At 37.4% G+C, this 72,089-nt stretch overlaps 1 non-coding gene across 1 annotated transcript; it reads right to left on the bottom strand.

Annotated features, from left to right (window-relative positions):
* Positions 1 to 37,238: 37,238 nt before the first annotated feature.
* On the bottom strand, positions 37,239 to 37,400 carry LOC112305699 (U1 spliceosomal RNA). The gene has a single exon (XR_002974854.1). It is a non-coding gene; the product is annotated as a U1 spliceosomal RNA (small nuclear RNA).
* Between the last annotated feature and the right edge of the window lie 34,689 nt (positions 37,401 to 72,089).

The raw sequence follows: 72,089 nt of genomic DNA, 5'->3' as shown, positions 1-72,089 counted from the left end.
AAGACTATCTCATGCATTAAAATTTTAGTATCTTTATAATTACATCAATGAAAGATACAGTTTCCAGTGTTTTATTTAATAGATTTCGATTTTCTAATGAAATTCTGAACATTTTCTTGGCTATATTAATATCAGTATTTTCATATACATATTGATAACTCCAACAATTGGGTCATGAATGTAGTATCTATTTCCTACTTTTTCTTTTGTTTCTTTTTCTTTGTCATGCTGAAACAGAACCACTCTGGATTCTGTTCTTCTGGGTTCTATTGCCTGCCACTGAAAACCGTGACTCCCAATGCCAGGGTCTTATGAAAAGGAGGTATTTATTCAAAAGTTAGACAGATTTAGAACAATGGTGTAATTCTGCCTTAAATCCCACTTCCTTAAAAACAAAAGAAACACCCATAATAACATAGTCTTGCCTCCCCTTGCCAAACCAGGCCAGTTAGGGGTACGGTTTCTCAGGAAAAGAAATAGAAGTCTATAATTTAACTGGGCAGATTCTCTCTGTATTCTGGCTTCTTTATCTATATTCTGGCTTCCTCCAGTACTCGGCTTCCTCTGTAACCCCATTTTGACTCCTCCCACAATGGGTTACACCTGCCAGTACTCTGGTCTGTTCTGCAATTCTCAGCTGCCATTGTTAGTCCAGGCAGGCATGGCCCTGTGATGAGGAAACCACCTCCAAGCTGCCTGCACAAGCACAATAATGGGGGACTGCCTCCCAGCTGCATCATGACTTAGAGTCACACCTATATCCCTGGCAGGTACAGCTATTAGCATTACTAAAGCACTGGCCAAATTCTTTAGATATACAAAGTAATTCTCAATGTCCCTGCTCTGCTTCCCCTTCCCCTGGCCAGGACAGTGGGGGACTTCCCATTTTGGGGACCTCTAACTCAGCAACCCATTACAATGCCTCTGAATTTTTTACTAAATGCCAGATACTTTATGTAGCAAAAAACTATAAGGTCTTATAAAAGTTCACTTTTCTGATTAGACATGGCAGGGGAATCACCTTAAATTAGGGACTGACAGAAACTGTTGGGCTGCAGGTTTTATCAAACTCTATTTATTCTGCTTCTGATAGGAAGACTGCAAGGATTTTCAGTCCTGTAGAATTTACTATGGTCTGTCTTCCTTGTAAATTATGAACTCCAGTTTTGGGGTTCTCAGAATTGGGAACCTGCTAGATGCTCTATTCTGATTTTTCAAAAGTTTTTCACCAAGTTTACTTGCAGGATTTTGAGTTTCTCTGTAAATAATTTGCCCTTTCATTTTGAGTTAATACTTGGAAGGATCCCAGCTGAGAACCTGTGAAATTTAGTCTTACCCCTACTTTCTCACATGTCCTAAACTTCAGCTTATGTTTTCTCAGCATTGGGAGACTGCTAAAAACTCTACTCTGGTTTTCAATTTAACTTCTTAGTCTTTTGCCATTCATAGTTAAAAATTTAACAAGTACTTCAAGCTATAACTACCATAATGTTAGCTTTACTTCTTTGCTCCTCTCTTTTTTTCTGAGAGGTTGGATCTTTAAGTTCTTACTGTTTCAGCAATCCTAAATTTAAACTTTTTAAATCTCTGACCACAAAGACTGGCAGAAGAGCTGCTGGTTTCTTTGCCTACTAGCCAAAGCCATCTGCTTCATTTGCAGCTTCTGGTGTCACACTAAAAACTGGAAAATTCTCCTAAGGAAGATTCTTAAAGAATGTCACCTCTTCTTACTGTAGTTTTCTTTCCAGAGTCCTGAATCCCAAATCCTGGTTGCCTCAGTAACTTTCTAATGATCTGAAACACATATTTTTATATCTGGTCTTTTCTTGTTTTTCTTCAGTCTTTTTCTAATTGAAGCTATTTTATCATCTCAAAAGTGGAAATCCTAAACATATATTAATCAGTGACAGTGTTACAGAACAGACCAGGAGGGGGGGCATGATAAACTATTACCAAAAGGACCCCCCTTTCTCCCTGGGGGCCCCCCACCTTCTAGGTTCACCTTGCCCGCCGCCAGAGGAAAGACGTCTCTCAATGCCAGAGACTGGTGAAAAGGAAAGGAATTATTTATTTAAAAGTTATACAGACTTAGAGTAATGACTTAATGTCTTCATTAAAATACTAAAGTCCTTTAGAATACCCACAGACACACGCAGTCCTTCCTTCTCCCTCTCCCCAGTCTGGGGACCGTATCTCAGGAAAAGAAGTAGAAGTCCATGATTCAGGCTCCTGGTACCATCAGCTGTGTCGCAGCCACAGGGTCCCCATTCTACCAAAGCCTCATGATCCTCTCGCCCTACTCTGCCAAAGACAAGTGGTCCTCTCTCCGGTATGGCTGCCATGCCTGGGTTTAAATTCCAGCACCAGTCTTCCTCTGCAGCCCCATTTCTGACTCCTCCCACAATCAGTTACACCTGCCAGCATTCCCATATTCTTCCAGCTTTACTGGGCTGCCATAGTAAGTCTGGGTAGGTATGACCCGTAGCAGGGAGCCAATCTTCTCCAAGTTCTCACGCAGGCACTGTAACCAGGGGGAGTTGCTTCCCAGTTACATCTTGGGTGGAAGTCACTCCCATCTCCCTGGCTAAAAGCATGACCACAGCTATTTAACATATCTATGAAACCAGTTAAAGGTTACAGAAATGTTAAATGACCATGCCAGAGGTTAGCTGCACAGCTGTTGCTATACAAAACAGCTCTGAATGGCCCTGCTCCATGTGTCCCTTCCCCCATCTCAGGCTTGTGGGGGTGAGGACATCCTATATATATTTTTCTAATATTTCCTGGACACCTTGAGTTCTGGAACCCATTACAAATCCCAACTTGGGGACCCCCTCTTGGCTGCACCCTGTTAAAATAGTAAAAGATGCTTTTCATTGTTCCTTGGGAAAATTATTTTGAATATTCTTGCATTTATATTATTTTGGTGAATTTTGGAATCAGTCTGTTAAATTCCTTAAAATAATCCATTCATTTCTAGTGGATTTGTTTTGAATATTGATCATTTTGTTGTGAATCAACTTTATAAATATTGAGACTTAGACTTATGAGCATATGCATTTATCTGACATGAATTTTATGTTGGCTAAATATATGTTATTTATAGTACTTTTCTTTCTCTAGTTTCAAGGTGCTATTCTGTGGTTTTCTAACTTACTGTCTTATATTTTTAAAATAAGTAAGGTAGATTCTCTTTTCTGTGTTTGTAACTAGTTCAATCATTACTAAACTTTGCAGAGTAGTTCCCCCTTATCCATGGTTTCACTCTCTCTAGTTTCAGTTACCTGCAATCAACTGTGGCCCAAAAATATTAAATGGAAAATCCCAGAAATAAACAATTCACAGGTTTTAAATTGCAAGCTCTTTTTAATAGCAAAATGAAATCTTGGGCTGTGCTGCTCCTTCCCACCCAGAAAGTGAATCATCCCTTTGTCCAGTATATACACATCCTATGAGCCACCTGCACTGGAGTCACTCATAGTTGTCCTCTTTCTTTTCGGAGAGAGAGAGAGAGAAAACCACATTCACATAAATTTTAGTACAGTATATTGTTTTAATTATTCCATTTTATTATTGTTTGTTAATCCCTTACTGTGCCCAATTTTTAAATTAAGCCTTATCATAGGTATATATGAAAGTACATTACCTATGTGTAGGTATATGTATAAGAAAAAATATAGTTTATATAATACTATCTGCAGTTTCTGGCACCCACTGGTGGTCTTGGAACTCATCCCCTTGGATAAATGGGGTACTACTGTAATATTTGACTGGAGTTTCACTGTCCAATGTGGTGACCACTAGCCACATGTGGCATGTAGCTAAAATTAAAATTAAGTTAATAAAATTAGAAATTTGGTTCCTCAGTCATACTAACAACATCTCCCATGTCCAATAGCCACACAAGGGCTAGTGGCTATCATCTTGGACAATACAAATATAAAATTTTTCCATCATTGACAAAAATTCCAGTGGACAGCACTGGCCTGGATTGTGCCTTATGAAACACAAGGCAAACAGTTCAGGATTTAGTTTGAAATGTCAAAGTGACAGGTCAGAAGATATGTGAAGACTCTTTTCTCTTTGCTCTCAAGTCCAGGTGAATTGTAGAGGGATGATCTTGCTGGGTCTGAAAGACAAAGGCAAAGTTCTCCTTTAGGTAAAGTGTGTACATGTGCAGAATTGGTTGCCTGGCATGACTACCTTTTCAGCATTGCTTGGGTGGTAAGTAATATAGGTTACCCTGCAGCTGCTTCATTTTTCATTTCTTCAATAACTAATGAGAATAAACTTTCTTGTTAGTTTGTTTCATGTGATGATATTTCTGTTTTTCATATTTCAATTTTGTAAGTTATGCATTTGTATTATTTAAAAAAATTAATTTCAGGTATATTTTTCTTAAGAATGTAAGACACCTTTATATTAGGATAGTAATACTGTATTTGTTATGCTAAAAATGCTTTCTCCTAGCTTGTCTTCTTCCTTTTGTGTGTATGTAGTCATCAAAAAATGTTCTAATGTTTATACATTTAAGTATACTAAGCTTTTCTTTTGCACTTTGTTATTAGTATGGGTGCTTTGTAATCCCCACATTAAACAAACTATCATTTACCTATAAATATATTTATATTTAAATATTTAATGTGTGTAAATACACCCACAGAAACACAGATGTGTGAGGTCTGTCCAGGAAATTTCCAGCCAAATCTATGAAAAATGGAGACATTTATTGAAGAAGATACAAAAAACACTACACAGGACAATGACACCTCAGTCCCCTTCAGAGTAGGCATCCTAGGACCTCACACAGTTCTCTCAATTGTCATCAAATGCCTGGTCGTATTTTCCTGAATCTCATCGATGGTCTGAAATCCCTTCCCTTTCAAAGATGATTTTAGTTTGGGGAAAAGACAGAAGTTGCAGGATGCCATATCAGGGCTGTAGGGGGACTGAGTTACCTGGGTGTTTTGATGTTTTGCCAAAAACCTCTGCAGAAGATGTGATGCAAAAAACTCTGCACAAGATATGTTGTTATGATGAAGCTGCCAATCACCAGTGGCCCATAGCTGCAGCCTTCTCAATCATCCGAATACTTTCCATGGAGGAATGTTCAAGTTTCACGCAAAATTTGATACAGATTCATTGCTCTACTCACTCAGTCATTTTGCATGCAACAGCCACATGGTACATATGCTCACTCAACAGCGTCTACTGTCCCCACTGACAAGTAGAGTTGTTACAGAATGGTCCCATGGTGGGGAGGGGGTCAAATACAATTACTGAATGGATCTCCCTTCTTGCAGGGTCTCCCTGTACTAGGTTCACCTTGCCTGCCACCAGGGAATTATAGCTGTCAATGCCAAAGACTGGCAAAAAGGAAAGGAGCTATTTATTTAAAAGTTATACAAACTTAGAGTAATGACTTAATGTCTTCGTTAAAATCCTAGTCTCTTAAAACATCTACAAACACACACAGTCCTTCCTTCCCCCCCTTTGCCCAGTCTGGGGTAACATATCTCAGGAAAAGAAATAGAAGTCTGTGACTCAGGTAGCCCCATTTCTTCCCAGTAATCCGTGCTCCGCTGGTAGGCCCCCCATGGTTCCCAGCACCATCAGCTGTGTCGCTGCTGCAATCTCCAATTAATCCAAAACCACATGGCACCTTCTCATGGCCCACCAGCAAGAGTCCTTTCACCCCTTCCCTTCCCTGAAAGGTCTGTTCTGCTTCCTCAGCCATGTGGCAAAGGCAGCACCCAAAGCCGGGTGGTTCCAACCTGCATGTCTGTAGTGCCTGTGTTTAAATCCCAGTGCCAATCTTCCTCTGTATCCCCATTTCTGACTCCTCCCACAATTGGCTACACCTGTCAGCATTCCCATATTTTTCCAGCTTTTCTGGGTTGCCATAGTAAGTCCAGGCATACTTGACCCCATGGCATGGAGCCAACTATCTCCAAGCTGTCACACGGGTGCAGTAACCAGAGGGAGTTGCCTCCCAGTTGTGGGTTAAAGTCACTTCCGTCTCCCAGGCTCAAAGCATGGCCACAGCTATTTAACATATTCACGAAACCAGTTAAAAGTTATAGATATGTTAAATGACCATTCCTGAAGTTATTTGCAAAACTGTTGCTATGCAAAACAACTCTCAATGGCCTTGCTCCATGTGTCCCATCCCCCAGCTCAGACTTGTGGGGGTGAGGACATCCTATATTTTTAATATTTCCTGGACACCCTGAGTCCTAGACCACTTTGGGGGACCCCCTGGCTGCCCCCTGTTACAGAGTGAAGTCATTGTTGTTCATACATGCACATTCCATTCCACTCTCCTCAGCTGCCAGGTTACATTGATGTCATGCAAACCATTCTCATTATAATAACAATGGGTAGGCTTTTTCCAGGCAGAAGAAATACACATGAAAGTATACAGCAAAGTATTTGGTGTAAATTGTGAGTGCAATTTTCATTTTCTTTTTTATGTAAAATAGCTGTCATCTTAACAGTATATCTTGAATATTTATTGAATAATATAGTTTCTCTATTTTGAATAATATACACATAAGTCTTACATAAACTAGTATCTGATTCCAAAAATTCTCAGTTATCCATTGAGATATCATTTCTGGAATATGCATCTGACTAGTTGAATAATTTTACCTTTTGGTACATACAGTGTGATATGTGATGGTGTAACTGTACCTTCACTATTATTTTTCTTGCCAACTCTCACATATTTATTTTTCCAAATGAATTTAGAGTGGTTTTATTACATTCCAAAGTGTTGTCATTTGCATTGGGATTATTATAAAATTATAGGCTCATTTGCAGAAAACTGATTTTTTAACAATATTATATACTTTATTCTAGGAATACTATATATTTATTCATTTGAGACTTAATAACTTAAACTAAACTTTTTATTGATTTAGTTACATATAATCATATTAATTTTATTTTTTAATTTTTTTAATTTTATGATTTGGATGTTTATGATTTTTCAGAGATATTATATAGAACACATTCATTATTTTGAATTTAATTCTTTACTTAGTTTTCAATTTTTAAACATTAAATTTTAATTATACCAAGACTACCTAAATACAATTCTTGTAAAATCTATTTAATATTACAGATGAAGTTAAATTCTTGCTTGACTCTCATTTCCAGTCCCCTTACTATATATAGAGGTAAAAAAAATGGTTATCATGAAATTGTTTATAGTGTTCCTCTATTAAACACATGAGTGTATGGTTTTCTAGATGTGTACATATTATTGCAGATGACTCGGTACGTTTAAACAATGTTTATCCTTGTCCCTCTTGTCTCTTGTCAAAGATCAGTTTACTATAAATATGTGGTTTTATTTCTGGGTCTCTATTCTATTCCATTGGTCAATATGTCTGTTTGTATTATAGTACCATGTTGTTTTGATTATTGTAGCTTCATAGCATATTTTGATCAGGAAGTGTGATGCCTTGTGATTTGTTCTTCTTAATAGTCTTTGGCTATTTGAGGTACTTTGTGTTTTATGTGAATTTTAGAATTGTTTTTATAGTTCTGTAAAAAATAGCATTAAGATGTCAATAGAGATTGTATTAAATCTGTTTATTGCTTGGGTAGAATGGACATTTTGACAAGTGAAATATTTACCTAAAATTGATTTAAAAATGTGGCATATGTGTGTGTGTATGATGAAATATCATTTAACCTTAAAAAAGAAGGAAATCCTGCCATTTGCTATAACACTAATGAACTTGGAAAACATTAGGCTAAGTGAAATAAACCAGAAACAGAAGAAGAAATATTATATTACCTACTTATATCATGAATCTAAAGTAGTCAAATTTATAAAAGCAGAGAGTACCAGGGACTGGAGGGAAGGAAAATTGGGGAGAGTGTTGGTGAAAGGGTACATAGTTTGTTATAAATGATTAATAAGTTCTAGAGATCTATTTTATAGTTTAGTACATATAGTTAACAATGTAAAATGTTCCCATCACACACACACAAAAGAAGGAATAAGGACAGTTTTAGAGGTGATGACTAAGTTTATAACATTATAACATGGTGACAACTTCACAACTGTTATACTTACCTCCAAACTTATCAAGAGACAGTATTTTTGTATGTCAAACATACCTCAATAAAAATAATTTTTTATAAAAAGAGGAAAATGTCCTTGGTAGAAAGAACTTACAAATATAAATGTGTATAAATATGCAGGAATATCCAATGGAGCCAAATGTCAGGAACTGAAATCTCACCTCACAAAAGACTGAAACCTAAAACTAAGTGTATTTAATAAACAAGTTCTCTCTCTTTATCTCTCTGAAGATGGTGTCTCTTTACTCAAAGTGGGCTTCATGGTAGAGACAGTATCTTGCTAGTTTCTGACTTTATTTTTAAGTATATTTTATTGATTTTGCTCTTACAATTGTCTCAGTTTTTTCTCCCCTGTATACTCCCTCTGACCCCCCTTAGTTCACGTCCATGGGTCATACATATAAGTTCTTTGGCTTCTCTGTTTCCTATACTATTCTTAATCTCCCCCTGACTATTTTATGCACACCAATTATGTGTCTTAGTCCCTGTACCTTTTCCTCCCCATTCTTCCTGTCTCCCTCTCCTCCCAATAATAATCCTCCATGTGATCTCCGTTTCTGTGATTCTGTTCCTGTTCTACTTGTTTGCCTAGTTTTTTAGGCTCAGTTGTTGATAGTTATGTTTGTTGTCATTTTACTGTCCATAGTTTTTCATCATCTTCTATTTCTTAGATAAGTCCTTTTAACATTTCATATAATAAGGACTTGGTAATAATGAATTCCTTTAACTTGACCTTATCTGGGAAGCACTTTATCCACCCTTCTATTCTAAATGATAGCTTTGCTGGATAGAGTAATCTTGGAGGTAGGTCCTTGCCTTTCATGGATTCAAATACTTCTTTCCAGCCCCTTCTTCCCTGTAAGGTTTCTTTTGAGAAATCAGCTGACAGTTTTATGGGCACTCCTTTGTAGGTAATTCTCTCTTTTCCTCTTGCTGCTTTTAAGATTCTCTCCTTCTGTTTCATCTTGGCTAATGTAATTATGATGTGCCTTGGTGTGTTCCTCCTCGGGTCCAACTTCTTTGGGACTCCCTGAGCTTCCTGGACTTCCTGGAAGTCTATTTCCTTCACCAGATTGGGGAAGTTTTCCTTTATTATTTGTTCAAATAAGTTTTCACTTTCTTGTTCTTCCTCTTCTCCTTCTGGTACCCCTATAATTAGGATGTGGGAGTGCTTAAAGTTATCCCAGAGGTTCCTAAGCCTCTCCTCATTTTTGTGAATTCTTGTTTCTTCATTCTGTTCTGGTTGGATGTTTATTTTTTCCTTTTGTTCCAAATTATTGATTTGAGTCTTGGTTTCCTTCCTTCACTGTTGGTTCCCTGTATATTTTTCTTTATTTCACTTTGTATAGCCTTCATTTCTTCCTTCATTTTGTGACCCAGCTCAATTAATTCTGTAGCATCCTGATTACCTGTGTTTTGAACTCTGCATCTGATAGGTTGTCTATCTCCTTATTGCTTAGCTCTTTTTCTGGAGTTTTGATCTATTCTTTCACTTGGGCCATATTTCTTTGTCCCAGTGTACCTGTTGTAAGGGGCGGAGCCTTAGGTATCAGCCAGGGTGGGGCAAATCTCTTTGCTGTTGTGGTGGTGTCTGTCAAGGAGGGGTTAGAGAGGGAACAAGGTTGGCCACTCACTCTGCTCTAGTCTTACTTTCCAATGAACTCTCTTGTAAGACTGGGAGTTTCTCCCGCCTTCGCAACCCTCACAGTATTTTACAGCTAGAGGTCTTGAGTCTTTGGTTTCCCAGTCAGCCAGCACCCTCTTGCCCCATAGTCTGCCACCTTCCTGCAAATCCTCTCTGCCCAGCTGCCTGGCTGCGCCCCTCCTAGTGGTCTGGATGAATGCTTCTTTAACTCCTTGATTGTCAGATTTCCATGTAGTTTGATTTTCTGGCACTTCTGGTTGTTTATTGTTTTTAAATTGGTTGTTATTCTTCTTTTGGTTGTATGAGGAAATGAAGCACTTCTAGCTATTCCTCCATTTTGGCCAGAACTCTAGTTTCTGAGTTTAAATTCCAAATGTGTCCATGATAAATAATTCTTGCTGATAAATTCAGATAGTGGCTGGTGGCCCGCCTTAGTTGGGCTAATAGGGATAAGGCCCCACGGCTAAGCAGGTACTTTAATAAGAGGTTATGAAGGATATAGAAACATTCAAATTCAAATCAGGAATAAATCAAATTTCTTTTCATATTTATGAAATTCAAATATGTCACCAGTTGTTTTGCCTATAATGTTTTATACCTAAACATTTAATGCATTTTTCAGCTCAAAGATACTTTCTTTTAATATTTATTTTATTGCTTTCTCCATGTCTCATTTTCTGTGTTTATTTTCTTTTTACCATGAGACAATCAAAATAAATTTACAGAGAACAATCCCTAAATGTCCATCTAAGAATTGACATTTTAATAAAAGAAAAAATGTTATGAATAAATGTAATGTTTATTTTGTTATTCATCTTTATCCCATTTCCTTTCCAAGAGGTAAAAAGCACCATAAATAGTGTGTGTACCTTCCTAGGCTTTTGTTAAAATATTTTATATTATAAGTATGTTTACATTCTGCAGCTTATTTTTCACTGATTTTAGGATTTAGTAAGTTGATGTATAGAGATGTAGATTATTCCTTAGTTCTAGATCATTTTTTATTATTTATCTTTCTAAGGATGAACATTTGTTACTTTCACTTTCCTATTATAAATTATTAAATATTAAATATATTTTAATATATTTCCTTGTACACATGATCTACTTTCATTAAGATATTTTAGTAGACCTTGTCAGTGCCCTACCCTTGTTCCTATTGCCCTCCCATGTATGCTGAAGGCTACTTTCTGTGGACATATTCCTGCTTTGGAGAAACTGAAGACAGTTTCCTTAATGGGAGCATGTTCAGCCAACACATGGGGAAAGTTGGAAATGTATGCAGTCAATGCTCCTAGAAGTAGTTCTCAACCAGTGATGGACAGGAGGTTGAGAGGTAAATACCCCCAGATTATTCACCCTTGATTTGAATAATTCTGAGGGTATGTTCTACACTGGCTCCTACAGTCAGGTGGAGCTCCAGGTACCCACTGCTCTAACTTGTTAGTAATCTATCCTTTACCAGCTTCCATCCCTATCTCATTTTCACACTGTCATTTCCTGAAACTACCTCACAAATGAATTCTTTGCACTGAAATCTTAATCTTCAGTTCTGCTTTTGAAAATATACATAGAGAATAATATACATAGGAATAGAATTTGGGGGTTGTAGGGTATAAATATTTTGGTTAAATGTAGTCAAATGGTGTATATGTGTATAGTGTTGTCAAGTTGATTTCCGAACTGATTATACTCAATAATTACTATTCATATTGACATTGAGTGAATTTTCTTTCACCACCTGATATTATAAGACTTCCTCTTAAGCTCTTAATTTTATCCATCATATGAATAGGAAGTAGTACCTTGTTATTTACAAATCCTTCATTATCAGTGAGTCTCTTTTTTTCTATGAAATGGATATATGTGTACATGTTGAGTTAACTAAGTCTATCTTCAAAGTTCTTTATTTTTCATTGATCTTATTTTCTGCTAATCTTTTCTTCTGAAGGTCATGAAGAATTCACCAGTTCTCTAATTCACTGATCTGGTTTTCTCACAAAGTCAATATTCTATCCACGGGGATTTATTGCTTTTGCTCCTTAAATGCTGTATATGTCTTCCTGAAATAATGCTCTCCTTAAGATACAAAGTACATTATTACATTATTACCTTGTTTCTGTGTTGTTGTTTTCTTCCCCTGCATCATGCACCATGTTTATTTTGATGATGTAAGTGAAGCTTGCTAATTTACCCATAAGACATCTCATTGCTTGAATTATTGCATCTTTTATTGTATTAAATCAGTTTTCTTAGCACCTTAACGGAAGTGTTGTATATGCATGCCCCAGATTTAAGATAATTTTTTTATATTAGATGAATTATTGTCTAAAATTCGATATGAGGACAAGGGAAAAACAAGAATATTTTCTCTAATTTTATGGATAGTACAGTTGGCAGTGTATGATATGGTTTTTAATTCTGTCAAAAATGGGATAGGAAACCTGATGAAGAAACTTGTGTGGCAGACTTCCTACATAGAAAGGGGCTTATTTCCATGTTGGTTATTGTAGACTTTAACCTGAGATGGGGCACAGTCCTCTTCTCTAAGTAGCAAAATGGCTCTTGCAACCCTGTTAATACAGACTTTCTCCAATTTATCTCTGCTGTATTGGTTATTTTTCATTGGAAAGTTGAGAAACAGGGGTATCAATATGTGGGCTCAGAAAGCGACTTACAATGTCTGAATTTTTTAAAGTTAAACTTCAACAATAATAAAACGATGCTAAATACATTCAAGATTCTCTAAGAAATGGTATTGGGTAGATTTATTTTTCTGCAATGTTCCCCTATTCTAGAAAGAAATGATAAGTTTTGAATTCAACTGTAATTTAATTCAATTATAACTAAATTCGAACAACTTGCTATAAAGCTTTAAAAATTATGGCCTCCTGACATTGCCAGAATATCAACATCTTTTTAAAAAATCTATTTTACCTTCCACTTGATATTGCCTTATTTCTTATTTTATGGATATTTTTAATTTATTTTTTATTGTCATTCAATTACAGTTGTCCGCCTTTTCTCCCCATCCCTCCACCCGACCCAGGCCAAATCCACCTTACTCCCCAGCATCCACCTCCCCCTTGATTTTGTTCATGTGTCCTTTACATGAGTTTCTGTAATCCCCTCTCCCCACTGTCCCCTCCCCACTACCCTCTCGATCTTGTTAGATTGTTATTAACTTCAATGTCTCTGGTTATATTTTGTTTGATTTTTTCTTCTGCTGATTATGTTCCAGTTAAAGGTGAGATCATATGGCATTTGTCCCTCACCGCCCAGCTTATTTCACTTAGCATAATACTCTCCAGTTCCATCCATGCTGTTGCAAAGGGTATAAGCTCCTTCTTTCTCTCTGCTGCATAGAATTCCATTGTGCAAATATACCATGGTTTTTGGATCCACTCATTTGCAGATGGGCACTTAGGTTGCTTCCAGTACTTGGCTATTGTAAATTGTGCTGCTATGAACATTGGGGTACACGGGTTCTTTTGGATTCGTGTTTCAGGGTTCTTAGGGTATAATCCCAGCAGTGGAATGGCTGGGTTAAAGGGCAGTCCCATTTTTAGTTTTCTCAGGAAATTCCACACTGTTTTCCACAGTGGCCTCACCAGTCTGCATTCCCACCAAGAATGTACTAGGGTTCACTTTTCTCCTCACCCTCTCCAACATTTGTTTGTGGGTTTTTTTATGTTGGCCACTCTGAGTGGTGTGAGATGGTACCTCATTGTGATTTTAATTTGCATCTCTCTGATGGCTAGTGATGCTGAGCATCTTCTCATATGTCTCTGGGCCCTTGGTATGTCTTTCTTGGAGAAGTGTCTGTTCAAGTCCTTGGCCCATTTTTCAATTGGAATGTTTGTCTTCCTGGAGTGCAGTCATGTGAGTTCTTTATATATTTTGGAGATCAGGCCCTTGTCTGAGGTGTCATTGGCAAATATGTTTTCCCATACTGTTGGTTCTCTTTTTTATTGCTGTTTTCTTTAGCCTTGCAGAAGCTTTTCATTTTGATGAGGTCCCATTTGTTTATTCTTTCCTTTATGTCCCTTGCTTTAGGAGATGTGTCTGTGAGGATGTTGCTGCGTGGAATGTCTGAGATTTTCCTGCCAATGTTTTCCTCTACGACTTTTATAGTGTTACGACTTATATTTAAGTCATTTATCCATCTTGAGTTTATTTTTGTGTATGGCGTAAGTTGGTGATCAAGTTTCATTTTTTTGCACGTAGCTGTCCGGATCTCCCAACACCATTTGTTGAACACATTATTCTTGCTCCATTTTATATTCCTGCCTCCTTTGTCACATATTAATTGACCATAAAGATTTGGGTTTATTTCTGGGCTCTCTGTTCTGTTCCATTGGTCTAAGTGCCTGTTTTTATGCCAGTACCAGGCTGTTTTGATGACAGTGGCCTTGTAATATACGTTGATATCAGGTATTATGATCCCTCCTGCTTTGTTCTTCATTCTCAACATGGCAGCACCCATTCAGTGTTGTTTATGGTTCCATATAAATTTCTGAAATGTAGGTTCTAGATCTGTGAAACATGTCATGGGTATTTTAATAGGGATTCCATTGATTCTATAAATCGCTCTGGGTAGTATGGCCATTTTGATGATGTTAATTCTTCCAATCCATGAGCATGGTACATGCTTCCATTTGTTTGTGTCTTCCTTAATTTCTTTCTTCAGTGTTGTCTAGTTTTCTGAGTATAGGACTTTACCTCCTTGGTTAGGTTTATTCCTAGGTACTTTATTTTCTTGTTGTTATATCAAACGGGATTTTTTTCCTGATTTCTGTTTCTGCAGTTTCATTGTTGTTATACAGGAATGCCTTTGATTTCTGAGTACTGACTTTGTATCCAACTGTTTTGCCAAATTCATTTATTAGGTCAGGGGTTTTTTTTGTGGAGTCCATAGGATTTTCCATATACACTATCATGTCATCTGCAAACAGTGGCAGTTTCACTTCCTCCTTTCCAATTTGAATGCCTTTTATATCTTTTTCTTGTCTGATTGCTGTAGCTAGGACTTCCATTACTTTGTTGAATAGGAGTGGTGAGAGAGGGCATCCTTGTCTTGTTCCTGATCTTAGTGGGAAAGCTCTAAGTTTTTGTCCATTGAGTATGATGTTGGCTGTAGGTCTCTCATATATGGCCTTTCTTATGTTGAGGAATGCTTCCTCTATTCCCACTTTGCTGAGTGTTTTTATCAGAAATGGGTGCTGTATCTTATCAAATGCTTTTTCCACATCTATTGATATGATCATGTGATTTTTGTCTTTGCTGTTGTTGATGTGATGTATTATGTTTATTGATTTGCAAATATTGTCCCATCCTTGCACCCCTGGGATGAATCCCACTTGGTCATGGTGTATGATCTTTTTAATGTATTGCTGGATGCGGTTTGCCAATATTGTGTTGAGAATTTTAGCGTCCATGTTCATCAGCGATATTGGCCTGAAGTTTTCTTTCTTTGTTGTGTCTTTATCTGGTTTTGGGATTAGGATGATGCTGGCTTCATGAAAAGACTTTGGGAGTCTTCCATCAGTTTGGATGTTTTCGAATAGTCTGTGAAGGATAGGGGTTAGCTCTTCCTTAAATGCTTTGTAGAATTCTCCTCTGAAACCATCCGGTCCAGGGACTTTGTGTGTTGGGAATTTTTTGATGACTGCTTCAATTTCCTCTGCTGTTATTGGTCTGTTCAGGTTTTCTGCTTCTTCTTCATTCAGTTTTGGAAGATTATATTTTTCTACAAATGTGTCCATTTCACCTAGGTTTTCAAATTTCTTGGCATACAGTTCTTCATAGTAATTTCTTCCAATCCTTTGTATTTCTGTGGTATCAGGTGTCATCTCTCCTCTTTCATTTCTAATTGTGGTTATTTGGATCCTCTCTCTGTTTTTCTTGATGAGTCTACTTAAAGGCTTGTCGATTTTGTTTATCTTTTCAAAGAACCAGCTCCTGGATTCATTGATCCTTAGAATTGTGCTTTTAGTCTCTATGTCATTTAACTCTGCTCTGATCTTGGTTATTTCCTTCCTTCTGCTTGCTCTGGGCTGTCTTTGTTGTTGTTCCTCACGTTCTTGTAGGCGTAGGCTTAGGTTGTTTGAAATGTTTCTATCCTTTTAAGGTAGGCCTGTATTACTATGAACTTCCCTCTCAGGACTGCTTTTTCTGTGTCCCATAAGTTTTGGGTTTTTGTTTTCATTTGTTTCCAGGAAGTTTTTGATTCTTCCCTAATCTCGTTCTTGACCCATTCATTGTTTATTGGCATGCTATTCAGTCTCCATGATTTTGAGTGTTTGGCGGTTTTTTCCTTTGGGCTTCGTTTCTAGTGTCAGTCCCTTGTAGTCAGAGAAAATGCTTCATGTGATTTCAATTTTCTTGAATTTGTTGAGGCTTGCTTTGTGTCCTATCATGTGGTCTATCTTTGAAAAAGATCCATGTATACTTGAAAAGAATGTGTGTTTTGCTTCTTTGGGATGGAAGGCTCTATATATATATCAGTTAAGTCCATTTCCTCTAGGGTATTGTTAAGTGAAACAATATCCTTGTTGATATTTTGTTTGGAAGATCTGTCCATTTTTGACAGTGGGGTGTTAAAGTCCCCTACTATAATTGTGTTGCTGTCAATATCTTTCTTGAAGTCCTCCAAGATTTTCTTTATGTATTTGGGTGCTCCTATGTTGGGTGCGTATATATTTACAATGTTTCTGTCTTCTTGGTGGATTCTTCCTTTGAGTATTATGAAGTAACCTTCTGGGTCTCTCTTTATGGCCATTCTTTGGTAGTCTAGTTTGTCTGATATGAGTATTGCCACCCCTGCTTTATTTTTTTTTTCCTGTCTGTTTGCTTGGAAAATTTGTATCCAACCCTTCACTTTCAGTCTGTGTAGGTCTTTTGTTCTAAGGTGGGTCTCCTGTAGGCAGCATATGTGTGGGTCATGTTTTCTTATCCATTCAGCTGTTCTATGTCTTTTGATTGGAGCATTTAATCCATTTACATTTAAGGTTATTATCGATAGGTAGTTATTCATTGCCATTTTTTCCTACCTCTGTTCCTCTCTCTTTCTCTTTTCCTTCCTTTCCTTATAGCAGTCCCTTTAGCATCTCTTGCAGAGCTGGTTTGGTGGAGGTGTATTCTTTTAGAGTTCTTTTGTCTGGGAAACTCTTTATTTGGCCTTCTATCTTGACTGAGAGAGCCTTGCTGGGTAAAGTAGACTTGGTTGCAGGCTTCTGGTTCTCAATACTTGGAATATTTTTTGCCATTCTCTTGGCTTGGAGCGTTTCCATTGAGAAGTTAGCTACTAACCTTATTGGGGCTTCCTTGTATGTTACCTCCTGTTTCTCCCTCCTTGCCTTAAAATCCTCTCTTTGTTTTGGAATTTTGCCATTTTAATTATGATGTGTCTTGCAGTGGGCCTCTTTGGGTTCGTCTTATTTGGGACTCTGTGTGTTTCCTGGATTTGGGTGACTTTTTCTGTCATCAAATTAGGGAAATTTTACGTCATTACTTTTTCAAACAGGTTTTCTATCCCTTGCTCTTCTTCTTCTCATTCTGGTATTCCTATTATACGGATATTGTTATGTTTCATATTGTCCTGCATTTCCCTTAATCCTTCTTCATTCTTTCTGAGCCTCTTTTCCTTTTCGTGCTCTTTCTGGGTGTTTTTTTCTACTTTGTCCTCCAGCTCGCTGATCCGATCCTCTGCTTCATCAAGTCTGCTTTTCATTCCTTCTACTGTGTTCTTCAATTCAGAAATTGTATTCTTCATTTCCTCTTGGCTCTTGTTGATAGTTTCTATTTCCTTTTTCATGTTGATATAGTTTGCAGTGAGTTCATTGTAGTTTCCCTGTAGTTTCTGGTACTTCTCTGTGAGCTCAGTGAACTTCCTGATAACCATTGCTTTGAACTCAGTATCTGAGAGTTGACTTGCCTCTTTTTCAGTTAGCATTCTTTCTGAGGCTTCCTCCTTTCCTTTCATTTGGGGATTGTTTCTTTGTCTTCCCATTGTTTGTGAGACTCTTCTTGTTAACCTCTGCTTCTTAAATTTATCTATTCTGACTCCCTGGGTTTATGGTATGAACTTCTATGGTAGAATGCCAATGGGATTCAGTGGTGCCATCTCCTTAATCTCCTGTGCTCACTGGTCTGGAGCTGACGTTTATGGGTCTAACAGGATCTAACTCTGTTCTTTTAAGAGCTCCAAGTTATATTTTCTCACCTGTGGGAAAAGGAGAAAGAAAAAAAAAGAAAAGGGAAGGAAAGAAAAAGGAATAGAAAAGGAAAGGAATGAAGGAATGAAGAAGGAATAAAAAAATATCAGAGGAAAGAAGGAATTTTAACAAAAATTAAAACTGAAAAATAAATAAAAGAAGGCAGGAAGAAGGAATAATAAAAGAAAGAAGGACAGAAAGGAAGAAGGAATTTAAGGGGAAAGAAAAAAAAAGTCTTCTGCTGGCCTTGAACTGGTCAGGTCAGTTCTGCTGGTCTTCTTGTCTGTGAAATTTGAGGGGGTGGTTGGAGGGATTGGTTTCACTTTTCTCCCTTTCTGAGTCACACTCTTCGCTGTTTTCCAGCCTGCAGTCCAGTTCCTCAGGATCTTTCTGCTCCCCCCTAAACCTTTAGTCCACCACTTGTGCTGTCCTTGAGGTGCATCCATTAGGGGCAAGTCACACTCCACCTTCCTGCTCTTTGCTGTCTTAGACGCTAGGGGCTCTTGGTGCTCCTTCAGGGTAGTTCAGCCCCCTACTGGGTCAAGTCTTTCAGGGGACTGCAGTCTCCCCTAGCCCTGCAGCTCCCCTTTGCTGGTCATTCTGCCTTCCTCCTAGAGAGCGAGTAGGCCCTGCAGGTTTCTGTGTGCAGGGGCTAGGTAGGAGTTGTTCAGAACCGGTGCTTTGGGTGTGGTCACCCGTGGGCAGCCGGACTGCTGATCAGAGTGCACACCCTCCCGAGGTTTAAGGTATGGTCGCTCAGGCCGCTGATTGGGGTGCGCACCACCCAGACTTCAGGTGCGGGTGTCCAGGCCGCTGATCGGGGTACACACCCACCCCGGGGCTTTGTGCCTGTGCTCCCAGGCAGCTGGGCCACTGATCTGGGTGCCCACTGATCCCTGGCTTTGGGCCTGTGCACCTGGGCAGCTGGGTTGCTGATCAGTGTGAGCACCCACCTGAGGTTTCAGGTGTGGGCTCCCAGGCTGCTGATTGGGGTACACACCAACTGGGTTTCAGGTGTGTGCTGGGGCTGCTTATCCGGTGTTCACAGTCCAGGGACTGAGGGGGTAGGGGCGCAAGAGGCCAAGGGTGCTGCAGAGAATTCTCTAAACAGCTGCTGAGTGCCTCTAGTTTCTCTTTTTCTTTTCGAGGAATTCCTCCTATTCAAGCCCCTCTGGTTCAAACAAGCACCTGGCCCCTCATACAACCCAGTCTGGCTTTCTTCAAAGAATCCTGCAGCAGACCCTGCACCTGTGCCAGGGTCTTCAGCCACCTTGGTCCCCACGCTGGTCCCAGGGACCTTATTGTCCTTAAGCACTCTTCTTACTGTCTGATCTTTCAATCTCTATCTTTGGTCTCCGATCTTCATATATGCTAGAATACCGTTGTTCCTCAGATCAGCTAGTGTTTCACTGGTGCCAAGGTGAAGTGGACTCTGCTGCCACCTATCTTGCCGCCATCTTCCCAGTCGACATTGCCTTATTTCAGACCAGTTATAAACAATGCAACCCCAACAAGTTTTTAAAAGCTCAAACATACTACAAAATGATACAGAAGAGAAATTAAAAATCATTTTCTTAACTATTTATTCCCACTCAGTATGCTACTAAGAACTTAGTATGAATAATATAAAACAGTTTCCTCTATTTATTAACTCTTTGTTCTCTATTTAATGACTTTTATGCCAGTGAAATAATATCATAAGTCCAATGTTTATGGTAGGCTATAATATTTCTATATGACAGTCAGTGTCACATTCAATCTCTATGGTAAATTTAATGAAACTCCCTCCCTTGACCACTCAGGAGCAGTCAAGGTTTAGATAATATCAGAGAAAAATAACTGAGCTATTGTGTGAGAAAAAGCTGGTCTAGTGAAGAAAAAGGAAAAGTACATTTCTCCCAGTGCCCCATAGAATCCTGTCTTTGGAAGCCATTGTTTGGATTTCGACATGTGGGATGCCTTTTTTTCATGCTCCTTCTCTTTGATGCAGCTTCTGTTATAAAGGGTGTATGGGACCCAACTTGGAAGAAATATCATGCTTTCTACCTGTCCCATCATCTCCCTTTTAAGGCTAATTAATAATTTCTAATAAAATTATATGACAAAATCATACTAATTTTCCATATGAGAATTTCCCTTGACCATTATGTTGATCTTACCAAGAGGACCAAAAAATACAGTCATGAGAACTAATTTCATTAAATTATATTAAAGTTTATTAAAGAATTAAGCAAATTTCCTTTTACCTTTCTGCTGTTGATATCTGTTTATTTCATGGGAAACATTCTTCTGCCTTCCTCTAGTAAGGCACACTGTGTAGTTTAGGAGGAACTAGCTTTACTTCCTGCCAAATACACGGAAGTAAGTGTTTGATCTTGATCTCATGTATGGTACCTTAATCAGAAGCCCCAAATTCACAGGGCAAGGAATAGTTAAGGAAGAGAAATGCCATCAAAAAGAGGCAAATAGGAATTCTCCCCACTCAGGTTACTCCTTGTACCAAGGTTGAAGTGATATTACAATCAAAGTCTCAGCTGCCAGGAGCCATCATGCAAGTCACATAAAAGAAGCTTGTCTGAGAGATGGAGGTGCAGAACTCTAATGATAATTTTTTTAAAGATTTTATTTATTTATATTTAGAGAGAGGGGAAGGGAAAGGGAAAGAGAGGGAGAAAAACATCAATATGTGTTTGCCTCTCATGTGCCCCACACTGGGGACCCGGACCACAACCTAGGCATGTGCCCTGACTGGGAATCAAATAAGCAACCCTTTGGTTCCCAGGCCCATGCTCAATCCACTGAGCTATACCAACCAGGGCTGATATTTTTTATTTTAACCTGAAGAACTTATTTTTTTTATTTTGTATTATTTTTATTCAATTTATTAGAGGGATATTGGTTAATAAAACTATATAAGTTTCAAGAATACAATTCTACAATATATCATCTGTATATTGTATTATGTTTACCACCCAAAGTCAAATTTCTTTCCTTTTAAACCTCTATACCAAGCCAAGCCTAAAGCTTACAAATGTTGGAAGTTTTGTTTGGCTGAGGCCAAAAATTTGTATCCTTTAAAGCCAGTTTAAATTACCTAACTTTCTTACTTAAACTAGAAGAGTCCTAAGGCAGAAACTCCAACCTTGGCTTTGAGGAGAAATCCAAAGTTAAGTGCACCAGGGTTCTATAATTGAGTATATTAAATTTTTCACCTGGCAGACAGAGTGACCTTTTGAAATTATAATTCCATTCATGTTATTTCCCCTCTGAAAACTTGCAGATTCTTCTCATTGCCATTAAAATAAGATCCTGTCTTCTTCCAACTCTTGTCTACCTCTGCTACCATATCTCACTCCATTATCCCTTCTCTCCTCATAGCCTTTCCTCTGTGTCCATTTTGTTCTTAGCCCTGCCCCACCCATACCCATCTCCCACCCTCAAACCTACCCCCTTTGGCTTTGTCCATGGGTCCTTTATACATGTTCCTTGATGGCCATTCCCCTTTTATCCCTTATTATCCCTCTTTCCCCTCCCCTCTAGTTACTGTCAGTTTGTTCTTTATTTCAATGTCTCTGGTTATATTTTGCTGGTCTTGGTTATATTTTGCTTGCTTGTTGGTTTTCTTGATTAGGTTCCACTTATAGGTGAGATCATACAGTATTTGTCTTTCACTGCCTGGCTTATTTCACTTAGCCTAATGATCTCCAGATCCATCCATACTGTCACGAAGTGTAGAAGCTTCTTCTTTCTTTCTGTGATACAATGGTGTAATTGTACCACAGTTTTTTTGATCCACTCATTTACTGATGGACACTTAGGTTGCTTCCAGTACTTAGCTATTGTAAATTGTGCTGCTATCAACATTGGGATGCATACATTCTTTTGAGTTGGTGTTTCAGGATTCTTAGGGTATCATTCCAGTAGTAGCATTGCCAGGTCAAAAGACAGTTCCATTTTTAGTTTTGTGAGGAAATTCCATATTGTTTTCCACAGTGGCTGCACCAGTCTGCACTCCTACCAACAGTGCACTAGGGTTCCCTTTCTCCACAACTTCACCAGCACTTGTTTGTTGATTTGTTTATGATGGCCATTCTGACCAGTGTGAAGTGGTATCTCATTGTGGTTTTAATTTGCATCTCTCTGATGGCTGGTGATGCTGAGCATCCTTTCACATGTCTATGGGCCCTCTCTATGTCCTCCTTGGAGAAGTCACATCAAACTTCTTTCTTTTTTTGTGCCTAATCTGCTCTTTAACTCATCTCTGGAGTCAGATATGTTTTTCATTAATTATACTGTTCGCCTTTAGAGCTTCAATTTTGTTTGCAAAAGTCTAGTTTCTGGATGTATTTCTTGTTTCTTTTGTAATTTTATTTATTTAAATAGTCTATACCCAGACATTTTGTATTTTAATCATGAAATTCCAAATCGTCAGTCCTTGGAGATTTAACTCTGCTGGCGCATGTTTCTGTTGCTTGTGACTCAGACTGGTTTGCCTTCTCATGTGTTTGGCATTCTTTATGCAATCATCTGAAGCAATCATTTTGGCTCTTAACTGAGACTTTCCATGGAGAAGTTACCCTCTATAATGGATTTCCCTCTGCTTCTATCAGTAGAAAGGGGTGTATTGATCAGTGTAGCTTCATCATAAGATGTATTATGCTGCAATGATGAGCAACCCCAAATTCTCAATGGTTTAATTTTTTTTGAAAAGATTTTTCTACCTCAGACTATAAATCTGTTGTTGGTTTTCTGGGTCATCTTCTCTGATTTATCCTCATTGAGGGACCTGGACTGATAGGACAGTGTCTTTTTGGAATATTGCTGGTTGTGTAGACATATAAAAGCCCTCATACAGAAGTGATACTTCACCATTTCCACATAGATTTTTACCCAGAACTAGAAATATATTCCCCATGTACTAAACCACATAAAAAGCCAAAAACAGTGCTCTCACTAATGACTGAGTGGGGAATGACTCCAAGCCCAGAAACACACTAGCCAGTCAATTTTCAAAGACTTGTCCTTTTGCTGACCCAGAAATTTCTGCTCTTTCTGCTTCTGATGTTCCCAGGAGCTCCAAAGCTCTGGATCCTTGCCTTTTCAGATCACGTTCATGTAATCCTTGTTTTCAGGTCTTGAATATTCCCACCTGAATGTGGGCGTTTCCCAGTGGGCTCCTGAGCACAGCACCCTTGGATCCTGATAACCTGATCTCAGCTCTATCCTCGCTAGGACTCAACTTCATTTGTGGGATTCTTTGTTTGTATAACCCACAGAACACTCCTCTTCTTCTTATGAGAACAACTTCATAGAGAACTGAAGCATAGAAAATTGGGGTAAGGTAGAATAAGTTCTTACAAACATCTGATTGGCATCCCAAAGATCTCCCATGTCTTTAATGAAGAAGTTGAAAACTGAACCAAGATTTTTTATTTTATTTTTTTTTGCTTTTCTTTGTTTTATTTCTAAGTCTAGACTTAGTTTTTTTATTTCACTTAAGCTAGCATAATATTTTATGCTTCCTTCAGGTATAATATGGTTTTTGTTTCTTCAAGTCAAAAATATATCAGCAATTGTTTAAATAATCACATTGTCTAACATTTCAAATTATTTGCTGATATTTATGTCACTTTTTCTTAATAATTCTTTTTCTTTAAGATTTTATTTATTTATTTTTTTAGGGAGAAGGAAAGGGAGGGAAACATCAATGTGTGGTTGCCTCTTGTGTGCCCCCTACTGGGGACCTGGCCCACAACCCAGGCATGTGCCCTGACTGGGAATCAACTGACAACACTTGGTTTACAGGCCAGCACTCAGTCCACTGAGCCACACCAGCCAGGGCTAATGTTTTCTTAATAATTCTTACTGTCCCTTAATATTATATTATATGTTTCCTTGCCTTGGATAAGGGATAAATGCTTTTTAATTTTTGCCTTCTATATCTTCAGTAAAAGCTGGAGGAATATCTTGAAGAATTAGGTACACTCTTATTATTTGGGCCTCCTCCATTTAAATATCTACTTTTTATATTTCTTTCTTCTTATATAATTAAAGACATTAGCTAAACTCCAACTTTTGCTTTCCTTTGTAGGGTATGTAATTAGAAGTCTCTTTTTCTTCAGCACACTATACCCTCTATAATTCTGATAAGATCACTCAGGATCTACTGTAAAATAAATTATAATTCTGCCAAAGTACATAGTACTGGAAGTCATCCTTATCTACATTTGACCAAGTATAAAAGTTCTTTCATATTCCTCTAATAAATAGATTGAGAAATTGATCTAAAATTGGAAGAGTAGTAGGAATTTCATTAAAATTTTTTAAATCTTCATCAAACAAAAACATTGACAAATTAAAATCTAAACATTTTACAAAATACATCGTAGATAAATGAGAGAACAATAAGGAATGCACATAATCTTGTCCCCAGTACATTTTTGATATATATCCTATGTATTTTATAAAATGACCTCAACTGCAAATAAGAGGCTACAGCAGTTCAAATGGCTGAAACAGAAGGAAGAGTTAACAAGTTCCAAGGGAAGCCACATCCCAGACAGGTTTATTCCCTGGTTCCAAGTAGACACTTGTCCTTTTCTACTGACAATCTTTGTGTGTGTGTGTTTTTTCTTTTTTTTTTTTAACTTTTATTGTTATTCAGTTACAGTTGTATGCCTTTTCTCCCCATCCCTCCACCCCACCCCAGACGAACCCACCTCCCTCCCTGATTGCAACCCTCCCCCTTGATTTTGTCCATGTGTCCTTTATAGTAGTTCCTGTAATCCCTCTCCTCACTGTCCCTTCTCCACTCCCCCCTGGCTATTGTTAGATTGTTCTTAACTTCAATGTCTCTGGTTATATTTTGTTTGCTTTTTTCTTCTGTTGATTATGACAATCTTAAACATGTTGGCTCAACTCTCTTCAGGGTTGCAAGGTAGCTAGAGCAATTTCTAACATAACTTGCAAAGACAAAAGTTGTAAGGAAAAAGGAGGAATTATTTCATCCCTTTAGGAACAAGAAAACATTATCCAAAAACCTCCAGTCATTCATAGGAATTGTGTCACACATAAACCCCTAAAAAAATCATTAGAAAGGGGCATGAGATTACATTGCTTAAGTTAGTGAAGCACATGGCTATGTGGGTGGTGAGTTACCTGAAAAAAATTAGGGGTCTGGCAGAAAGAGGAAAGGAGGGATGGCATAGATACTGGCATTCTTTCTGCTACATCCTTCTAGGTTTTCTACATATAGGAATTCTGTTCTGTAACCTCTTAAAAAGTCTTCTTTCTTACTTCTCTATACTTAAGTATTTCTCCATGTTTATATAATGGCTCCACATACAATTATATGGAGGTTCCAAAATTTATTGAATAATGTTCTGTTTAATGTACTGATGTCCTATTGATAAGCATTTAGATTACTTCCTGCCATGTAAATTGTAATACATGGAGACAAATGCGGAGTGAACGCTGAATAGATGTACAGATGACAGATAGATGATAAATTGATAGATGATAGATATAGATAGATAGATAGATAGATAGATAAATAGATAGATAGATAGAAAGAAAGAATTATAGTATTATTAGAACCCTCCTTCCAGAACACCTATGGATAAAAATTGTGTATATTATTTTCTTCTGAGTTCAGAGCTAGCTGTAGCCTATACATTTTGCTATGTGTTGTTGTCATTTTCTCTAATTAGTAAAGAGCCTGTAATTGCAGTTTTGATTCCCTCTTTGGTACATGGTATTTAGAAGATTTTTTAAATAGTCATCTTATTGCTTTTAAATGTTAATTAAACATTTATTTTTTTTCTTTTTAAGTTTTATTACTGAAAGTATAGAGGTAGAGAAACTGGTCCATAAAATTTATGCTTTGAAGATTTTATTGACATTTCCTTTGTGACATAACATATGTTAATTTTAAAATTATCAAATGACACAGAAAAAAATCTGCATTTTTCCTACTATGCCAAAGGTTTAATTAAATATATCTTTAATTTATATGGAAATTATATATTTTATATTTTTGAAATGATTTGAAAAATTAATAAGAGAAACTGTTCTTCATTATATATTTTGACATACTTTTTAAATAAATAGATTCTTAACAGTTATGACTTAATTGTCAAAGGTATTCTGTAGTAAATAAAATGATTGCCCTGTTTAGTACTTTTAGCTTTGGATTGCACATCTTGTCTGTTTTCATGGAGGTTTAGAAAAGGCCTCAACAGAAGATGAAGTATACATCTTTCCCTTTGAATCTGGATGGACCTACCTATGCTTCTACCAATACAGTTTCATAAAAATGGAATTATGTGACTTCTGAGCTAAATCACAAAAGCCATACGGCTTCAGTCTGGTTCTCTTGAACTGTTTGCTTTTGGGACTTTCCTCTCATAGCCCAAACATCCTACTGGGAGAAGCCTAAGCCACACATAGTAGAGAGCCATGTGGAGAAAACACATATAGGTGCACCAGTGACAGTCCCAGTGGAGTCTTTCAGTTATCCCAGCCCAAGCTCTGCAGGTATAAGTGAGTGAGCCTTGAGGTGCTGTCTGCCCCAAGGCATGTGAATAATGTCCAGCCATTCAGGTCTTCCCAACTGAGGCCCCAGATATCTTGGAGCACAGATAAGTTATTCCAAGGATTCCTGACCCCAGAACCTTCAAAAGTACCAAAATGTTTGTTGCTTATGCCACTAAGGTTAACAGTAGAAGGCATAAACTTTAATTTTAAAAACCTTTCTTATTATTTACATGTGCTTTATAAAACTTATTTATCCTTATATAATTAACATGTTATCACTGTAGGCATGTCTTTTGAGAATATCATATAGTTCCTACCTTTTAAAAATTATTATAAATTCTTTATTTTGCGCTCAATTGATCAGAAATTTGGGGGGTCATGATGTTTCTTCATCAGCTTACTTTTGCCTTTGTCACAAGTCCTTTGAAATATGTCCTGTTCACTTTCATTTTATGCAGAATTTTGGTAATATGAGGGAAATAACATATTTGTCTCCATCTTATTCAGATTGTTTTCATTCTTCACCCGCCCTAATAAGGAGATCTGTGTTTCTCAGGTCATGACAGTAGCTTATGTCTCTGTCTTCATTCCGATGTGGTGCTGTAAGTGCTGCTGGAAACACAGATGCACCTACACCACTTTTTAGCCCCAGAAAGGCCATAATTGTCATGGCTAAATCCAAGGCTTGTTAAATATCAAGGAATTGTTTGTTACACAAATGTTATAAGAAATGGCTTTACTATCCTGGACTGAATTTTTATAGATGTTTCTGATGAGTTTTTTTTTTAGTTTATTAGTTTTGTTAATCTCCTTTTAGTCACTGGTAACTTATATGTTCTTGCAAAGCTAATCATTTCATCATGGTATTAAAATAGAATTATTATAGAACTTTATATAATATCATCTTAAGAATTATAATTATTTTATCATTCTGAATATTTTTAATTAAACATTTCTCTATTTTACTGGTTATTTAAAGAGTCAATTCTCTCTTTTTTTGGAGATAAAATATTATTTATCCTTTTTTTAATTTTAATTTTTTATTGTTATTCAATTACAGTTGTGTGCTTTTTCTCCCCATCCTCCACTCCACCCCAGCTGAACCCACCTCCCTCCCGCACCTCCACCTTCCCCCTTGATTTTGTTCATGTGTCCTTTATAGTAGTTCCTGTAATCCCCTCTCCTCACTGTCCCCTCCCCACTCCCCCCTGACCATTGTTAGATAGTTCTTAAATTCAATGTCTCTGGTTATATTTTGTTTCCTTTTTCCTTCTATTTATTATGTTCAAGTTAAAGGTGAGATCATATGGTATTTGTCCCTCACCGCCTGGCTTATTTCACTTAGAATAATGCTCTCCAGTTCCATCCATGCTGTTGCAAAGGGTATAAGCTCCTTCTTTCTCTCTAGTGCATAGAATTCCATTGTGTAAATATACCATAGTTTTTGGATCCACTCGTTTGCTGATGGGCACCTAGGTTGCTTCCAGTACTTGGCTATTGTAAATTGTGCTGCTATGAACACTGGGTTGCACAGGTTCTTTTGGATTGGTGTTTCAGGGTTCTTAGGGTAAAATCCCAGCAGCAGAATTGCTAGGTCAAAGAGCAGTTCCATTTTCAGTTTTCTGAGGAAATTCCATACTGTTTTCCACAGTGGCCACACCAGTCTGCATTCCCACCAACAGTGCACTAGGGTTCCCTTTTCTCTGCATCCTCTCCAACATTTGTTTGTGGATTTGTTTATGTTGGCCACTCTAACCGGTGTGAGATGGTACTTCATTGTGTTTTTAATTTGCATCTCTCTGATGGCTAGTGATACTGAGCATCTTTTCATGTGTCTCTGGGCTCTCTGTATGTCTTCCTTGGAGAAGTGTCTGTTCAAGTCCTTTGCCCATTTTTTAATTGGGTAGTTTGTCTTCCTGGAGTGCAGTTGTGTGAGTTCTTTATATATTTTGGAGATCAGGCCTTGTATGAGGTATCATTGGCAAATATGTTTTCCCATACTGTTGGTTCTCTTTGTAATTTATTGCTGTTTTGTTTAGCCATGCAGAAGCTTTTTATTTTGATGAGGTCCCATTTGTTTTTTCTTTCCTTTATGTCCCTTGCTTTAGGAGATGTGTCTGTGAGGATGTTGCTGTGTGGAATGTCTGAGATTTTCCTGCCAATGTTTTCCTCTAGGACTTTTATGGTGTTACGACTTATTTTTAAGTTTTTTATCCATCTTGAGTCTATTTTTGTGTATGGCGTAAGTTGGTGATCAAGTTCCATTTTTTTGCACGTACCTGTCCAGATCCCCCAACACCTTCTGTTGAAGAGGCTGTTTTTGCTCCATTTTATGCTCCTGCCTCCTTTGTCAAATATTAATTGACCGTAAAGACTTGAATTTATTTCTGGGCTCTCTGTTCTGTTCCATTGGTCTATGTGCCTGTTTTTATGCCAGTACCAGGCTGTTTTGATTACAGTGGCCTTGTAATATACGTTGATATCAGGTATTGTGATCCCTCCTGCTTTGTTCTTCTTTCTCAAAATTGCTGCAGCTATTCGGGGTCGTTTGCGTTCCATATAAATTTCTGAAATGTTCGTTCTATATCTGTGAAATATGTCAGGGGTACACTAATAGGGATTGCATTGAATCTATACATTGCTTTGAGTAGTATGGCCATTTTGATGATGTTAATTCTTCCAATCCATGAGCATGGTACATGCTTCCATTTGTTTGTGTCTTCCTTAATTTCTTTCCTCAGTGTTGTCTAGTTTTCTGAGTACAGGTCTTTTACCTCCTTGGTTAGGTTGATTCCTAGGTACTTTATTTTTCTTGTTGCTAGATCAAATGGGATTTTTTTTCCTGATTTCTGTTTCTGCAGTTTCGTTGTTGATATACAAGAATGCCTTTGATTTCTGAGTACTGACTTTGTAGCCAACTGTTTTGCCAAAATCATTTATTAGGTTGAGTAGTTTTTTGGTAGAGTCTATAGGATTTTCCAGGTACACTATCATGTCATCTGCAAACAGTGACAGTTTCATTTCCTCCTTTCCAATTTGGATGCCTTTTATTGCTTTTTCTTGTGTGATTGCTGTGGCTAGGACTTCCAATACTATGTTGAATAGGAGTGGTGAGAGAGGGCATCCTTGTCTTGTTCCTGATCTTAGTGGGAAAGCTCTAAGTTTTTGTCCATTGAGTATGATGTTGGCTGTAGGTCTCTCATATATGGCCTTTCTTATGTTGAGGAATGCTTCCTCTATTCCCACTTTGCTGAGTGTTTTTATCAGAAATGGGTGCTGTATCTTATCAAATGCTTTTTCCACATCTATTGATATGATCATGTGATTTTTGTCTTTGCTGTTGTTGATGTGATGTATTATGTTTATTGATTTGCAAATATTGTCCCATCCTTGCACCCCTGGGATGAATCCCACTTGGTCATGGTGTATGATCTTTTTAATGTATTGCTGGATGCGGTTTGCCAATATTGTGTTGAGAATTTTAGCGTCTATATTCATCAGCGATATTGGCCTGAAGTTTTCTTTCTTTGTTGTGTCTTTATCTGGTTTTGGGATTAGGATGATGCTGGCTTCATGAAAAGACTTTGGGAGTCTTCCATCAGTTTGGATGTTTTCGAATAGTCTGTGAAGGATAGGGGTTAGCTCTTCCTTAAATGCTTTGTAGAATTCTCCTCTGAAACCATCCGGTCCAGGGCTTTGTGTGATGGCAGTTTTTTGATGACTGCTTCAATTTCCTCTGCTGTTATTGGTCTGTTCAGGTTTTCTGCTTCTTCTTCATTCAGTTTTGGAAGATGATATTTTTCTAGTAATGTGTCCATTTCACCTAGGTTTTCAAATTTCTTGGCATACAGTTCTTCGTAGTAATTTCTTCCAATCCTTTGTATTTCTGTGGTATCAGTTGTAAACTCTCCTCTTTCATTTCTAATTGTGTTTATTTGGATCCTCTCTCTGTTTTTCTTGATGAGTCTACTTAAAGGCTTGTCGATTTTGTTTATCTTTTCAAAGAACCAGCTCCTGGATTCATTGATCCTTAGAATTGTGCTTTTAGTCTCTATGTCATTTAACTCTGCTCTGATCTTGGTTATTTCCTTCCTTCTGCTTGCTCTGGGCTGTCTTTGTTGTTGTTCCTCACGTTCTTGTAGGCGTAGGCTTAGGTTGTTTGAAATGTTTCTATCCTTTTAAGGTAGGCCTGTATTACTATGAACTTCCCTCTCAGGACTGCTTTTTCTGTGTCCCATAAGTTTTGGGTTTTTGTTTTCATTTGTTTCCAGGAAGTTTTTGATTTCTTCCCTAATCTCGTTCTTGACCCATTCATTGTTTATTGGCATGCTATTCAGTCTCCATGATTTTGAGTGTTTGGCGGTTTTTTCCTTTGGAGTTGGTTTCTAGTTTCAGTCCCTTGTGGTCAGAGAAAATGCTTGATATGATTTCAATTTTCTTGAATTTGTTGAGGCTTGCTTTGTGTTCTATCATGTGGTCTATCTTTGAAAAAGTTCCATGTACACCTGAAGAGAATGTGTGTTTTGCTTCTTTGGGATGAAAAGCTCTATATATATCAGTTAAGTCCATTTCCTCTAGGGTATTGTTAAGTGACACAATATCCTTGTTGATATTTTGTTTGGAAGACCTCTCCATTTTTGACAGTGGGGTGTTCAAATCCCCTACTATAATTGTGTTGCTGTCAATATCTTTCTTGAAGTCCTCCAAGATTTTCTTTATGTATTTGCGTGCTCCTATGTTGGGTGCATATATATTTACAATGTTTATGTCTTCTTGGTGGATTCAAGAGTCAATTCTTTTATGTAGTCATAAATTCTATTTGTTGTGTTATATTTTAATTAATTTTAGTTCTATTCTTATATAATCACACCTTTTGATTTCTTGGTATTATTTTACTCTGCTTTATAATAGTATAATTTTTTATTGCCTTACTCCCCAAATCAAACAAGTTTTGGACCTGGCCAGGTTCCTTAGTTGGTCGTCCCATACACCAAAGGTTGTGAGTTTGATCCAAGGTCAGGGCACATTCCTTGACTGCTGGTTCCATCCCTGGTTGGTGCCCATGTGGGAGGCAGCCAATCAATGTTTGTCTCTCACATCAATGTTTCTCACTCTCTCTACCTCTCTCTCTAAATCAATAAATATATCCTTGGGTGAGGATTTAAAAAAATAAGTTTTGCACATTCCTCTTCCTCAACTGTAACATTTTTGTTCTATATTATTAATATTTCTGTTTAGACTTCCCCTTTATTTGACATCAGCGTTGCCAGGCTTATGTGAATGTATGGGAGAAAAATTCTGAGCTTTACCTTTGAGGCCTCATTTGCTCTTTAAGTGAGCAAGCTCCACACTGAATTCAGAAGTTTTGATCTTGCTTGCTATATTTAGGGTTCCTGGATGACCTAGTGAGTATTTGTGATGTGGGTGTGGTCATATACTGGCAATAAAACACTTTCTGACATGGAGCTGTTTTCCCAAGTGTGCACAGAACATTGGGGAATATAGAGCTCCTCATTTGAAACTGTTTACAACAAAATTCACATTTTGTTGGGAAGCTCTTGATGACCCCATGTAGTTCAGGTGCCCTTTTGAGGAGGCTTCCTTGTAGCCTGGATGAACTTCATACAGCCTGAGGCAGCATCCTGCTTAAACCTCATGTGCTTACCCCATCTTTCCTGAAGAAACTCTTAATTTTTGCATAACTAGCTCCATTATGCTCTGGAGATGCAAGGAGAGATCCAGAGGACTACTTAATTCAATATTAAACAGACATGCTGTTTGAGGAGAAGTTTACATAGCTGTGTAATAGAACACAGTGTCCTCAAACAATAATTTGAGACCAGAATATAAGACTTTCTTTAATTATTCTCTGGAGAGTGTTTAGAAAAGCAGAACAAGTTCACAACACAAACAGCATCTCAGGGGTAGTACTCTAACTGTTGCAGATTCAATTGTTGAAAATAAGAATGATCTGGAGACAGCATTGTCATAGCAGAGAGGGTCTGAGAACAACCTCAGTGAGGCAGTAGAGAGGTAGCCAACGTAGCAATGTCTGGAGCCAGTAACTATATGAGACCAACATATGTCTATGTTGTCCCTGGTTCGAGCCAGGGCAACACAGACATAAAATTAGAGGACAGCATCCCAGAGGGTGCATTGAACAGGATTAGGAAGAGTTCATTAAGCATTCTGGAATTCAGGAGGAAGCCAGTTAGCCACTAAATGGGAAAAGCATATCATTAACCCAGGTCAAATTAGGCTAAAGTTACGGTCTATAAATAAAATGAATGTCAAAGGGCAAGGGCAAGGACAAAGTTCTACATGCTTCAGAGTCTATATCTTTAAGAGAACTTTTCTTTCTCTGGAGCCACAATGTCTAATAGTTACTAGGCCTTTAAGTTCTTTAAATTTTAAAGAAAATTTAAAATTCAGTTTCTCAATTTCACCACACACATTTTAAAAGCTCGGTCTGTCATAGGATCAGAATGAATATCTCCAACATCACAGAAAGTTCTGTTAGACAGTGCTGCTCTTCAAACATGGTTCACTGGGATACGAGATCGTCTACTGGGTTTATACCAGAACTACCATTCATCTAACCTTCTTTATTTTTAGTTTTGTGTATATTTCATATGCCCATAACATATTAGTACACAACATATGTAAATTCTGAAAACCGATGTTTATATTTAACTTCACTTGCTTTACTTTTGTCCTTAGCATTTGCCATACTTTAATATATTATTTCATTTATCTTTTCCATTATTACTTATGATTTCTACAAAATCTAAGCTTCATGAATGAAGGAAATTTTGCCTTTTTTTAATTCACTGAAAATAACATAACATATAGATGTTCAATAAATAAATGTTGACTATTTGTAGTCAGCCCTTTGGACTGTTTAGGTGGTCCATTGTATAAAAAAACAAGGCATTTATATTACTGGCAGGGAAGGTTAATATATTTATTTCAGTAAGTAGATAATAAAAAAGTGAATTGTTCTATTATAGCCATTTTACTGAAACAAATTTCTGACACAGAAGTAAAGGAGAGGCACCCCTTTCTAATTTGCACAAAACATGAATAAAGACTAGATATGTTGAAAGTGCACATATAATAGATTTTTTGGAATGAGTACATCATAGACAAATTTGAATCTACCACCCTAGAGGATAAGAATCTAACTGGAGCAATGGAATTGAAAAGTTTTACTCAAAAGAACAAAGTGGAAGTACTAGTGTAGAGAAAGCCTGTGGAGTAAGACTTCACGTTGTGTACTAGTAATCAATGTATTAAATTGAGGCTGAGGATGGAAGTTACCAGCACATCTGAAGGGATAAAAACAGGTTTGTTCTGATCCAGTCAAGCATCATAAAAGCTGATGAGTTTGCCATTCAGCCAGCAGTTCTCAATAATACCTTGACTCAAATTCATCACTGGGACATACAGTTGATTGGCATTGTGATCAGCTATTCTAAAACACACTGGAAGATAACTGCAAAAGTAATCACTTGTCAATAGACAGTGGTGTGTTCTGTTGATTTGGGTGTGATTAAGATCTTATCAGAAAGGCATGATAAAATAAAACTTGGAGTCAAGAAGAACTAGGTCAAATTCTGAACTCTTCCTCATTTAAATGAGAACATGTCTATATATTAATCTCTTTCTGTCAGTTCCCATATTTATAAAATAGTGTTAATTATATGAAATTATGCATCATTCATAGGGCTATGGAGGATTCTCTAGAACTGTCTCTGGAATATGGTAGAGGCTCAATGAATGAGGAGTTCCTTCTTCTTTCTCATTTTTAAAATTCCAATTTGAAACTCAAGTCCTTCTTTTAAGTCTTCAACTCCATTCAGAAGTGATAATAATTATACACAGCATAGCAATTCATATGAATTGAAATGTTACTAGGTAGTAGTGCCATGCTGAGTGCTTTATATGTTCTTGAAACTGAAAGTACATTGTCAGGTTCCAATTATTTGGCTCCTCAATTATTTGGATCCCCTGCTGTCCCTCATGATGCCAAAAAACCCTCCCTGATGAATGGATTCAACAAAGTTGAGAACACTAGTTTGCAGGAGTGAGTTTAAATTTCTCCATTTATAGGAGAGAGCTTTCATTACCTTCTCCATATCCATTTCTTAATATTACCCTCAACCTAACTCTAATCTCTTTAAAAGATTTTTAAATAAATTTAATGAAAATACTAGTGGCGAGCTGAGAGGAAGAGAAGGATAAGAAATGTGCATCCAAGGACAAGCACTATGCTCATCCCAGCACCAAAGGTCAGTTCAGAGAAGGCCAATCTGAGGAAGTTCATACTTGGAGAGACACAGTTTACTGCCTTGATAATTTCATTGTGAGCCACATCTGAACTCCCCAAGTGATGCATACACCAGCCTGCAGTGTCCGAGACATTGTGGCTGAGATGAGACAAATTCACCCAGACCACCGAGTCCTGTGGAGGAAAAGGGATGGCACAGACACTCTCTCAAAGGGAGAGCTCCTAAACCTTTGCCTTGACAGGCTTTTATTTCTTTCCTGGGCACATGACATTGATGATGGTCCTTATTTATTATGCACAAGTTCCCTTCAGGTGGTTACCTTTTACAGAAAACAAAGGACAGGAGGTTACTAATTACATCAAAAAGGAAGGATATTTACAAATGTAAAGGGAAAAGTGGTTGAACTGGATACACTGGTCCTTGGAAGGTTTAGAATAGATTTTAGTAAGTTACTTTAAAGATACGCAGTAAACCGTTTGCTGCCTCAATTCAGGTTGAGGGAGTTTTAGCAAAAAGCAAGTCTCAAAGTGGCCTAGGTACAATGTAGGCCTGATTCCCCATGGGAGAACCTATCTGTGGCTGTGGGTCCTGTGTGCTGGACCTCACTTTCCACTGGCCTTTCTGAGTGGGAGCTGGGCCCACACCACACAGAATGGTCTCCTATACCCAAGTTTCTCTGACATGTTGACATGACCTAAATTTACACTATACATCAGGAATGATAATTTCTCTCTATTTATAGAAGCAAAAAAAATACCCTAAAATTTCAAAACATCGCAAAGCAATACTGGCAGTGCATATGGGATGCCAGTGACCTGGAACTCAAGAATAAAATCACTGTGTCCTTACTCTTCTGTGGCACAAATAGAAGCCCACGTAGAGGAGTAGTACATGCTTATAAATGCTGTTCTTTTCAAGAATCAAAGCTCTGTTCTAACTCTGCTTCTTGTCTCTTGCTCTAGGGCAGCTTTTGTGCAAAGAATGTACTAAGAAAAGGGAAACTTTGATAAATAAAAATCCAAAGAATTCTAAAGCTGAAAGAAGTAATATTTTCCAATCCAGAAATCACAGCTTGAATTGTATTTCCTGTAAGTGAATCAAATCTCAGAGAGTTTAAAACTTACTTCCACACTTTTACATCTAACACTTCCTCTTTTGTGATATTAAGCTATAGAAAAAAACAAGTATATTGTCACGCATTTTGTCTGATGGCTAGGAAATATTCTTATTATATGCATTACAAATTCTCCTAAAAGAACTCCACATTCTACTTGAGCTTTGCATAGTTAAGGAATAGCAAGAAGTTCTCAGCAGCAGCATTGTCCTTTATCAGGTTGCTCTTTTGTGAGCACCATGGGCCTGGCCTGGGGCAGGGTAGAGTGTGCTTGTCTGATGATGTTAGATGAAGTCAAACAAGTGTGTTTTCTTCCCAGAAAGGGCAATTTGACATTTGGATCTTGTAATAGATTTGTTTTTTACATGGCCCTCAGAGTAATCTTACTGGTCCTGGAGGGGAAAAGGTCTTATACATATCTAACTACATTTTTTAAAAAATTTAAACAGCAATTTCTAACTTGATCACATGTTGTTCCCCAAATTTGATGCTGAATAACTCATAACTAAGGACAAATATTAAATCTGTTGTGCAATGGTGGTTATTACCAATATTTAAGGGCATTCAAAACAATCAAGATTTAGACTTTGATGGTAGTACCCTCAAAAAAGGACTCCCTAGTAATTCAAGAATGATTACATTGTTAGTGATGTATGAGCATTTAACAAGTCATTTCCATGTCTGTTATGACAAGTCTAGAGATAATAGGCTTGTCTTTTGAGGTTTTAGCAATCGAGTGTGTATTAACCTGTCTGTATTCTAGGTCAGGTAGGACCTACTGAGATGACTCAGAGCCAGAGATTGGAGCTCAAAGTCCTAGAGGTGAGTATAAGAGCAAGGTATCTTGCCCATGGCCTTTAAAAGCAGGAAGATCTAGGGGATGTGTCCCAGACAGATTGATAAACACAAAGGGTATAAACAGGGATAAATTTATTAAATTTTGACATTTGACAGTTCCAAATGTCAAAATTTAATAAATTTAGGACAGAAAGAAGCTAAGTCAGAAGTGAATTAGAAGTAGTACAGAGTTACAGTTCATTCCTTTAAAATACCCACACCCTCCTTTTATGTATATATTTCTATGTATATATTTGTGTGTATGTGTATACATATATGTGTGTGCATATATACACATATATGTGTACATGTATAGGTGTGTGTATATATGGAAGGTGTGTGTGTACGCACACACACATATATATGGAGGGTGTGTGCGTATGTGTGTGTATATATATATGGAGGGTTCAGGATCAGAGTATAACATCACATAATGTTAATGACAGAAATTTAGATGAAGACTCATCTGGGTGTTCGTCAAACTATTCTTATAACATTTTTTAGGGGAGACTGCAAACGCAGTCCCCCCATACCACAAATTATGCAGCTGAGTTTCCCACATTAGGGGAAATCGCAGGGGTCAGCAAATCCAGAGTGCAATGGATAAGCCTCACCCTGGGAAAACCACCTTCATGGTCATGGCATCTCCCCTGCCAGGTAAGTATCTTACAACATTTTTATAGGACTTAACCATCTATTAATATATGAACTATGCAGCAATCTGTGAGAGGACATAATTCTCTGCCAACTCTATAGATAAAACAACTTTGATGATTAGTGATGTTGAGCATTTTTTCATATGTCATTTGGCCACCTGTTTGCCATTTTTGGTGAAGTGTCTATTCAGGTCCTTTTTCCATTTTTTAATTGGGTTGTTTGGTTTTTTGGTGTTGAGTTGTATAAGTTCTTCATAAATTTTGGATATTAAGCCCTTATCAGATGTGTTATGGGTGGTGATATTCTCCCAGTCAATGGATTGTATTTTCATTTTGTTGGTTTCCTTTGCTATACAAAAACCTTTTTCTTTTGTATTTTCTTTTTTTTAAATTTTTATTGTTATTCAATTACAGTTGTATGCCTTTTCTCCCCATCCCTCCACCCCACCCCAGTTGAACCTACCACCCTTCCCCACCTCCAGCCTCCCCCTTGATTTTGTCCAGGTGTCCTTTATAGTAGTTCCTGAAATCCCCTCTCCTCACTGTCCCCTCCCCACTCCCCCCTGACTATTGTTAGATTGTTCTTAACTTCAATGTCTCTGGTTATATTTTGTTTCCTTTATTCTTCTGTTGATTATGTTCCAGTTAAAGGTGAGATCGTATGGTATTTGTTCCTCACCGTCTGGCTTATTTCACTTAGCATAATGCTCTCCAGTTCCATCCATAGAAAAACCTTTTAATTTGATATAGTCCTATTTTATTTTTCTCTTGTTTCCAATGTCAAAAAATATATAACAGAAAAAAATATCTCTATGAGAAATGTCCAAGATTTTACTGTCAATATTTTCTTCTAGAATTTTTATGGTTTCAAGTCTAACATTTAAGTGTTTAATACATTTTGAGTTTATTCTTGTGTAGGTTATAAGAAGGTGGTATAGTTTCTTTTTTTTTTTTTTTTTGCATGTATCTGTCCAATTCTCCCAACACCATTTTTTGAAAGACTATCTTTACATGTTGAAAATTGCTATATGATGCAGTGATTCCAATTCTGGAAATATATTTGAAGGAACCTGAAACATTAATTCAAAAGAATATATACACCCCTATGTTCACTGTAGCACTATTTACAGCTGCCAATATTTGGAAGCAGCCTAAGTATCCATCAGTAGATAAGGGGATAAAAAAAGCTGTTGCACATTTATACAGTGGAATACTACTCATCTGTAAAAAAAGAAGGAAATCTTACCTTTTGCAACAGCATGGATGGAACCGCAGAATATTATGCTAAGTGAAATAAGTCAGTCAGAGAAAGACAAATACCATGTAATTTCACTTATATGTGGATTATAATTAACATAATGTACAAACAAACACAATAAAAACAGACTCGTAAATACAGAGAACAGACTGACAGCTGTCAGAGGATGGAGGGATGAGGGGCTGGGTAAAAAGGTGAAGGGATTCAGCAAACAACTCCTCACAGACACAGACAATAGTAGAGTGATTACTACAGCGAAAGGAGGTAGGTGCAGGGAGAAGGGTGTAAAGGGACAAATGGTGATGGGAGGAGACTTGACTTTGGGTGGTGATATTTTAGAATTGTACACTTGAAACCTATATAGGTTTATTAATCAATATCACCCCAATAAATTCAATAAAAACCTTAAAAGCAAAAAAATAACTCTAAAAACAGTGACTTTCATGTGTATTTTGTGAGAAACGATCTTGTTCCACCATAGCTGTATTTATGAGTTATGAATAAAAGCCAAAGTGATCCATTTTGATATAATTAGGAAAAGTTAAACAGTTTTATTTGTCTTTTGATTATAGTTAGTAACCAATATAACATACAAGAGGCTGACTGTTGTCTTAAAGACTGCACTATGATATGTATTCTAACAAAGACAAAAAGTAGAAAGGTTTTTTAAAGGATGTTAATATTAATTGTTGCAATTTGGCCTTTTGATGTTACAAAATAAGGATTAGGGGGCATATGTGCCTTGTGCTAGTGAACAAATCATCCCAGACTCTGGATCTGCCATCTTGTGAACACTTTAATAACTTTACACTATTAGACTGACTGCATTTATCATAGCCATGCTGTGTGTTCAGGTAGATAAGGCACCTACTTTTTTCCCCCAGCAGTAGATTTTCCTGTCTCAACTATTCATCCCAAGCGGTGGGGTTTTATAATCCCAGGGATTTTTTTAATAAAAGCTAAAGATATCAATTATTAATAATATAAAAACTAATAACATTCAACACCTATAAAATTATTCAATATTATTTATTCATTATCTTAATATAAAAGTTAAATATGTCTTTCTATATTGTGTACATATGCTAATTAGGTCACAAGAGAGGTTTATTTATAGCTAGAAGACAAGAAGAAATATGATTGACAAATGAATATATAAATCCACTTAGAGATAATAATAGGTACCTTACAAAGGAGATAGCATTGTATTAGAACATGACTTTTACATTGTAGCCTGGTTTGTTTTCTTGTGTTTATCATTTGTTTTTATTTGTGTATACAAAGAACAGATTTAAACTGAGATAAATTTGTTTGGGTATATTGAAATGAAAGGTTGTATCCTTTTTCCTCTCTCTTACCCTCTCAATTCCAGGTGCACCGAGACAAAAAAAAATGGCCAAAATGAAAGAACAGATCAAAACTCCAGTAATAATTCAACTAAGCAGTGAACAGATAGCCAACCTATCAGATGCACACTTCAAAACACTGGTAATCAGGATGCTCACAGAATTGGTGGAATTTGGTCGCAAATTAGATGAAAAAAATTAAGGCTATGCTAAGAGAAACAAAGGAAAATGTACAGGGAACCAATAGTGATGGGAAGGAAACTGGAAATCAAATCAATGGTGTGGACCAGAAGGAAGAAAGAAACATCCAACCAGAAAAGAATGAAGAAACAAGAATTCGGAAAAATGAGGAGAGGCTTAGGAACCTCCGAGACATCTTGAAACATTCCAACATCCGAATTATAGGGGTGCCAGAAGGAGAAGAGGAAGAACGAAAAATTGAAAACTTAGTTGAACAAATAATGAAGGAGAACTTCCCCAATCTGGCAAAGGAAATAGACTTCCAGGAAGTCCAGGAAGCTCAGAGAGTCCCAAAGAAGCTGGACCCAGGGAGGAACACACCAAGGCACATCATAATTACATTAGCCAAGATGAAACAGAAGGAGAGAATCTTAGAAGCAGCAAGAGAAAAAGACACAGTTACCTACAAAGGAGTTCCCATAAGACTGTCAGCTGATTTCTCCAAAGAGACCTTGCAGGCAAGAAGGGGCTGGAAAGAAATATTCACAGTTATGAAAGGCAAGGACCTACATCCAAGATGACTCTATCCAGCAAAGCTATCATTTACAATGGAAAGGCAGATAAAGTGCTTCTCAGATAAGGTCAAGTTAAAGGAGTTCATCATCACCCAGCCCTTATTGTATGAAATTTTAAAGGGATTTATCTAAGAAAAAGAAGATTAAAAATAGGAACAGTAAGAATGACAGCACACTCACAGTTATTAACAACCACACCTAAAACAACAATAAAAAAGCAAACTAAGCAAACAACTAGAACAGGAACAGAACCACAGAAATGGAGATCACACGAAGGCTTATCAATAGGGGAGTCGGGGGGAGAGAGGGGGGAAAGGTACAGAGAACAAGTAGCATAAGTGGTAGGTAGAAAATAGAGAGGGGGAGGGTAAGAATAATATAGGAAATGTAGAAGCCAAAGAACTTATATGTATGACTCATGGACATGAACTATAGGGGGAGAATGTGGGTGGGAGGGGGTGTGCAGGACAGAGGGGTGTGAAGGGGGGAAAATGGGACAACTGTAATAGCATAATCAATGAAATATATTTAAAAAAAAAACCAAAGTGCATTCACCAACTTTGGAACCAGAAAGAAAACTTCCTGTGTTTATAATTATTTTTCTAACATATTTGGAAGGAATTTCAACTTTACTAATATTGAATATGTGAATTAATGTTGCTACATACATAAAATTGTTAAATAAATATTTAATTTTTAAGGTACATGCTCAGACTTTCATTGATAAATATGTGCTATCAACATTGTTTGGAGTCCACTGGTTGACCATACCTGAACCATATATTATCCAATTTGATAGCTATATAAAATGCCAACCAGAAACAAAGTAGGCAATAACTACATATGTATTTATAGATATATATATGGTTTTACATCTACACCTGATGTCTGAGTTCAGCAGACCTAAATGTTAGACTATTCATTTAATGCACTGTAAGAAGAAAAGAATCTTTTAATTTAAATCTATAAAATTGGTGATATGATAGTTAAAATTGATAGTTTAAAAATCCTTCAAATTCTTAATTTGCTATAAAAAGCAACTCTTACTAGTGTGTTATTGGGAATTATTAGCACAATAAAAAACAGTCTCATTAATTGCAGAACAGCACCAGAATGTTACCCACAACTGGATCTTGGTTTAACAACCTTGGTACGTGAGTTCTGGCTAAGAAAGGATTCAGTGCGAAGACTCAAATACAAGCAAAAGTTTATTTAGAAAGTTCCAGAGATAGAAAAGATGAGCCAGCTGGGATGCATGGGCTCAGGAAACAAGTTATAGAGGCAAAAGAAGAGTCCTTGGAGCTTAGGAGAAAGAAAGGCAAATAAAATGCACCTCAGGGAAGGAGATGGGTAAAGCACAGGCATGCTACAAAGAGAGGGAGATGCCCTGGGGACAGAAGAGGGTGGAGAAAGGTGACTGTGTGCTTTTCTGGGCCTGATGCTGAAACACAACTGAGACCTAGATGTTTTCTCTAGTGTGACCCAAACTCTAACTCTGTGGTCCACAGACCAAGGCTTTGTCCCTAACATTATTTGATGTGGATCCGAACCTCATCATCCTGAGGGCTTAGGGTTTAATGGAGTAGTCATGCAAGAGTTTATATGGGGGTCATATGAGGCTATTCTCTGGGCCCCCTTGTTCCTCCTCTAAGAGGGTCTACCATATGACTAGCAACATGTCAAGAGAGGAAAGGTCAGGGGAGGGTCTGAACTGCACTACCAGTGATATGAAAGGTCAGGGAGTCTAAACCACAAGACCAGTGATATGCTAGCAAAGGAAAGGTCACCCTGGGAGCAAGGTCCTTGTTTTCCCAGTTTTGCTCATTGCTAGGTACCCAGGGTTTTCCACCCTGGTGATATCCACACCCGGCCCATTGTTTCTACTCTGCTCACGCTTATCTAACTTCCTACTATAGTCGCACATATTCAAAAACTTAAAATGCACAGCAGGTATTCCCACAGCTTTAAAGAAGTTCTTGAAACACATTCTAATCACCAAGGAAAGATTAAAATAATGAGATAAATCTCAGGGAAATCACAGTAATGATTTTGAAATAAACCACTTAAAAGTAAAGATGACTCTAAGTTTTACAAATATGATTATGAAAATACATTGAAGTTAAGAACAACCTAACAATAGCCGGGGGGGGGGGACAGTGAGAAGAGGGGATTACAGGAACTACTATAAAGGACACATGGACAAAACCAAAGGGGAGGGTGGAGGTGGGGGAGGAAGGTGAGTTCAGCTGGGGTGGGGTGGAGGGGTGGGGAGAAAAGGTGGACAACTGTAATTGAATGACAATAAAAATTTAAAAAACAAAAAACAAAAAAAAAAGAAAAAGAAATAAAACCCAGATTTCATCAAGAAACACTTGAAGTTAAGAAAAAAAAAGAAAAGAAATGTGTTCTGGATTTCAAACTTCAACTGGGCAACTACAAAGATAGTCTTGATGTCCGAACCTCATCATCCTGAGGGCTGGATAAAATATTTTATTTTAAAATATTTCAAAATAATTATAGTATCCTCATAAAACTTTTAAGAAATCTGAATTACATGAGTGGATTTCATCAATGTTAATTTTCTCTTTGTGATATCATACTATAGTTTTGTACCCAGTTAGAGGAAAATGTTTAAGGGGTACATAGGATGTCTCTGAATTATTTCTTACAACTGTGTGTGAATCTATGGTTATCTTAAAGTAAAATGTGTATATATCTATATAAACATATATATAAAATATAAAAATAGTTTAAAACAGTTTAGTTTTTTTCTTGGAGATAGTGCCCTTCTACTTGCTCGATAAAATGTTCCTGGATTCCTAAATTGTCTAATAAAGCCAATTGGATCTTCAAATGTATTCAGCTAAATTTTGTTTTTTAACTTGGGCTAACCACCCCTTCTCAAATTTCCATACCTCTGAGTTCCTTTCTGCCTCTATCTGTATATAAATTCTAACAAAAATGTCTGACATTAAGCTTTTGTTTGCTGAGGTATTGATTTCAAAAGACATCTTTCTTGAGTAAACATGTTGCCAGCTGTATACACAGGTACAAGCAAAACAACTAGATAAGGAACTAGGCCCTGACACCCATTAATTCCCCTTTCAAAAAACTCTGGGTGACCTAGATAACTGACACCTTGAGTGTCCTTATTGTGCGGTCCTTGGGCATGCTGCGGTCCCTCCAGGGCCTGATAATAACAAATCTTGTTCCTCAAAGTTCCCTAATGGTTTTCTGCAGAAGCACATCATGCAGTGATGATGATAAGAACTACAAGGGCCCCAAGACACAACATTGGCCCTGGCCAGAGAAATGTCTATGGGGCTCCTTCAAGTAATAAGGCAGGGTACACACCTCAGGCATTACTAGCAAGAACATTACCATCAATAGACTAGGAGAGACACAACATGAAAAAAGTAAGGAGACTATAATATTTTCTAAATGGTTCTAGAGAAGTGTTAATTGTTTCATAAACATGAAAGATTGCATAACAAATAGATAGGCAATCACTCCAGTAGTACAAAACCATAGAACCGTAGATATTAGCAAAAAATTAAATCTAATTACATTTACATTAAATTTTCAGTTTTTCCATTTCCATTATTTTTTACAGAAGAGGCAGTAATTACAAACTTAGAAAATTACCTTAATACTACAATATATTTTAAAAGACTAATAGAAATTTGAAAATTGCCTTTGAAAACTAATTGTGTCATTTTTAATAAGCATATGAATGAGTCCATGAACCTGGACCAGAAAAGCATTATATTTTCACACTATGAAATTCACAAAGCAATTTTGCATATTTTATTTTATTCTCCCAATGACTCATGAGTCAAAGCTTATAAGCACTTTATTGTAGTTGAAAACTGATAGGCTTAAGTTATCATGCCTTCCTCTCACATGCAGACTTAAACTCCAATCCAAGTCTTTAGATTGCCATGGAAATGTTCTTTTCACTAGATTGGACTATCCAATTGCTGAGGCAATTGGAAAGTCTTTTAGTAAGTACTGCTAAGCAATGAAAATAAATTGAAACCATAAGCATAGTTCTTCAGGAAACCTAAATACAAACAAATTAATTTACATACATAAGACCTAAGATACAGGTTTCAAAACAACCGACGGACAGATATATGGTGCCATGTCTGTGTATGGGATAAGCCTTGAACATCTAGAGTTACAAAATTGCCTCAGGGGATTCTGGGATACCCAAAGGTCACCCAGGCCTGTCAAACATGAAGCATTCAAATATGTTTGACTTTAAACAGTTCATAGCTAATTATGATGTACAACTCTGGGTCAACATTATTGAACTGGATGAATTAACACTCCTTGCAGCTCTCAAAACCTATGAATTTCATAGAACTTTCTTACCAATTCATTTCCAGAGGAGCTTCTGAAGGATAGCAGTACATGCCACCTCAAAATAGTCCTCTTTGACATAATGATATTTTGAGCTGAAAGCAACTGAGAAGAAACAAGTAAGAAAAGCTCTGCCCTCCCCCTGTTTGCCTAAAAGTGGGATATTAATTTATCAAGGTGTCCCTCCTTCCCTCTCAAACAGAAAGTATAAAAGTTAATCACTGGGGACAACTTTAGATGCTCATGAACCTGGGGGCAACACCAGGAGAATCCAGATAACAAACTTCACTAAGGAGCCTTTACACATTGTTTAGTTTGCTACGGCTTCCCTAAGAACACACCACAAACTGGGTGGCTTAAACAACAGAGACTCATTTTGTTAAAATTTGTGGTTTAAGTTTTGGAGTCTACAAGTACAAGATCAAAGTGCTGACAGAGTCAGGGTCTTCTAAGGCCATGAAGGAAGGATGTGTTTCAAGACTCTTTCCTTGGCTTGTGGACTGTCACCCTTTTCCTGCGTCCACACATCATTTTCCCTCTACATCATCCACCTGTGTCCATATTTCCTTTCTTCTAAGGACACCAGTCATATTGTGTTAGAGCCAACACTAATGACCTAACTTCAATTTCACCAAATGCAGTCACGTTCTTAGGCTGCATTTGTACTGGAAGTTAGGACTTAACATATGAATTTTGACAGGGGAGGAACACAATTATGCTCATCACAGACAAGTTTTTCAAAAACATCTTTCTCTGGCCATTTTGGTTAATGGTCAAATTAGCAGGTGATACTTGTCCTCTGACCGGGTAAATCATTTGGGAATGAGAAGTTGCAATGAGCACAATGCAAGAATCCACTAATAATGTTGGGTCTAACAAAATAGAATTTCAATATTACTTTTGATCATTTTCATCACCATTTCTTGATCACATATAATAGAAATTTGAGTAAAGTCAAAAATTCATAGACTGTGAGACAAGTACCCTGGGAAATGTCCTAATTCCAACTCTGGGATCATTTTGGTAAGGTCTCTTGTTAGTAAAATATAAAAAATATAAACTCCATAGCCTATTGAAAGAATTTAATAAGTTGATTATGTGAAAGTGTTTTGTAAACTATAAAGTTCCACAGAAATTCCTTGTAAAAATATATCATTGAGAGTTAAAAGCTCTGAATCAAAGTTTTATTGTGACCATACATTTGTTTATTCCTTGGGCAATTCACTTAGCTTCCCTGAGCTTCAGTTCCTTGTCTTCATAAAAAGGTGGATTGATGATAGCTACAATCTCTAAGACAGATGTCTCTATAAAAGAAATAGTAAGTGTTGGCAATCATTATCTTAAGCATATTAACTTCTTATACATTTAAAACTGTTTCATTTCTGAGTTCTGAAGTTCTGTGTATGTAACAATGAAGCTCCCCCCACCAACCATCATGCCTAAGGTGAAGCTTTTTGCTCCTTTTGATTATAGACCATAGCTTGCAACTTTATGATACTTTCCTTTGACTAATAGCCATTCTAGGTACTGCTCAATGAATTTAGGACAGCAGTTGTATGACTTCCCATAAAAACAGTAACAGCTCTGTGTGTGTGTGTGTGTGTGTGTGTGTGTTATTGCCAGAGATGGGGATTGGTGTAGGTACCAGAGTTGAGCCTTGCACCATACAGTCCCATCAGTCTGTCAAAATGCTGTTCCTGAATGGATAAAACTTACCAAAGGTGGGAAAATCAGAATTAAAAAAATAGTTTGGGAAAGATTTTTAAACTTGGAGAAAGATAAAGCAAGAGAGAACAAAGTGAGACTGGAAACTTATGGTCAAAGGTGAAATTTGGTTCACACACACAGAAGGAAATTTGGTTCACACACACATATTCAGGAATATGCTCTTGAGTAAATTCAGCCTGACATAGCATCCCTACAATAACCATTTTAGGACAGGTAGATATGTTTCTCAACACTAACATAAGGGAAAACTATCGTCATGGTCCACTTAAAAAAAATGTTCCAGAGGTAAAAGAACAGGGATGGATCATATTACAGAACTGTAATTGGAACATTTTCAAAGATAATAAACAGAACTCTTTCTAGCTGTAGGGAAAGACTGAAATTGGAGACAATTAATTCCTGTAAATTCCCTTAGCGAACACATATTGACTAACACAGGAGGGGCAATGAACCAGGCAAAAATGATGAGTAAGACACCGACCCACCCTTGAGGATCTTAGAGTCTTCAGAGGAGATAACCTCATAAATAGAACATTACTATCTGTGTACCAGACACTCTCCTTAAAGGTAGAAAAAAGAGACCTTGTGGGCCAGAAGGATTTTCTTAAACAGTCTCTAGAGTGGAAAGGCCAGAGTCTCTGTCATGCACCTCAGAGGCATGCTTCCATTGGGTGGCAGTGCTGACTAGGACAGAGTTTGGGGCCCTTGTTTTAAGTCTCTCTACAGAGTTACCTTTGATCTTTCTTACATAATATTATCTTTAAACATGCCTTTCAGTTAAGAAGAGGAAGGGATTGTTTCTCTAAAATGATACGTTTTGCACGTTTACTTAACTCTACACCTTCCAAGTGTCCATGAAAAAGGCCAAAGTACTACGCAAACAAGAAACATCTAAATTACAAGGAACTTCTTTCAAAATATTCTATCAAAAATACTAAAATAAATAGGAAACACCTGAAGTCATAATAAAAATTCTACAAAATACACTGAATATGGAACAATATAGAAGAAAATGAAGAGATTTCATATGAAGAAAAAGCCTTCTTGGGAAGGAAATAGGAGAATAACCCAAGAAGAACCCTTAAATAAATGTGGTCTAAACAAGTCAACTTTATGAAAATAAATTCAAAATTTAGATTGAATGCACAAACTCCTTGAAATACATATACAAAGCTCACTAAAGATAAAATAGATAACCTAAATAGCTTTATATAAAAAAGGAAAAATAAAGAAGTCTACACTGTGATAGAAAACAGACTATTGGGCTCCTGGACTGGGACTTGGCGAAGTGATTACTGGAGAAAGTTTACTATAAACTTGAGAGAAGAGAGAGACAAAGTGAAAGAGAGAGAGAGAGAGTCAGAGTTTATCAAAAAAGTGTTGGCACCAAGACTGCTGAAAAGGTGAGCATTCTAACTCTGTATAAGACCTGGATGAAAAACTTCTCTGCAAGTTTAGTCAATGTAGAAAGTCAATAATAAATGAAGACTCTCTCCAAACCCCACAGAACTGGTTATTTGTGAATGTTTACAAGAGCGTTTTTTTGTTGTTGTTGTTTTTTGGGGGTTTTTTTGTTTGTTTTTTGTGTTTGTGTATTTTTTTAATTTTTTTTATTTTACTTATTTATTTTTTTAATTTTTATTGTTATTCAATTACAGTTGTATGCCTTTTCTCCCCATCCCTCCACCCCACCCCAGGTGAACCCACCTCCCTCCCCCATCTCCACCCTCCCCCTTGGTTTTGTCCATGTGTCCTTTATAGTAGTTCCTGTAATCCCCTCTTCCCACTGTCCCCGCCCCCCCCCCCAGCCCTGGCTATTGTTAGATTGTTCTTAACTTCAATGTCTCTGGTTATATTTTGTTTGCTTTTTTCTTCTATTGATTATGTTCCAGTTAAAGGTGAGATCATATGGTATTTGTCCCTCACCTCCTGGCTTATTTCACTTAGCATAATGCTCTCCAGTTTCATCCATGCTGTTGCAAAGGGTATAGGAGCACAAGGCAAACTGTTTCTGTGCGCTACCGGTTCATTTAAGTAGCCATCGCCACTGTCAGGAAGCTCCAAGTTGGGTTTTATCCTCAGTCATTGCAATAGACTTGCTTCCGCATCTTATTCTCTCCTTACTTCAACTGTTTTATCTCCCTTTTTCCACATTGTAGTTATGTTATTGCTTTTATGTTACGAACAAATCTACACACATACGTATGTGGGAAATTTTACAGCCTCTTCACGAAGAACTATGTAAAGGAAAAGCAAGACACTGCTGTTGCCCAGTGCAATGTGAAGGAACAAAACACTAATAGATTCCATTTATTAATACATCCTACAGTGCAAGCAATAGCCTGGAGATTTGATGTTACTTCACCTTTGAAATAAGTGGACAACCTTATGCATCCTATAACTTTAAGTTTCCTAGATAATGAAAATGAGACATAAAAGTTGAATAACCTGCCTCAATCCCATAGGTAGGGGACAGTTAGTCCCTTGTTAAAGCCAGTCTTTTCAACTCCAAAGCCCATGTTTTGTCCTCTATTGTGTGATGTTTCTGAAAGGACACTTTAGAGGAACCAATAAATACCTCTGAATGCAAACTGTTTTACTTTAGCTTCTGGAATCCTGATCATAAAAGAAAATTAAAGAAATACATCAGTTTCTAAGCTTAAAATGTTACTGAAATGGTCTGAGCCCTTTCTGTTTCTGAAATATTGATTGTATTTCTTTCTTCTACTTATTATATCTTAAAGTTCCAGTTTTTACTTCCATGATTATACATTAGAATTATTAATCACAGTTCTAATAATCATAGGTAAGCTTGGAAGGAGAGTGTGGATTGTTTACTAACTAATCCAATAATAATTAAATCATAAACTGAAAAACACAATATCTGCTTGAAGAAAAAGAATCTTTCAAAAGCTCATCATTCATTGTCCATTCAAATATTTTATGAGCTGCTGCTCCATGCCCAATTATCTAATCAGTACCAGAGGTTCAAAGCTGAAAATGTTTGTATGCTTTCAAAGTCATGCAGTATACTAGAAAACACAATCCCTTTAAACACAGTATGAAAAAGACTACAATAACTTTTATCCTAGGTTTGTCCATTTGGTCCCAAAGAGTGAATGTTACAATTTTAACTAACATTTGACTTAGGGTAAAAGGATAAATGGTTTAAGTGCAAGATACAAAAAAAAAATGTATACAGAAAAGAAACCAAGATGAGACCATATCTCTTATGAAATATATAATTCATGTCCAAAAAATGTATATTCATTACTATAGTAAAAACTGTATGTAATGTGGGAAATTGAGCCATCAGAGTAGCACGAAATAAAATGCTGAAATGGTTGGGTTACAAAGAGAACCCAGAAGGTGGTCTCAAAATTCAGACAGGGTGCTGTGGAAACAGAAAGGGAAGGGAGAGGAGGTTCCTGAATGGTAGAGGGCGGTCTCGATTTGGGATTCCCAGAGTCGGGTGTTTCATGAGCAAGCCCCTTGGGCTCTTCCAAATCCTGAAACTGTTTGCAAAGCTTTGTGGATATGTCCATTTTTTTCAGGGTGAAGTGTCTAGAGCTTTCATTAGATTTTCTCAATTTTCTCTCAAAGTGTTATGAATCACAGAACAAGAGGGAGACACAGTGAGCAAAATACAACACATATTAAGTGTAGAGTAACATATATTTTAAAATATTTTCCATTTCAGCATAAAAACACTTTCTCGTCACATATAAACACAGAAAATTTTTAAGTTTTCAAATGTAAACATTGAGTGGCTAGCATTAAAAAGAGACAGAGGTAATTTATCAAACCTCAGAATGATGAGAGATAAGCATTAGGAAATTAGTGTTGACCCCAAAATAATAATAGTGTTTACTCTGCATGATTTGAGCCTCTTGTCCTTTCTTCAAATTATCTGGGTATAAATAAGAAAATAAATGCCTTCATATTTGAAAGTATGTGCCAGTGTTTGGATGAGATCAAGGAGAGGAATCAGTCATGAGAAGTGGCTGAGATTCTGGTTTATGTGGGGACGGAGAGAGAATTACTGCACTTGGGCTCCATTCCCAGACTTTTCTGTTGTTCTCTCAATGTAGAAATGAAAATATGCCTCTCACACAAACACATCAAAGATAATTTCAGTTATTATTTGTGTCATAACCAGTAAGCTTGTAAAGCTGATTAAGAGTATTTAAGGACAAAGATGTATGTAAAGAGGCAAAAGTGAAATAGTGAAATAATTTTGCTAAGTTAGGCACACAACTGGTTAGTACTCTACAGGAAAATAAAACTGTGAATTTTTGGAATTATACTTTAGTATTTGAAAAATATATTGTCCATTTCTATATATCAGAAATCATTTACAACATATCTGTCCCTAAAAGTTTATATGTAAATTTATATTGTGTGAACACTAATTAATAACAAGTAAAAAAACCAGGTAAGGTACATTCTCCTTGAAAATTAAATAATTCTTAAGTAGCCCTAAGAGACAACGTTCTACTATAACACTTAAAAAATGTAGTTGTTCTTTTGTTTTATTTTCAAGTTTTTAAATAATTTTTCTTAACTGATGTCAAGATTGCCCTATTGATAAGGGGAGGTGCTTCTCGGTGACATGACATTTGTAAACCTTTGCATCCGACTCTGTGGATTCATGCTTACATTGTTATAGGTAACATTACAGAAGGCTCAAATAGGAATTTGCTAAATTGATTCAAGAACAAAAAATTAGAATTTCCATGTGAAAGTTTGAGGTGGAAGATAAGAAGAGAGAATAACCAAGAATATCTTACGTAACCCAGACACCCACAGTTATGAATGGCCCCTGCAAGTGGACCTGGCTTTTTCTCCATCCTGGGGAGATTTAGGATACTTGAGCATGAAACTGTGTGTGCAGTGATGAAAACTGCTCCTCTGGGGTTTGGGACAGAGGTGTGCTTTCTGCTGAAGTAGTCTTTCTCACCCTTATTGCCCAAAGCCTCAGGACTAGACTTCTCTTTCCTCTCACTGCTTATATTCCAAACACGTTTCTGGTAATTAATTCACATCTAGCAGTTGCCATCTCTCACCTCACCATCCTCTAGATTATGGGTTCCAGACTTTTGGCAACTGTGGCCACATTTCCAGACTTCCAACAAAATCTATAGGTTTCTGAGAACTTCAGGATATTGGGCCTGGAGACGGAGCTTTCCCATCAGTTAAACACTGAAGAAATCACAGTCTTGACCCTAAGTGGCTGCTCACAAGTCTATGTTCTAACTACAGGGCACCCATGGGCTCATGACTTGGCCCTAGGCATGTGTCTTCATACCCCCTCCTTCTCTGCCACAAGTAAATCCTGGTCCCATGGCCCAAATTAAGCGATGGGTAGTCCACCCATCAGCTATTCTTTTTGCCACATGTGAAAGTGCCACCACTGTGGTACCCAGGAACTCTATCTAGGTCCTGAATCTGAGGTGCCTATACCAGGGAAACGATTTTTCTTTCTGAATGCCTGACCTGCACTGGCATTGTTTGTATTTGTTTGTTAAATAGTGAAATTTGCTCATAAGTTTTACAGTGTAACAAGAGTAGGAAATACTGATCCACAGAACTTTAACTCAGCAATTGTGTTTCTCTTCTCAGTCAGTTCATCTAATACGGATATATCTCATGTAGCTGCCATAGCAACATGAGCCATACACCTTTAGCTCCAGCCTCTTTTAGAAGTGATTTTCTGTAAAGGGAAAAAATCCCCTCCACCATATTTTACAAAACATTCAAACATTTCTTAATTCATTGTAAATACTGAGGGTGGGCATGAGTAAGAGTTAAGTGGAGGTATCACATCACTCACAAAACAATATTCAGGATGCTTATAAAGCCCTCTACTCAGCACCCATTTACAAATTTTCTCTTATATTGAAAGTTCAAGCTGTTTTGATCTTTATACTACCCTATTCAACTAGTAGGGGTGTCCAACCCGTGGTCTAAGGGCTATGAATGCAGCCCAACACAAAATCGTGAATTTACTTAAAATCTTTTTTTTGCTTACCAGTTTTCATTAGTATTTGTGTATTTAATGTGTGGCCCAAGACAACTCTTCTTCTTCCAGTATGGCCCAGGGAGGCTAAAAGGTGGGACACCCCTGATAGAGGTTGAACTTCTACCCTTAGCACATTCATCAAATAATTGACCCAATAAAGTGAGTTCTATCTTAGGGAAAATGCCTTTATTAGTTGTTAAAAAATAAAATGCTACTCATCTTATCATACATGCATAAAATTTAGGGACAGTAAAGTACTCTGACACCAATTTTCTACCCAATAACCATGTGATTATAGCCAAGAGTAATAATTCTACATTTTAACAGAAAGAGAAGTCTGGTGGGGTACGCAGAATGCTTAAATAACTTGGTGACAGTCATAGTCTGAAGAGCTGGTGAACTGGAACTCAACCTGAAGTTTTCTGTCTTATTCCACAGTTCCTTCCCTCCAAGTAACTCCTTCAAGCAGAAAAGAATAATGCAGCATAATTCTCATCAGCCTTCATAAAGGGCTGTCTCATAAGAAAAATGACCCAAAAGCTTAAGAATGGCATGCCTCTGTCTGCCAATATGGACCTTAAGTTAAATTTTAAAAGTTATGTGGTAGATGTTATTAAGTCTACTATATATCTTGTATATATGGGGAAATGGAGGCAAGATCCTCAAGAACTTGAAAATAAGAAGTGTCCTTTTTGTCCCTTGGAGATTATGGTATATAATGCAGACTGAGTAGATCAGTAAAAACATATGAGACATCAAACTTAAGAGACAAAATTATTCCCAGGAGTGTGCATTGATAAATTCTTATTGGCAAGACACATCCAAATATACTCCAGTAGTGAAAGTATGTGACAAACATATTAGGAATTCTAAATTATTCTTGTGCTCTGTTTTCTGTTACGTATGCTCACTGTTTTCTGACTACTTTGAATTACTCTGTAACTTGCCATACTTGGAGGCAAAAATATGCTGAATAGGCCCCTGCCAACTTTTTATCCATCTGGTGGCTATTTTCTTCATCAGCATTCTTATTGGGAGTGGTGGAATGGGGAGAGGGAGCAATGTACATGACAGGGGTCCTGAAGATCTGGGGCATGCTTGATGAACTAATAGGGACTAGTCTACTATAACCCAAGTCCATAAGGAATGGAAGAACTTCACACCAAAATGTTAGGCACACAAGGTTGACCCCATGTTTCAGAGGAAGCATTAGCGTTTGTCACAAAAAAATATTTCTCTTTCTGAGACACTGGGGCACAAAGAATATCAAATAACTATATACAAGTGCATTTAGAAATATACAAAAGAATAAAATTGAAGAAAACATTGAAATGTGGAAAAACTACTAAAGCAAATTAACAAGGTGACAGAAGCCTGTCTCTGTGTAAAATTCCCATGCCCAGAGACCTTTACAGGTAGCTTTACCAACTTATCAAGAAAAGGTAATACCAATCTTAGTGTGTTCTATGAAAAATAGAAAAGAAAAAATAAGAAATCATATTTAGACTAATGAAATTCATTTCAAAAATAAGATAAAGAATGTAAGAACAGAGAATCATAGATTCATTTTCAGATTCTCTAACTAAAATATTAGATAACTAATAATAAATACTAGTTTATTTTAAGAAACACATCACTATTTAAAAGAATGTTAGTAGTGCAGCATAATTTCATATCAAAAAATTTACCAATGTAATTTGTTATGTTAATAGATTAAAATAAGAAAATCATGATTATCTCTACAAGTATAAAAATAATTTTATAAAATTCAACAATTTATAATACTAAAGCAATTTATATAATAAAATAATGAAGAAACCTTGATATATTTCCTTAGAGGCTGGAAACAAAGTAAGGATGTCTGCTAACACAGCAACTGTGGAACATAAAACTGGAGGTGAGAGCCAACATAATAATAATAATAGTAGGACAATAAATAAATGTTAAAAAGATAGTAAGGAAAGAAATAAAACTCCCATTCTTACAGATGACATCGGCTGTCGACATGGACTAGTGAAAAAACATAGGAGAAATTAGTACTATTGCAGGACACAGAATCAGCTCATAGAAATATGCAGCAGTGAAACCAGAGGAAAGATGATGGAGTAGGAAGCACCAAGAACTGTCTCCCTGTCTAGATCACAATTGCACTGGAAGCGTCTGCAGGGGTAACTATTTCGGACTCAGACATCTATTGAAGGCTTGCAACCTCTAGGAAAAGGCTTGGACTATAGTAATTTTGGTCAATTTTAATGTTAACTTTAAAAATAAAGAGTGTGGGATAGTGTGGGGAAATTATCCTGCAAGATTAAGACACATTACAACATAATAGAAGATATATTACACAGCACTAGAAATAATGAGATATTGGTAAGAACAGACAAATAAACCAAGAGAAAAAAGAGAGGACATAAAAGCAGGCTTCTGAGTATCTGAAAACTTATACAATAAAGTTGGGCCCATGAATTAAACAGAAAAATAAAAGACCTGTTTAGAAAAACAGGTATTGTGAAAACTGTCTCAATAAATAGAGAAATGTATTAGTGAATCTTTACCTTTTACAATATATATATTGTAGATCCCGGGTGAATTAGAGACCTACATATAGAGGGTACACATATGAACATAATAGGTATTATGTAGGATATTATCCTTTTGGGTTTATTTTGGTTTGGGTTTTTTTTTAATTTTTATTGTTATTCAATTACAGTTGTATGCCTTTTCTCCCCATCCCTCCACCCCACCTCAGCGGAACCCACCTCCCTTCCTCACCTCCACCCTCCCCCTTGATTTTGTCCATGTGTCCTTTATAGTAGTTCCTGTAATCCCCTCTCCTCACTATCCCTTCCCCACTACCCCCTGGCTATTGTTAGATTGTTCTTAAATTCAATGTCTCTGGTTATATTTTGTTTCCTTTTTTCTTCCGTTGATTATGTTCCAGTTAAAGGTGAGATCTTATGGTATTTGTCCCTCACCACCTGGCTTATTTCACTTAGCATAATGATCTCCAGTTCTATCCATGCTGTTGCAAAGGGTATAAGCTCCTGCTTTCTCTCTGCTCCGTAGAATTCCATTGTGTAAATGTACCATAGTTTTTGGATCCACTCATTTGCTGATGGGCACTTAGGTTGCTCCCAGTACTTGGCTATTCTAAATTGTGCTGCTATGAACAATGGGTGCATAGGTTCTTTTGGATTGGTGTTTCCGGGTGCTTAGGGTACAATCCCAGCAGTGGAATTGCTGGGTCAAAGAGCAGTTCCATTTTTAGTGTTCCAAGGAAATTCCATACTGTTTTCCACAGTGGCCTCTGCATTCCCACCAACAGTGCACTAGGGTTCCCTTTTCTCCGCATCCTCTCCAACATTTGTTTGTGGATTTGTTTTTGTTGGCCACTCTGACTGGTGTGAGATGGTACCTCATCGTGGTTTTAATTTGCATCTCTCTGATGGCTAGTGATGCTGAGCATCTTTTCATGTGTCTCTGGGCTCTCTGTATGTCTTCCTTGGAGAAGTGTCTGTTCAACTTCTTTGCCCAATTTTTAATTGGGTTGTTTGTCTTCCTGGAGTGGAGTCGTGTGCGTTCTTTATATATTTTGGAGATCAGGCCCTTGTCTGAGGTATCATTAGCAAATATATTTTCCCATACTATTGGTTCTCTTTGTAATTTGGTGCTGTTTTCTTTAGCCATGCAGAAGCTTTTCATATTGATGAGGTCCCACTTGTTTATTCTTTCCTTTATGTCCCTTGCTTTAGGGGACATGTCTGTGAGGATGTTGCTGCATGGCATGTCTGAGATTTTCCTGCCAATGTTTTCCTTGAGGACTTTTATGGTGTTACAACTTATATTTAAGTCTTTTATCCATCTTGAATTTATTTTTGTGTATGGTGTAAGTTGGTGATCGAGTTCCATTTTTCTGCACGTACCTGTCCAGATCGCCAACTCCATTTGTGAAGAGGCTGTTTTTGCTCCATTTTATGCTCCTGCCTCCTTTGTCAAATATTAATTGACCGTAAAGACTTGAGTTTATTTCTGGGCTCTCTTTTCTGTTCCATTGGTCTATGTGCCTGTTTTTATGCCAGTACCAGGCTGTTTTGATTACAGTGGCCTTGTAATATACGTTGATATCAGGTATTGTGATCCCTCCTGCTTTGTTCTTCTTTCTCAAAATTGCTACAGCTATTCGGGGTTGTTATGGTTTCATATAAATTTCTGAAATGTTCATTCTATATCTGTGAAATATGTCATGGGTACACTAATAGGGATTGCATTGAATCTATACATTGCTTTGAGTAGTATGGCCATTTTGATGATGTTAATTCTTCCAATCCATGAGCATGGTACATGCTTCCATTTGTTTGTGTCTTCCTTAATTCTTTCTTCAGTGTTGTCTAGTTTTCTGAGTACAGGTCTTTTACGTCCTTGGTTAGGTTTATTCCTAGGTACTTTCTTTTTCTTGTTGCTAGATCAAATGGGATTTTTTTTCCTGATTTCCGTTTCTGCAGTTTCATTGTTGGTATACAGGAATGCCTTTGATTTCTGACTATTGACTTTGTATCCAGCTGTTTTGCCAAATTCATTTATTAGGTCAGGTAGTTTTTTGGTGGAGTCTATAGGATTTTCCATGTACACTATCGTGTCATCTGCAAACAGTGACAGTTTCATTTCCTCCTTTCCAATTTAGATGCCTTTTATTTCTTTTTGTTGTCTGATTGCTGTGGCTAGGACTTCCAATACTATGTTGAATAGGAGTGGTGAGAGAGGGCATCCTTGTCTTGTTCCTGATCTTAGTGGGAAAGCTCTAAGTTTTTGTGCATTGAGTACGATGTTGGCTGTAGGTCTCTCATATATGGCCTTTATTATGTTGAGGAACAACACAATAAGGCTCCCTCTATTCCCACTTTGCTGAGTGTTTTTATCAGAAATGGGTGCTGTATCATATCAAATGCTTTTTCCCCATCTATTGATATGGTCATGTCATTTTTATCTTTGCTGTTGTTTGTGTGATATATTATGTTTATTGATTTGCGAATATTATACCATCCTTGCATCCCTGGGATGAAGCCCACTTGGTCATGGTATATGATCTTTTTTTGTATTGCTGGATTCAGTTTGCCAATATTGTGTTGAGAATTTTAGCGTTCATGTTCATCAGCGATATTGGCCTGAAGTTTTCTTTCTGTGTTGTGTCTTTATCTGGTTTTGGGATTAGGATGATGCTGGCTTCATGAAAAGACTTTGGGAGTCTTCCATCTGTTTGGATTTTTTTCGAATAGTCTGTGAAGGATAGGGGTTAGCTCTTCCTTAAATGCTTTGTAGAATTCTCCTCTGAAACCATCCGGTCCAGGGACTTTGTGTGTTGGGAATTTTTTGATGACTGCTTCAATTTCCTCTGCTGTTATTGGTCTGTTCAGGTTTTCTGCTTCTTCTTCATTCACTTTTGGAAGATGATATTTTTCTAGAAATGTGTCCATTTCACCTAGGTTTTCAAATTTCTTGGCATACAGTTCTTCATAGTAATTTCTTCCAATCCTTTGTATTTCTGTGGTATCAGTTGTCATCTCTCCTCTTTCATTTCTAATTGTGGTTATTTGGATCCTCTCTCTGTTTTTCTTGATGAGCCTACTTAAAGGCTTGTCAATTTTGTTTATCTTTTCAAAGAACCAAGTCCTGGATTCATTGATCCATAGAATTGTGCTTTTAGTCTCTATGTCATTTAACTCTGCTCTGATCTTGGTTATTTCCTTCCTTCTACTTGCTCTGGGCTATCTTTGTTTTTGGTCCTCGGGTTCTTGTGGGCATACTGTTAGGTTGTTTGTTTGAAATGTTTCTATCTTTTTAAGGTAGGCATGTATTGCTATGAACTTCCCTCTCAGGACTGCCCTTGCTGTGTCCCATAGGTTTGGGGTTGTTGTGAGTTCCTTTTCATTTGTTTCTAGAGAGTTTTTGATATTCTTCCCTAATCTCATTCTTGACCCATTTATTGTTTAATAGCATGCTATTCAGTCTCCATGAATTTGAGTGTTTTGGTTTTTTTTCCTTTGGGGTTGGTTTCTGGTTTCAGTCCCTTGTAGTCAGAGAAAATGCTTGATATGATTTCAATTTTCTTGAATTTGTTGAGGCTTGCTTTGTGTTCTATCATGTGGTCTATCTTTGAAAAAGTTCCATGGACACTTGAAAAGAATGTGTATTTTGCTTCTTTGGGATGAAAAGCTCTATATATATCAGTTAAGTCCATTTCATCTAGGGTATTGTTAAGTGACACAATATCCTTCTTGATATTTTGTTTGGAAGATCTGTCCATTTTTGATAGTGGGGTGTTAAAGACCCCTACTGTAATTGTGTTGCTGTCAATATCTTTCTTGAAGTCCTCCAAGATTTTCTTAATGTATTTGGGTGCTCCTATGTTGGGTGCGTATATATTTACAATGTTTCTGTCTTCTTGGTGGATTCTTCCTTTGAGTATTATGAAGTAACCTTCTGGGTCTCTCTTTATGGCCCTTCTTTGGAAGTCTATTTTGTCTGATGTGAGTATTTCTACCCCTGCTGCTTTTTTTTTCCTATCCATTTGCTTGGAAAATTTGTTTCCAGCCCTTCACTTTCAGTCTGTGTAAGTCTTTTGTCCTGAGATGGGTCTCTTGTAGGCAGCATATGTGTGGGTCATGTTTTCTTATCCATTCAGCTATTCTATGTCTTTTGATTGGAGCATTTAATCCATTTACATTTAAGGTTATTATCCATAGGTAGTTATTCATTGCCATTTTTTCCTACCTGTGTTCCTCTCTCTTTCTCTTTTCCTTCCTTTCCTTAAAGCAGTCCCTTTAGCATCTCTTACAGAGCTGGTTTGTTGAAGATAGATTCTTTTAGACTTCTTTTGTCTGGGAAACTCTTTATGTGGCCTTCTATCTTGATTGAGAGCCTTGCTGGGTAAAGTAGTCTTCGTTGCAGTCCCCTGGTTCTCATTACTTGGAATATTTTTTGCCATTCTCTTCTGGCTTGGAGCATTTCCATTGAGAAGTCAGCTGCTAACCTTATTGGGGCTCCCTTGTATGTTACTTCCTCTTTCTCCCTTGCTGCCTTGAAGATCCTCTCTTTGTCTTGGAATTTTGTCATTTTAATGATAATGTGTCTTGCAGTGGGCCTCTTGGGGTTCCTCTTGTTTGGGACTCTCTGTGTTTCCTGGATTTGGGTGACTTTTTCTCTCATCAGATTAGGGAAATTTTCCATCATTACTTTTTCAAACAGGTTTTCTATCCCTTGCTCTTCTTCTCCTCCTTCTGGTATTCCTATTATACAGATATTGTTACGTTTCTTGTTGTCCTGCATTTCCCTTATTGCCTCTACATTCTTTCTGAGCCTCTTTTCCTTTTCGTGCTCTTTCTGGGTGTTTTTTTCTACTTTGTCCTCCAGCTCGCTGATCTGATCCTCTGCTTCATCAAGTCTGCTTTTCATTCCTTCTACTGTGTTCTTCAGTTCAGAAATTGTAATCTTCATTTCCTCTTGGCCCTTGTTTGCAATTTCTATTTCCTTTTTCATGATAATATAGTTTGTAGTGAGTTCATTGTATTTTCCCTGTAGTTTCTGGTACTTCTCTGTGAGCTCAGTGAGCTTCCTGATAACCATTGCTTTGAACTCATTATCTGATAGTTGACTTGCCTCTTTTTCAGTTAGCATTCTTTCTGAGGCTTCCTCCTTTCCTTTCATTTGGGGATTGTTTCTTTGTCTTCCCATTGTTTGTGAGACTCTTCTTGTTAGCCTCTGCTTCTTAAATTGATCTGTTTTGACTCCCTGGGTTTATGGTATGAACTTCTATGGTAGAATGCCAATGGGATTCAGTGGTGCCATCTCCTTAATCTCCTGTGCTCACTGTTCTTGAGCTGACTTTTATGGGTCTAACATGGTCTAAGTCTGATCTTTTCAGCGCTCCAGATTTTATTATCTCACCTGTGGGAAAAAGAGAAAGAAGGAAAAAAAAGAGACGGGAAGAAGGGAAAAAAGGAATAGAAAAGGAATGGAAGGAAGGAAGAAGGAATAAAAAAAGATTGGAAGAAAGATAAGAAAAAGGAATTTTAACAAAAATTAAAATGAGAAAATAAATAAAAGAAGACAGGAAGAAGGAATAGAAAAGGTAAAGGATGGAAAAAGGAGGAATAAAAAAAGAAAGAAGGAGAGAAATGAAGAAGGAATTTAGGGGGATAGGAAAAAAAAATAGTCTTCAGCTGGCTTTAGATCTGTTAGGTTAGTTCTGCTGGTCTTCCTGTCTGTGAAACAGGAAGGGGTGGTTGCAAGGATTGGTTTCACTTTTCTCCCTTCCTGAGCCACACTCTTGGCTGTTGTTCAGCCTCCAGTCCATTTCCTCAGGGTCCTTCTGCTCCCCACTAGGTCTTTAGTTCACCAGTTGTGCTGTCCTTGAGTGGCACCAATTAGGCGCAACTCATACTCCCCCTTCTTGCTCTTTGCTGTCTTGGATGCTAGGGGCTCTCAGTGCTCCTACGGGGTAGTTCAGCCCTCTACTGGGTCAAGTCTTTCTGGGGAAAGTCTCCCCTAGTCCTGCAGCTCCCCTCTGCTGGGTGTTCTGTCTTCCTCCTAGAGAACCAGTAGGCCCTGCAGTGCACTGTGTGCAGGGGCTAGGTGGGAATTGTTCAGAACCGGTCCTTTTAGGTGTGGTCGCTCCCAGGCATCCAGGCGTTGATTGGGTTGTTAGGCCAATCCACCGCTTTCGGCCTGTGCACCGGGCAGCCAGCCACTGATCCGGGTGCACACCCACCAGAGGTTTCAGGTGTGGGTGCCCAGCCGGGGTTTCAGGTGTTGGCGCCCAGTCCGCTAATCTGGGTGTGGGCCAGCCGGGCTTTAGGTGAGAGCTGGAGCTGGTTATCCCACATTCTCAGTCCTGGGGCTGAGAGGGGAGGGGTGTCAGAGGCCGCGGCTGCTGCAGAGAGTTCTTTAACTAGCCGCTGAGTGCCTCTATTTTCTCTTTTTCTTTTTGAGAAATTCTTCCTATTCAACCCCCTGGTCCAAACAAGCACCTAGCCTTTCACACAGCCCAGCCTGGCTCTCTCCCAAGAATCCTGCAGCAGACCCTGCACCCGGGCCGGGGGCTTCAGCCGCCCTGGCCCAGCGCTGGCCCCATGGACCTTATTGTCCTTAAGCACTCCTCTTACCATCAGATCTTTCAATGTCCTCTATCTTTGGTCTCCGATCTTCATATATCCTGGAATACCGTTGGCTGTTCGCTCTGTTCCTCAGATCAGCTAGGTGTTTCACTGGTGCCGAGGGGAAGTAGACTCTGCTCCTACCTATCTCGCCACCATCTTCTCTCTCTCTGATATTATCCTTTTGAACTAGTGGAGAAAACTGACTACTTAAATGAAACTCAAATTATTTAATGCAAAAAATAATTTTATTTTTATAAAAAAATAATTGTTTCCTTTCAATAATGGACATCTTAGATAAAATTACAGATAAACTATATTATGACAAAACATACTTTTCATGTTAAGCATCTATACCTACAAAATACAAGGAACTCAAAAATCAATCAGAACAAAAGTAGCTTTCAGAGAAGAGTAAGAAAATTATATGAACACAGACTTAAATAACAAATACAAAACACAATAGTAATTAGAGGAATAAAATAAAACAATGAGGTACCTCTTTATACTCTTTAGATTTGATAAAAAATGAGCATTGGATAGTGTTGGTGCTGGTGAGATGAAGTATCTCTTACAGGAACCCCTTGCCCTGCGGTGAGAGTATGAACTAGGGCCTCCATTCCAGTGAACCACTTGGCACTATGGAGTCAACACATGAGCACACTGCTGAGGTTCATGTCTCTGTTGTTGACATTTTGAAATGCTCCTGTTCTGATTGATTAATAGCCACTTCCTCTCAATCCCCAAATTGCCTCCTGCTACCACACATTACATGGACATTCCTCTAAGAATCTCTAGATTATTCCATTGTCCATTACCTCTAGTAGAGATACCTGGTAGAGTTAGAATCCTCCAGGAACTCAATCCAGAAGCACAGAAAGTGTGCATTCTTTTTTATCATTTCCTGTTCTATGCTAGGAATATCATGCTTGAGAATGTGTGCAATGCATATAACCCTGCCATTCTTTTCTAGACTATATGTCTCAAAGAAGTTTCATACAGATCCAGAAGGGGACATGTAAAAGAATCTTCATTATGGTGCCTGAGAGCAGAAAGTTAAACCTGAAGTAAGTGGCAATCATTTGGACGAGTTAAATATGTTGGATATACTCTGAAATTCTATATAACATAAGCAATAGGTTATATGTACATTGTTCCCTAGTAATAATACAGTACTATATAAAACAAGTAAGAAAGAGAATGAGATGTATACGAATGCACAAAATAACATATTCATTCAAACTTTAAAAATTACCATTTCTCTCCCCAAAAGAAGAAAAACATTAATTAAATTAGAAACATTTCCCATAAAGGCATAAAGGGAAAAGAATGAAAAATTAAGAACACAAAGTTCCCTTTGGAAATGAGTACTCTTTTACATTATATTTATTTGTATACTCTCCCTTAAGAGAAAAAGAATTTCTTTGATAAGAAAAGTTGTATTTTATCTAGCTGCCCTCTTGATACATGGTCTAGTACAGACAATAAAAATCCTGTTTGGTGGTGTTGATTGAGTGTATATCTCTGAGGGAAAATATACAGTTTATTATTTTTTTCTAATATGTTTCTATATACCAACAAAGGTTCATGGTAAAATTTATCAATCAACAAATTATTTACTACTAGAGGTTTTTATATCTCAGAATCTATAAATTTAATATAAAATTTTAATATAAAGTGATTTATATCTCAATTTCCCAAGCTCTGTTTCAAGGATTCTAGCTCTCAATATTCTGGAGGGTCATAATATACATTTGTAAACCAACAGATTTTAGAAATAGTACATTTTTAAGCTTATTTTTTAAAAACAATGTTTCTACAGACACTTCTCCAAGGAAAACATACAGAGGGCCCAGAGACACATGAAAAGATGCTCAGCATCACTAGCCATCAGAGAGATGCAAATTAAAAGCACAATGAGGTACCATCTCATACTGGTCAGAGTGGCCAACATAAACAAATCCACAAACAAATGTTGGAGAGGATGCGGAGAAAAGGGAACCCTAGTGCACTGTTGGTGGGAATGCAGACTGGTGAGGCCACTGTGGAAAACAGTGTGAAATTTCCTCAGAAAACTAAAAATAGAACTGCGCTTTGACCCAGCAATTCCACTGCTGGGATTGTACCCTAAGAACCCTGAAATACCAATCCAAAAGAACCTATGCACCCCAATATTCATAGCAGCACAATTTAGAATAGCCAAGTACTGGGAGCAACCTAAGTGCCCATCTGCAAATGAGTGGATCCAAAAACTATGTTACATTTACACAATGGAATTCTATGCAGCAGAGAGAAGAAGGAGCTTATACCCTTTGCAATAGCATGGATGGAACTGGAGATCATTATGCTAAGTGAAATAAGCCAGACGGTGAGGTACAAATACCATAAGATCTCACCTTTAACTGGAACATAATCAATAGAAGAAAAAAGCAAACAAAATATAACCAGAGACATTGAAATTAAGAACAATGTAACAATAGCCAGAGGGGAGTGGGGAGAGGATAGTGGGGAGAGGGGTCTACAGGAGCTACTATAAAGGACACAAGGATAAAATCAAGAGGGAGGATAGAGAACGGGGAGGGAGGTGGGATTGGCTGGGGTGGGGTGGAGGGATGGGGAGAAAATGCAGACAATTGTAACTGAATAACAATTTTAAAATTTTTTTAATAAATAAAAAAATAAAACCAATGTTTCTAAAAATTTTATTGGATCATTGATACTTTCTATCTTTTCACACCTATTACCTCCCCTGTAGAATGGACATTTTTGAGAACACGCTGTTGGTAATGTTGCCTTGACATGGGATTTCATGGGATAATAAATGAAATATATTTGTCTTCAATTATTCCAGATTACATTGATTCTCAGTTTACTTTTAGTAGTTATATCATAATAAATGTATTTAGTTATTTAAGTAAATTAACAAATGCATCAATAAAGTTATATATAAATAATTAGTTTACTCTTGGCATTTATAAAATGAGAAATATTATTCCTCATTTGCCTACATCTGTGGCAAATCAAATTAAATTACTAAGTTAAATGTAAATTAAATTAAATTAAATGTAGATGAAATTATTGTTCAGCAATTATTTGTACCATTCCCCAAGTAACTTTTCTGGAGATTAAGCTTTGCTGTAGGTGACTTGCTATTGGTTAACAGGTGATGGGCAGAAGTACAGTAGGCCTATTTTTAGTCTATTCTGAAGAAATATTATATATGAGGTTTTGTCCAGAAAATGGTCAGCCATTGTTAATATAACAAGAATGGTTTGCATGACTTCAGTAAAACCTGGAAGCCAAGGAGAGTGGACTGGAATGCATATGCATGAACAATGATGACTTCACTATACTAGTCAGTGGGGGTGGTAGACACAGTTGAGTGAGCATGTGTACTGTGTGACCATCACATTCAAAGTGACTGAGCGAGTAGAGCAATTAATCTACATCAAATTTTGTGTTAAGCTTGAACATTCCACTGCAGAAACTATTCAGTTAATTCAGAAGGCTTTCTGGGATGCAATGACTGCAGTGCAGATAAAAGTGTGGCACAAATGCTTCAAAGATAGTCAAGAATCTGTTGAAAGTAATCCACATCCTGGAAGTCTTGAAAAGATGGCAGCAATATCAAGACCATGTTAACTATGTTTTTTGATTGGGAAGGTGTTGTCCATCATAAGTACACCCCTCTAGGCCAAACATTTAATAAGGAGTACTACCTCAATGTTTTCATTAGTTGAGAAATGCGAACAAAAGTGACCATAGCTATGGGCAACTGGTGATTGGCAGCTTCATCTCTACAATGTGCCTGCTCATGCATCATATCTCATGCAGAGTTCTTTTGTGAAACATCAAATCACCCAGGTAATTCAGCTCCCCCAATCCCAGCCCAAATTTGGAGTCTTGTGACTTCCAGTTTTCCCAAAACTAAAATCACCTTTGGAAAAGGAGAGATTTCAGATCATCAATGAGACTCAGAAAAGTACGGCAGGGCAGCAGTGCTTTAGAGTGGTTAAGGAGTCTGCAGTCTCCCAGGAGAAGAGATACTGGGAGAACTGTGTGAGGTCCCAAGTTGCCTACTTTGAAGGGGACTGAAGCATCATTGCCCTGTGTACAATGTTTCTTGTATCTTGTATCTTCTTCAATAAATGTCTCTATTATTCCTATTACATGGTTCAATACTTTCTACACCAGGAACTCCTGGTCTCCCTACACAAGGACCTAAGCCTCAGGTGATCACTTCCACATCATTGTCTTTGTCAGAAGGAAACATGTGGGGCAGAGTGACCCCAGGCAACTTGTTGACCTGTATCCTGAAGTTAAACTGCTTTGGCTGACCCAGAAACTCACAAGTTAGAAGTAAATGTTTATCTTTTTATGTTACTGAGATTGTGTAGTTGTTTGTTAAACAACAAAATCTAAGACAATGTAACTTATGTAATGGGTAATTCTTCTAAGAAACTTGTCTGTGGAATCTAGACAAAGTCTTCCAATTCTCTTCTCAGCCAACACCATCCCTGTTGTGACTGTATTGAAATGTACATCAGTACCAGCCTGTATTTTGCCAAACCCAAAGAACTCCTCTCCTCATCTTATTCCTCAATACACAAACTTTGCTTCTCATTGCTTCTGTAAACACTACTTTCCTCTATGGCTTCCATATCATCCACTGCCCTGACGGTTTTATTTTTTTGTTTGTTTCCTTGACTTACACTGAACATTCCATTTTATACATCTTTGTTAGATCATTCACCCCTGTTTGACCGATTGGAATATTTAAGTTTTGGTCTTGAACGCCCATTTTTATCTCTATCTACATTTTTTCCTAATCTCACCCAGTTCTAAGACTTTGAGTATTGTATTTGCAATATAAATGTTACATTTATCTCATGATCCAAAGTCTAAACTTTTGTATATAATTGTCCAGTCAGTATTTCTATCAATATTTTTAATAGGTATCTATCACTCAGGGGTCTTTGTTACAAACAGAACCTCTGTAGCTACATCAGCAGAAATGAATTAAAGATATAATGTGTCTTACAGTATCTTTTTGAGGGTTCTAGGATCAGGCATGAGAACTGCAAAGCCAGGAATCAGCAACATATTCACAGTTGGACTCTGCCATCACTGTCACTGGGCAGCACTACTGCTGGATCTGCTGCTACTCACGGACACTGCTTCACAGACCAATGCCAATCTGCCTCTTATTAATGGATATTGAACAAGTTCTCCCTCTTCAGATAATTCTCTTTCAGATCTAAATATAAGGGTGTATTTGATTGGCAATGCCTAAACCACACGCTTGTGCTTCTATTCCAAGTGAAGAGGGTTATGACATCTGCTTGGAAAAATCAAGACTCATATAGATGGAAATTCCCTAAATATGGTATGTCTGTCAGGTAGTCTAGTTTGTATCATACTAATGACAAAAATCTCAATGGCTTAAAAACAAGTGAAGAGGGAATGCATCTGGGACATTCTCAAATTTAGTCTGACAGAGGCTCCAAACTCAATGTATGATCACAAAAGCAGAATTAAAAGGGCATGGTAAATTGTGAAAGGGTTCTTAAAGCATTTGCCTAGAAGTAATGCACATTACCCCTGTTTGCAATTCATTTGCCAAATTAAATCATATGACCATGCCTAACATTACAGAAGGTAGGAGGCACAATCTTACCTTTTCCCTAAAATGAAAGGAGAAATTGTTTCTTTGTGTGTGAGTGAACCTCATGATTACAACATATAAGGTAAAACATCCTAACTGGGAAGTTTGACAAATTTTGCCACATTACCACAAAGCAAAATCACATCACATCTTGATTTTTCTCTTTAAACATCTTTTCCCCTCAAGTTTCCCATTTCCAGTCTTGTAGCTGTTCTTTAAAATATTTATGTTTGAAGCCACTTCTATTTTCATCACTACTACTTTTATCCAAGTCGCCATCATCTCATGGATGGAGAGCTGAAATCACTTCCTAATTGGGTCCTGTTTCTGCATACCCTTCTACAATCCATTTGTTACAAAAAAAAAAACAAAACAAAACAAAAAAAAAACAGAGTGATCTTTTAAAATGTAGGTCATATAGTGAAACTTTTACCACTTGAAATCTTCCAATGGCCTGGCATCATTGTGAACAAAACTCAAACTCTTTATCATGACTATGACCCAGCCTCATCTCATCATAAGCTCCTTGATCACTAACTAGGCCCCAGCCACTCCGGGTTTCCCTGAACCTGCTTTGTGCATTCCCACATGGAGCCTTTGAGTTTGCTGTTTCTTTGTTTAATGTCTTCCTCCCACAAATATTACCTACTTACTCTTTATTATTACTCAGTTCTCCGATTATAATTTATGTTACCTTCCATTATTAAAATTGATGTTTTCCTTTATAGTGTTTTTCACCAAATTAAAGAATCCCTATCAAAATTTACTTAACAGTGCATAGTAGAATATCTGCAGTATTTTTGATGCTTATCAATATTTGTTGAATGTGTAAATGAGTCAAAAAACAAAATGCATTATTCACTATACCACACTACCTCTAAATATTTGGACTGAGAACATTAAGTTACAATAAGCAATGATTCTTTCAAATTTATAATTGTTAGAATTTTTGACACAAAACATTAAGTCACTCTCTAAAAACATTCATTGCTGCTCCAAATCCATAGCATAACATAGAAGAGCACTTTATAACTCTGGAACCAACATACCCTTCCAGGTTAAATTCCATAAATCTTTCCTTCCTTATGCGCACTAAAAATTAAGCAAAACAGGTAGTTAAGATTTCTTTAACCTCATACAAAAATATAATCCATATGAAGGAAATCCTTCAATGTCCTGGGATCAGGCCTAGAAATACTTATATGTATTTTGCTATCTCAATGAGAGATCTTATTCTTCTTCTCTAAGTCCAGACCAGTCCCTCCTTACTTGCTCTACATCCATCCCCTCTTGTCTATTTCTCCATACCATTATCTATTTCTTCTTTTCTCATAACAGTTTTATTCAATTAAAATTGGCATACAATGACCTGCATTTATTTAAAGTGTGCAATTTGGCAAGTATGATGAGACCGTGCTTTCATGCCCCTGGGAAATCATCAGCACCATCAAGGTGGTCAGTATCTGCCACCCCAAAAGCCTCCTCTCTTGTTGCTCCCTGCATCTCCTCACTGGCTACAGGCAATACTAAAATGCTTTCAGTCATGGTTGCTAGCTTTTGTTTTCCAGATTTTTAAATGAATGGAATCATAAAGTATGTATCAGTGTGTTGCTTTTTTGTACTCATCATAATTATTTTGAGATTCATTCATGTTGATCCATGTTATCATGGACAAGCATTCCTTTGAATGAATGTACCACAATTTGTATACCCATTCATCTGTTGACAGGCATTTGAATTATTTTCAATTTTTAGTAATTAAAACTAAAGGTGCTATAAGTGTTCATGTATAAGTATTTATATGATCATATGCTTCATTTCTTTAGGGCAAATATCTAAAATTGGAATAATTGGAGTAAGTGCTAGGTATACATTTAACTGTTACAAAACTGCCAAGACATTTTCCAAGGTGGTTGTAGCATTTTACATTCCCATCAACAGTGTGTGAGAATTTTATCTCTTCTACACTCTCACTAACACTCAGAATAGTCAGTTAAAAAAATTAACTGTTATACTTGGCAGGAAGTAGTATCTCATGTTTTAAACTTCAATTTCTCTAATAATGAATGATTGTGAACATTTGTATTTGCTCACTGGCCATCCATATATTCTTTTTGGTAATGTGTCTATTCAAGTTTTTTTCTATATTTTTTAAAGATTGTATTTATTTATTTTTAGAGAGAGGAGAAAGGAGGGAAAAAGAGGGGGAGTAAAACATCAATGTGAGAGAGAAACATTGATTGGTTATGTCTCATATGTGCCCTGATCTGGGACCAAACCTGAACCTAGGCATGTGCCCCAACTGGGAATTGAACCAGTGACCTTTCATTTTTCAGGATGATGACCAATTAAGCCACACTGGTCAGGGCTTTTTGCCTATATTTTTAATTAAGTTGTTTTATTTTGTTATTAGTCTGTTAAATTGGGTTCCCAAATCCAATTCCATCATGGAACTGGGGTTGTTCCCCATACCAACAAACAATTCTTGGACATCAGCAAGGTCTTGAAGAATTTAATTGAATTCTATACTATCTACCTAGAGATAGTATCAGATTCCACAGGTTAAGGGTTCAGTCCTACAAGAATGCCACCCCCCAACATACACACACACTTCAGATGCCAGCCAGAAACCCAGGTTATCTGGTTATCTATACTTTTAACTGACTGGCCACAGTTTGGAGGTTGCTACCACTCCCTCCTACTCAGAATGCTTATCACAGGTCCAATTTGTCACTTGTACTTCTCACTGACTGGCTATAAATGAGAGGTTCCCACAACCCCCATCTTGGGTTTGATTAATTTGTCAGCAAGGCTCACAGAATTCAGAGAAACCTGTTACTTACTACATCACTGGTTTATTGTAAAAGGATATGATTCAGGAATCAGCAAGATGGAAGAAAGAAGAGATGCATATGGCAAGGTATAAGGGAAGGTGTGCTTCCATGTCCTCTCCAGGGTCCCACTCTCCCCCTACCTCCAAGTGTTCGCCAGCCCAGAAGCTCTCCAAACTCTGTCATTTTTAGGTTTTTATGGAGGCTTTATTACACAGGCATGCTTCATTAAATCATTGGCCATTGGTTTAATGGCCCCTCTCACCTCTCGGGTGTCAGGGGTCTAGGACTGAACATTCCAACCCTCTAATCACATGGTTGGGTCTCCTGGAAACCAGCCCCCATCCTTAGGTACTTCCCAAAAGTCACTTCATTACTGCAACAAAAGACACCATCATCACTATCAACTCATAGGAAATTCCAGCAGTTTCAAAAGGTGTGAGCCAGAAATTTTGGACAAAAACCAAACAAACATATATGAGAAATATATATTGGTCCTCTGCCTCTGAATGACCAAATATGTATTTCTTAAAAATCACAATATTGCATGTGTTTTAAGAGGGTTTTTTTTTATACTCTAACTACAAGGTTTTTTTATCTTATCAGATATTTGATATGGAAAAAAATTATTCCATCTGGATATTTCAAAAGCATTTCAACTGAAGTTCAAAACTTAATAAACTGTCCTCAATCTGTCCTAACTCTGGTGATCCCTTTCTCAGAAAATTCATCTAGTTTTCTAAAACAGAATTAAGGAATTGTCTTTGACTTCTTTTTCTTCTTTATTTAACCTCCTGGCAAACCTTCTTTTTTTTTTAAAAAAAAAGGATTTTATTTATCTATTTTTAGAGAAAGGAGAAGGGAAGGAGAAAGAGAAGGAGAGAAACATCAGTGTGTGGTTGCCTCTAGTGTGCCCCCTACTGGAGACCTTGCCCTCAATCTAGGCATGTGCCCTGAATGGGAGTCAAACCAGTGACCTTTTGGTTCCCTGACCAGCACTCAATCTACTGAGCCACACCAGCCAGGGCAAATATTCTGCCATTTACCTAGTTATGTCTGTTTATTCTCTTAAAGGCAACATTTGTTCTACCCCCCACACCACCACTATTCTGTAACTGTAGCATTGCTCTCCTCACTGGTTTCTATGTCTACATAGTCTACAGTTTTCTTCTCTCCAATCCAGTGCCCTCACAGAAGCCAACAAGACCTTGTACATGTACCACTGCTCTGATCACATGCCTCTTTCACCTGGTTCCTTTCAATGACTTACCATTACTCTGTTAGAAAATGATTTTTTAAAACTTCATCCTGATCTATAAGACCCATCATCATCTACCTCTTGACTAGCTGTCCAGCTCCATTTCTCTTTACTCTACTTTACTCTACATTTCATAATAAGCAACTCCTGGGCCCTGAAATTATGACTGTTGTACTGTCCTTTGGGCACTTCTACATGCTTTCCCTTCTTCCTGGAACAAATAGGAGAATTTTGTTGTTGTTGTTGGACTAGCTCCTACCTATCTTACTTCCCCCATGGGAATGTAAGCTCCACAAGGTCATAGATTCTGGCCGGTTCATC

This window comes from Desmodus rotundus, chromosome 4 (assembly GCF_022682495.2).
Source record: "Desmodus rotundus isolate HL8 chromosome 4, HLdesRot8A.1, whole genome shotgun sequence".
Taxonomy (NCBI): Eukaryota; Metazoa; Chordata; class Mammalia; order Chiroptera; family Phyllostomidae; genus Desmodus; species Desmodus rotundus.
Note: the sequence above shows the minus strand (reverse complement) of the source record. Positions and strands in the feature narration are given on the sequence as shown.